This window comes from Bos taurus, chromosome 3 (assembly GCF_002263795.3).
Source record: "Bos taurus isolate L1 Dominette 01449 registration number 42190680 breed Hereford chromosome 3, ARS-UCD2.0, whole genome shotgun sequence".
NCBI lineage: Eukaryota > Metazoa > Chordata > Mammalia > Artiodactyla > Bovidae > Bos > Bos taurus.
In genome coordinates, this window is record NC_037330.1 from 38,607,829 (window position 1) to 38,679,917 (window position 72,089).

Consider the following 72,089-nt stretch of genomic DNA (forward strand, 5'->3'; position numbering starts at 1 on the left):
CAAAATTGTATCTCTGTCTCTCTGCTACTCCCCAAAGTGGTATGAAATATTGATTTTTATGTCCTATTAGCAGCATTAAGAAAAAGAGGACATCATAGCCTCAGACTCCTCAGGTTGCCTGGTCTCTGTTGTGGAGTCACTGGAGTGATAAGTTCTGTGAACTGGTAAACACTAAGTTGTGAGTGATTTCAGTAACAAGCCCTCTGCAGGGTTTACTGCTATAGTGTGAAATCTGGTTGTGTATCTCTAACCAAGTCTAATGTAATGCATGAATAATTTGGTCTCACCTTAGCTTTAATCTGTTCTATGTATTACAGTTTTCCTGGTGGCTCAGACAGTAAAGAATCTGCCTGCAATGCAGAAAGACCAAGGTTTGATCCCTGGGTCAGGAAGATCTCCTGGAGAAGTGAATGGCTACCCACTCCAGTATTCTTGCCTGGAGAATTCCATGGACAGAGAAGCCTGGCGGGCTACAGTCCATGGAGTTCTATGTACTAACCTCTTCTAACCCACATTCTAGGAAGTCACTTTTTTCAATCTAATTCAATCCTCATTTTAGCAGACGTCATGGCACTTCAGGTGGTTTTCATTTCCACTAATCTCTGTAACATTAATTGGAGTATCTAGGAAATTAACAGTCTAATTTATGCAAAGGGAGAAATTGATGGTGACTTCAGAAAATGAATAGCTGTCTTCATATACACAATTATCTACTGTCAAGTTTACTCTGACATAACTATGAAGATGCTACTATTAAGAATAAAATGCTACTTCTTTGTAGATCCAGGTTATAGGATGATGCAAAAATCTCCTGTTCTCTGTGTCCCCTTCAATTCATCTAAAACTATTCTTCAACCAAAATCAAGGGAGTGGAAAGCATACACTTTACAATGTCTTTCTTAACTTGGTCTCCGTTTCCCCCACAAGTTCTTGGACCAGAAAGGGCACAACTGCTCCCTCCCACTTCCTGTTTTTGAGAAATTTTCTTATGTAAATGTTTATATTACATCATTAAACTAAATTCTAAGATATCAATTAGTAAATTTAGTACAGTTGACCCTTGAAAAATGTGAGAGTTAATCCACATATAATTTATGGTCAGTCCTTTGTATCCATGTATCCAAACAAGACCTTGTAATAAAGCAGTATTTACTACTGAAAAATACCTACATATAAGGAATCAGTTCAAACCCATGTTGTTCATGGGTGAACTGTAAATACATCTTTATAGGTAAAAACTCTCAAAAGTATGTCTTGCATCAAAGTTCTATTTATAATGTTAGTGTCAAATCAATAACAACTTACTTCATTCCTAGCTTAACAACACTATCAACTTCTTTACATCTGTCCATTTCTTCCTTCCCAATCTAAAGTACATAGAGACCTTGAATTAATGGCAGAAATGTGTATACAAAATATAGATGATAAAAACACAATGATATATATTTAAAATAGCATTCCAATTATAAGATGTTACCATTAACTAAGGGTAACCTGGGTGGAGGATATGCAGGATCTCTGGGTATATTTCTTGCAAATGTAGGTCAATCGACAATGATCTCAAATAAAAACTTTTAAAAATTAAGAGGGATGGTATGGGGAGGGAGGTGGGAGGTGGGTTCAGGACTGGGAACACGTATACACCCATGGCAGATTCATGTTGATGTATGGCAAAACCAATACAATATTGTAAAGTAATTAGCAAAAATAAATAAATAAATAAAAATACAAAGCCTTCCTTAAAAAAAATAAAATAGAAATAGTGACACAAAAAAAAATAAGAGGAAAATGAAAAACAAATACTAAAAAAAAAAAAAAAAATGAAGAATAAGGGAAACTTTACTTCAATATTATTGGAAGTAGAATATGTATTTAGCTACTGAAGGAATTAAATTGACAGTTAAAAATCCCCCAAATATTCTTTTCTACAATGAATTTAGCAATAAGTACCACTGAACTTTTGTTGATGAAATACTACTATCTTATACAAAATTACTAAAACCACACAAAAAATAGAAAATGAGTGAAAATATACTTCTTTTAAACAGTGAAACATCATCTTGACACAAGATCCTAACACTGCACAAAAAGAAAGTAACAAACTAGGTCTAAGTGTAAAAAAACCTGCAAAAAATAAATATAAATGTATTAAAGGTATAATAAATACAAATCAAGTTAGATGTATTCAAGAAATGAAAGGCAATTTACTAAAGTAATAAAGAAACACATTCCTTAACTTTTATGCAGAATACATCATGTAAAATGCCATGCTGGCTGAAGCACAAGCTGGAATAAAGATTGCCAGGAGAAATATCAATAACCTCAGATATGCAGATGAAACATTATTATGGCAGAAAGCAAAGAAGAACTAAAGAGCATCTTAATGAAAGTAAAAGAGGAGAGTGAAAAAGTTGGTTTAAAGCTCAACATTCTGAAAACTAAGATCATGGCATCCGGTCCCATCACTTCATGGCAAACAGTTGGGGAAACAATGGAAACAGTGGCAGACTTTACTTTTTTGGGCTCCAAAACCACTGCAGATGGTGACTGCAGCCATGAAATTAAAAAGATGCTTGCTCCTTGGAAGCAAAGCTATGACAAACCTAGACAGCATTTTAAAAAGCAGAGAGATTACTTTGCCAACAAAGGTCTGTCTAGTCAAAGCTATGGTTTTTCCAGTAGTCACGTATGGATATGAGAGTTGGACTATAAAAAAAGCTGAGGGCCGAAGAATTGATGCTTTTGAGCTGTGGTGTTGGAGAAGACTCTTGAGAGTCCCTTGGACTGCAAGGAGATCCTACCAATCAATCCTAAGGGAAATCAGTCCTGAATATTCATTGGAAGACTGATATTGAAGCTGAAACTCCAATACTTTGGCCCCCTGATGAGAAGAACTGACTCATTGGAAATGACCCTGATGCTGGGAAAGATTAAAGGCAGGAGGAAAAGGGGATGACAGAGGATGAGATTGTTGGATGGCATCACTGACACAATGGGCACGAGTTTGAGTAGGCTACGGGAGTTGGTGACAGGGAGGCCTGGCATGCTGCAGTCCATGGGGTTGCAAAGAGTTGGACATGACTAACAGACTGAACTGACTGATAAAATTTAAAACCCCATGGGCTGCAGTCTGCCAGGCTACTCTGCCCAATAGGATTTTCCAGGCAAGAATACTGGAGTAGTTTGCCATTTCCTCCTCCAGGGGATCTTCCCAACCCAGGGATCATACCCGGGTCTCCTGCAGACAGATTCTTTCCCCACTGAGCTATTGGGAAGTCATATAATTAGTGTTAAATACATAAAGTCTATGGTTTCCTAGGTGGCATAGTGGTCAGGAATCTACCTTCCCATGCAAAAGATGCATATTAAATCCCTGGGTCAGAAAGTTCCCCTGGAGAAGGAAATGGCTAACAATACTAGTATTCTTACTGGGGAAATCCCATGGACACAGAAGCCCAGCAAGCTTACGGTACATGGGGTCTCGAAACAGTCAGACATAGTTTAGCACCTGATCACCAACAAAAAGCCTAGGGCAAAAGTTTTACATTTGAGATGATAAATCACTCAAGGAAGCATCATATAATTAACTCTCTTCAAAATTTTAAGTGATCACAGTCATTTATAAGGAAGAGAAAAATATCTTAATGCCTATAGATGTTATGAGTTTGCAAACAGAAACACTCTCTCAAAAATCTGTTGATAAATTTTTACAATTAAGAAGTTTAGCAAGATAATAGGAAAAAATGAAACTTTACATTTCTAAATGATAGCAACAAACAAGCTGAATCTTTTAAAATTTCCACTTAAGACAAAATCTCCAATACATAAAAACAAATGTAAAAACATATTCTCAATATGTTTAAACAAAAACATTACAAATCTCAAGATCACCAAGATGCCACTGAATAAATTTGTAGACAAAAACAGCTTTCTGAGAACTCTAGAAAATAGTTAATCAGCTGCACCAAACACGTGAATTCCCAACAAAGAAGAAGCAGAACCCAAACTGGCAGGAAATTTGCAACCCTTTCCCAACCTCCTCCATGCACCTTCTTCTGTGTGGATGGAATGAAACATCTCAAATCTCAACATATGCCTTGGAACAGAAGGAAAAGGATGTTGGAACCTCATTTTTTGTAACTTTCTGAACTGTCTAAGGGGGTGGTTAATGGATTTCTTTCTCATTTTCCTAACTAAGAACACTGATGACAGTGGTGGCATAGTTTGGATATCAGACCCAGAGGTTTCTGAAAGCAACACAAAGTATTTTTGGAGCTTCAGGGAGTCTGCAGTCCCCCTGAAACCTTGGAGTATGACATTATGGGCAGAGGCTGGTGATTAGTAAAGGTCTTTCTCTGACAAGGCCATTCCACAAAAACTGGGAGAAATGGATGCTTCTTGAAATTCCTAAATCACCAAGAATACTGTAAGGTAACATAAAAATGAAATATAGCTCAGTCAAAATAACAAAATATATCTCCAGAAAATAACCCTAAATAAATTCAGGCTTCTAACTAACAAAGACTTGAAAATATTGTCTTAAATTGTCAACGACCAAAACAAAAATGCACACAGACAAGTAAACAAAATTAAAATGATTTATAAACAAAATGAGAATATCAAAAGAGCTGAAAATAATAAATAAAAAAGAAATTTTGAAGCTGTAATGTACAAGAAATAAAAATGTCTTAGGAGGGGATTTGATTGGACAAAAGAAAAAAATTGTGGATTTGGAGCTAGACTGTTTGAAATTATCAAGTCAGAGGAGCAAATAGAAAAATAATAATCAAGAAAAGTGAAAAAGAGCCTAAGGGACTATGGGACAGTGTCAGATGGAACAATACACATAACATAGGAATCCCAAAAAAGGAAGGAGAGAGAGAAAGAAGTACAGAGTCTATTTGAAGAAATAATGGCCAAGAGTCCTGAATTTGAGGAAATCAATACATGAACACAAAAGACATTTACCTACAAGAAGGATAAATCAGAGTTCAACATCAAGAAATACTATAATCAAAACTGTCAAAGTCAAACAAAGAATATTGGAAGTAACAACAGAAAAGTGAATCATCACACAAAAGTAATTTTATATAAGATTATAAGCAATTTCTCAGCAGAAATGCAGTAGGATTATGTATAAATATATACAGGGATGTGTATATGTGTGTGTGTGTCTGTGTGTGTGTGTGTAGTGTAGGGGAAAAATTCTGTCAAATAAAAATAATGTATCCAGAAAAACAGTCATTTAAAAATGAAGGAAAACTTAAAACATTCTTTGATAAACAAAAGCTGAAGGAGTCTATTACCACTAGATTTACTCTATGAGAAACGTTAAAGTGCTTCAAGTTGAAACCAATGTTACACAGTAACTTAAATCACATGAGAATATAAAGTTCTCAGGTTAATGTAAGTATACTGAGAAAAGTAAAATCCTTTATTATTTTAGTTTGGTTTGCAACTCCATTTTCAATTATTTTATAAAACTTAAAAGTCAAAAGCATTAAAAATGGGAATAAATCAGTGTTAGGTACACAATACATGAAAATGGCATTAATAACATACAGGGAGTCAGTTGTAAAGGAGTAGTTTTGTATGAAATTAAATTATTATCAGTTTAAAATAGATTGTTATAATTTTAAGATGTTTTATGTAATTCTCATGGAAACTGTAAAGAAAATATCTATAGAATGAACATTAAAGGATGTTGAGAAAGGAATCAAAAATACAAAAAAATGACCTAGAAAAAAGAATCTGACAAGAAAGGAGGTTTAAAAAAAGCTATGACATGAAGAAAACAATGAGTAAAATTCAATAGTAAGTTCTCCCTTATTAGTAATTATTTTAAATGTAAATAAATTAAACTCTAGAAAAAAATAAAGGTTGGCCAAATGGATAAAAAGCCTGATCCAACTACATGCTGTCTACAAGCCTCATTTTAGATCTTAGAACATGCGTAGGTTAAGAGTTACAGGGCAGAAAAAGATACTTCCTGCAAATAGCAACCAGAGTAGGAATAGCTGTGCTAACGTAAGTAAAGATAAAATTTAAGTCAAAAACTGTTAAAAGAGACAAAGTAAAACAGTATATTTACCATAAAAAGGACAGTTCAACACGAATAAATCACAATTACCAATATATATGAACTAAACATCAGACTTTCTAAATAAATGAAGCAAACACTGACAGAATTGAAGGATGAAATAAATAACTTTACAATAATTATAGGAACTGTAAATACCTCACTTTCAATAACAGAAAAAAATATACCTTAGATCAACAAAGAACTAGACAATTTGAACAGAACTATAGAACACTCTATCCAAAAGCAGCATAAAACACGTATTTCTAAAGTACATATGGATTATTTTCCAGGATAGACCATTTTTAGGCCATGAAACAGGTCTTAGTTTGGAAAGACTGAAATCATACACAGTATATTTTCAAATCATAACAGAATAAAACTAGAAATGAATAACTAAAGGAAAATTAGAAAATCCAAAAATAAGTGGAAATTAAAAACTGTTCACTTAAACAACCAAAAGATCAAAGAAGAGACTGGAAGGAATACAAAATATCTTGAGACAAATGAAAATAAAAAAGATGAACTATCAATATTATAGGATGTGGCAAAAGCAGTGCTAAAAAGCAAAATTCATAGCTTTAAATGTTTATACAAAAAAGCCTCAAATCAATGACCTAACTGTATACCTCAATTAACTACAAGAATAAAAACAAACTAAACCCAAAAAGCTAGTAAAAGTAAGGAAATAATAAAAGATGAGAGCAGAGATAAATGAAATAAAGAACATAGCAGAGACAAATGAAATAGAAAACAGAAAACAATAAAGAAAAACAACAAAACCAAGGCTTTTCTCTTTGAAAAGTTCAACAAAATTGACAGTCTTTACCTAGATCAAGTAAGTAAACAGAAGACTCAACTAATAAAAAATTAAAAATTAAAGAGGTAATATTACAACTGATTTTAGAGCAATTAAGAAGGATTATAAAGAATACTGTGAACAACTCTACACCAACACATCAGAAGACCAGATGAAATGGATCAATTAACAGAATCACACAATCTAAGAGTGAATTATGGTGCTATTTTTTTTTAAATGTGAAAAAACTTAGTTACGAGTATTTAATCAGTAACCAAAAACTTCCAAAGAAAAGCCTAGGACCAAATGACTTCATAGTCAATTATTCCAAATATTTAAGTACAAACACCAATCATGCTCAAACTCTTCCAGAAAATTCAATATGAGAGAACTTTTCTAAACCCATTCTGTGAAGCCAGCACTATTGATTTCTAAGCCGGAAGAACACACTATGAGAAAACTAATGTCTAATAACTCTGGTGAATACTGATACAAAAATTATCAACACACAGCTTATTATAGCTAAAAGGTAGAGCAACTCAACAACCCACTGATGGATGAATAGATATATTTTGCAATAGAATATTATTTATCATCCACATGGAAGGAAATTCTGTGATATGCTACAACATGGGTGAATTCTGAGGTCATAATGCTAAGTGAAATAAACCAGTTACACACACACACGCACACACACACACAAACACACACACAAATCCTGTGTTATTTCACTAAATGAGACACTTAAACTAGTCAAAATCACAGCGAAAGAAGATAGAATGATAGTTGCCAGGGGATGAAAGGAAGAGAAATGAGGAATTACTGTTTAATGGTATCAAGATTCAGATTTATAAGACAAAAATATTATTGAAATGGATGGAGCTGGTAGCACAACAGTATGAACATATTTAATATGTACACTTAAAAATGGTAACAACAGTAAATCTTATGTTTTACCACAACAAAAAAATTAGAAATAAATGAACAAGTATCTGTTATACAAAGAAACATGAATGAATTCCACAAAACTATTATTTAGTAAATAAAGCAAGATATTAAGAATGTATACTTTAAGGTTCCACTTATATAATGATTATTGCTATTGTATTTAAGAACTCTTTTATCAGTGGCAAAAAAATAAAGAAATGTAAGAAAGTGACTACTATAAAATTCTTCATTGTTACATCTGAGGTGTAAAGAGAATAGTTAGGAAGCGGCATGAGAGCATCTTCATGGATGCTGGCAATGTTATTTTTATTTATTTATTTTAACCCAAGCGGAATGATGCTAAAGCTGAAACTCTAGTACTTTGGCCACCTCATGCGAAGAGTTGACTCATTGGAAAAAACTCTGATGCTGTGAGGGATTGGGGGCAGGAGGAGAAGGGGATGACAGAGGATGAGATGGCTGGATGGCATCACTGACTCGATGGACGTGAGTTTGAGTGAACTCCGGGAGTTGGTGATGGACAGGGAAGCCTGGCATGCTGCGATTATTCATGAGGTCGCAAAGAGTCTGACACGACTGAGCGACTGAACTGGACTGAACTGAAGTGGTGCTTGCATTGCTGATTGCTTTGTAATTTACTGCTCTGCAGCATGAGCATTTCAATTTGTACTATTTTTCATATGTGTAATTGTTCTCAATGATCTCTTAACAATTCACCACTTACTCTCTTCTAAATTTGTCAATAAGAAAAAATATCTCAAAATGTATATATAAGGAGAGAACAGGTGGCTATTGAGGCAGTTACAGATGTGCCGTTCACATCTGGCTACCTAGAAAACTGTTTCAGAGATCTTCTCGACCCAGGGATCAAATTTTCCTCTCCTACTTGCCAGGCAGATTCTTTATCACTGAGCCACCAGGGAAGTGTTTTCATTTAATTGCTTTAGCATTAACTGGATGAACTGCATTTGAAATTAAGGGATAATTATTGCATTTAAAGGGGTGTCCCTGGTGACTCAGTAGTAAAGAAAGCAGTTCAATCCCTGGGTTGTAAAGATCCTTGGAGAAGGAAAAAGAAGACTAGAAAGACTAGAATAACCCACTCTGCTGCTGCTCCTAAGTCACTTCAGTCGTGTCTGACTCTGTGCGACCCCATAGACGGCAGCCCACCAGGCTCCGCCATCCCAGGGATTCTCCAGGCAAGAACACTGGAGTCGGTTGCCATTTCCTTCTCCAACATATGAAAGTGAAAAGTGAAAGTGAAGTCGCTCAGTCGTGTCTGACTGTTAGTGACCCCATGGACTGCAGCCTACCAGGCTCCTCCATCCATGGGATTTTTCAGGCAAGAGTACTGGAGTGGGGTGCCATTGCCTTCTCCGAGAAACCCACTCTAGTCTTCTTAAATTCAGACTTACATTGAAGAAAGTAGGGAAAACCACTAGACAATTCAGGTATGAACTAAATCAAATACCTTACAATTATACAGTGGAAGTGAGAAATAGATTCAAGAGATTAGATCTGATAGTGTCTGAAGAACTATGGACGGATATTCATGACACTGTACAGGCAGCAGTGATCAAGACCATCCCAAGAAAAAGAAATGCAAAAAGGCAAAACGGTTGTCCAAGGAGGCCTTACAAATAGCTGAGAAAAGAAAAGATGTGAAAGGCAAAGGAAAAAAGAAAGATACACCCATTTGAATGCAGAGTTCTAAAGAATAGCAAGAAGAGATAAGAAAGCCTTCCTCAGTGATCAGTGCAAAAAAATAAACAATAGAATGGGAGAGACTAAGAGATCTCTTCAAGAAAGTAAGAGATACCAAGCGAACAGCAAAGACATTACTTTGCCAACAAAGGTCCGTCTAGTCAACGCTATGGTTTTTCCAGTAGTCATGCTATGGATGTGAGAGTTGAACTGTAAAGAAAGCTGAGCACCAAAGGATTGATGCTTCTGAACTGTGGTGTTGGAGAAGACTCTTGAGAGTCACTTGGACTGCAAAGAGATCCAACCAGTCCACCCTAAAGGAAATCAGTTCTGAACATTCATTGAAAGGACTGATGCTGAAACTGAAACTCCAATACTTTGGCCCCCTGATGTGAAGAACAGACTCTTTGGAAAAGACCCTAATGCTGATAAAAGATCGAAATGGGAGAAGGGGATGACAGCGGATGAGATGGTTGGATGGCATCACCGACTCAAAGGACATGAGTTTGAGCAAACTCCAAAAGTTGATGATGGACAGTGAGGCCTGCCGTGTTTCAGTCCATGGGGTCACAAAGAGTTGGACACAACTGAGTGACTGAACTGAACTGAACCAGTCTTCTTGCCTGGGAAATCCCATGGACAGAACCTGGTGAGCACCCATGGGGTTTCAAAGGAGTCAGACATGAACTTGGCAACTCAACAACAATTGCATTTAAAATGCCTTCTATACCTGTAAAAAACAAGGATAGCACTGCATGATTCAACAACAAAAACTACATTTTAAATGCCTTTTTATATCTATAAAAGATGAGATAAAACTGTATCAGTTTGCACATGAAAATGTTATAGCATACATTCTTGAGATGTCTCTTCCAGGGAAGATGTTTTTTTACTAGTATAACACTAGAAGCAACATTTTATTCATTTTTCTTGCATAGAAAGATCCATCTTAAAGTAAGAGATAATTCAGAAGCTACAAGATGTAAGTTGTTTCACTATCAGGGAAATTCCTGGGAAGATTGTGAGATAACCCACAGTGGCAGCTGATCAAAGCACGGTAGAGCTCCGTGACAGAGGGGGCACCACACGTGTGTTGTCTCAGTGAATAGGCACAGTGGCAGATGTTCTGACGACCACATCTGAAGCACATGGAAGCTCTCTTTGCATTGTAGAGCAAAGTTAGAGAAAATTATACACACATTAAGACTAACTATATTTTATTTTTTGATTTCAAAATAGGAGACTGTGATTGAAGTGGATCAAAAGGACCTAGCCAAAAAAAAAAAAAAAGCAACCACTTTAATTTTGAAAATTTAGAAAAACTCTGGAAAGATTTAACAGAAAGTGAAGAAGTAGAAAAATATAATAGTAAGTTTCAAAGTGTTTTAAGAATAAATTAGAAAACATAAACTCACTACCTATGATATTAATGTATCATACAGAGATATGTTTAAGATCTGGGAAAAATAAAATATAATGTTTATATATATGCAATAAATCTCAAGTCTTCCTCTGTTTTCCATACGTTGTTCAGAAAGAGAACCATTCATTAAATTGTTAAAGATAACTGAGTCTTTCATGAATGCAAGTAAGGGTCCAAAACCCAGAATATTTACCTGATAAAGGCCAGTTGTTGAACACTGACTCAACGTTTAGGATATAATTAAAAAGCCACCATGTTACATTCCAAACATCAATTATATGGCACTGGAGCAAGTCCTAAAACCCTCAGTTTACCAAGAAAAAAGTCCATTTATTTAACCATATGATATTTCTACTGCTATAATCATTCTTTATAATTAAGGCTACATATGCACAGAAGAAATATATTTTAAAAGAAACTATATTACTTTGGAAGAAAAAACTTAAGCCATTAATACTCAACACATTTTTCCAGATTAAATTTTTTTGCAGATTGATGAGCTTCACTTTAGAGACACCAGATCTGTGGAATTAGATGTCAGACAGGTATGTATTTATGGGGATCTTATAAAAAAGGCCTAATTATATGTCACCCACTGTATAAAGCAGTTCTAGAAAAGTCTTAAACAGCTATGGAGAGAAATGGCAAATGGTGTCAAGAAAAGGACAGGAAGAACAAACACTTGACTAAATTATTAATTGTTCCTGGAACTGACTCTACCTTATTTATTGTTATCAGTGCCTTTGTGTTCCTCATTACTTGACTATTAAATTTACAGAATTATGGAAATAGTTTTAAGATGATAGATACTTGGTAAATCCAAAAAAATTCAAATCATTCCAAGCATCTTTTCTGACTACAATGCAGTAAGATTACATCTCAATTATAGGAGAAAAACTATTAAAAATTCCAACATATGGAGGCTGAACAGCACATTGCTGAATAACCAACAAATCATGGAAGAAATAAAAAAAGAAATCAAAATATGCATAGAAACCAATGAAAATGAAAACACAACAACCCAAAACCTGTAGGACACTGTAAAAGCAATGCTAAGGGGAAAGTTCATAGAAATAAAGGCATACCTCAAGAAAAAAGAAAGAGTCAAATAAATAACCTAACTATACACCTAAAGCAACTAGAAAAGGAAGAAATGAAGAACCCCAGGGTTAGTAGAAGGAAAGAAATCTTAAAAATTAGGAAATTAATGCAAAAGAAACAAAAGAGACCATAGCAAAAATCAACAAAGCCAAAAGCTGTTGAAAGGATAACTAAAGGATAAATAAAGCCAGACTCATCAAGAAACAAAGGGAGAAAAATCAAATAAATAAAATTAGAAATGAAAGTGGAGAGATCACAACAGACAACACATAAATACAAAGGATCAAAAGAGACTACTATCAGCAATGATATGCCAATAAAATGGACAACTTGGAAGAAACGGACAAATTCTTAGAAAAGTACAACTTTCCAAAACTCGACCAGGAAGAAATAGAAAATCTTAACAGACCCATCACAAGCACGGAAATTGAAACTGTAATCAGAAATCTTCCAGCAAACAAGAGCCCAGGTCCAGACAGCCTCACAGCTGAATTCTACCAAAAATTTAGAGACGAGCTAACACCTATCCTGCTCAAACTATTCCAGAAAATTGCAGAGGAAGGTAAACTCCCAAACTCATTCTATGAGGCCACCATCACCCTAATACCAAAACCTGACAAAGATCCCACAAAAAAAGAAAACTACAGGCCAATATCACTGATGAACATAGATGCAAAAATCCTTAACAAAATTCCAGCAATCAGAATCCAACAACACATTAAAAAGATCATACACCATGACCAAGTGGGCTTTATCCCAGGGATGCATGGATTCTTCAATATCTGCCAATCAATCAATGTAATACACCACATTAACAAATTGAAAAATAAAAGCCATATGATTATCTTCATAGATGCAGAGAAAGCCTTTGACAAAATTCAACATCCATTTATGATAAAAAAAACTCTCCAGAAAGCAGGAATAGAAGGAACATACCTCAGCATAACAAAAGCTATATATGAAAAACGCACAGCAAACATTATCCTCAGTGGTGAAAATTGAAAGCATTTCCCCTACAGACAGGAACAAGACAAGGGTGCCCACTTTCACCATTACTATTCAACATAGTTTTGGAAGTTTTGGCCACAGCAATCAGCAGAAAAAGAAATAAAAGGAATCCAAATTGGAAAAGAAGAAGTAAAACTCTGTTTGCAGATGACATGATCCTCTACGTAGAAAACCCTAAAGACTCCACCAGAAAATTACTAGAGCTAATCAATGAATACAGTAAACTTGCAGGATATAAAATCAACACACACAAATCCCTTGCATTCCTACACACTAATAATGAGAAAATAGAGAAATTAAGGAAACAATTCCATTCACCATTGCAACGAAAAGAATAAAATACTTAGGAATATATCTACCTAAAGAAACTAAAGACCTATATACAGAAAACTATAAAAAAAACTGGTGAAAGAAATCAAAGAGGACACCTAATGGATGGAGAAATATACCATGTTCATGGATCAGAAGAATCAATATGGTGAAAATGAGTATACTACCCAAAGCATATAGTGAAAATGAGTATACTACCCAAAGCAATCTATAGATTCAATGCAATCCCTATCAAGCTACCAACAGTATTTTTCGCAGAGCTAGATCAAATAATTTCACAATTTGTATGAAAATACAAAAAACCTCGAATAGCCAAAGCGATCTTGAGAAAGAAGAATGGAACTGGAGGAATCAACCTACCTGACTTCAGGCTCTACTACAAAGCCACAGTCATCAAGACAGTATGGTACTGGCACAAAGACAGAAATATAGATCAATGGAACAAAATAGAAAGCCCAGAGATAAATCCATGCACCTATGGACACCTTTTCTTTTCACAAAGGAGGCAAGAACATACAATGGAGAAAAGACAATCTCTTTAACACGTGGTGCTGAGAAAACTGGTCAACCACTTATAAAAGAATGAAACTAGAACACTTTCTAACACCATACACAAAAATAAACTCAAAATGGATTAAAGATCTAAACATAAGACAAGAAACTATAAAACTCTTAGAGGAGAACATAGGCAAAACACTCTCAGACATAAATCACAGCAGGATCTTCTATGAGCCACCTCCCAGAATATTGGAAATAAAAGCAAAAATAAACAAATGGGATCTAATTAAAATTAAAAGCTCTGCACAACAAAGGAAACTCTAAGCAAGGGGAAAAGACAGCCTTCAGAATGGGAGAAAATAATAGCAAATGAAGCAACTGACAAACAACTAATCTCAAAAATATACAAGCAACTCCTGCAGCTCAATTCCAGAAAAATAAATGACCCAATCAAAAAATAGGCCAAAGAACTAAACAGACATTTCTCCAAAGAAGACATACAGATGGCTAACAAACACATGAAAATATGCTCAACATCACTCATTATCAGAGAAATGCAAATCAAAACCACAATGAGGTACCATTTCACGCCAGTCAGAATGGCTGCGATCCAAAAGTCTACAAGCAATAAATGCTTGAGAGGGTGTGGAGAAAAGGGAACCCTCTTACACTGTTGGTGGGAATGCAAACTAGTACAGTCACTATGGAGAACAGTGTGGAAATTCCTTAAAACACTGGAAATAGAACTGCCTTATGACCCAGCAATCCCACTGCTGGGCATACACACCAAGGAAACAAGAATTGAAGAGACACATGTACCCCAATGTTCATCGCAGCACTGTTTGTAATAGCCAGGACATGGAAGCAACCTAGATGTCCATCAGCAGATGAATGGATAAGAAAGCCGTGGTACATATACACAATGGAATATTACTCAGCCATTAAAAAGAATACACTTGAATCAATTCTAATGAGGTGGATGAAACTGGAGCCTATTATACAGAGTGACGGAGAAGGCAATGGCACCCCACTCCAGTACTCTTGCCTAGAAAATCCCATGGATGGAGGAGCCTGGTAGGCTGCAGTCCATGGGGTCGCTAGAAGTCGGACACGACTGAGCAACTTCACTTTCACTTTTCACTTTCATGCATTGGAGAAGGAAATGGCAACCCACTCCAGTGTTCTTGCCTGGAGAATCCCAGGGACGGGGGAGCCTGGTGGGCTGCTGTCTATGGGGTCGCACAAAGTCGGACACGACTGAAGCAACTTAGCAGCAGCAGCACAGAGAGTGAAGCCAGAAAGAAAAACACCAATACAGTATACTAATCCATATATATGGAATTTAGAAAGATGTTAACGATAACCCTGTATGTGAGACAGCAAAAGAGACACAGATGTACGTAGAACAGTCTTTGGACTCTGTGGGAGAGGGAGAGGGTGTGATGATTTGGGAGAATGGCATTGAAACATGCATAGTGTCATATAAGAAATGAATCGCCAGTCCAGGTTCATGCAGGATACAGGATGCTTGGGGCTGGTGCACTGGGATGACCCAGAGGGATGGTACAGGGAGGGAGGTGAGAGGGGGTTCAGGATTGGGAACACGTGTACACCTGTGGTGGATTCATGTTAATGTATGGCAAAACCAATACAATATTGTAAAGTAATTAGCCTCCAATTAAAATAAATAAATTTAAAATTTAAAAAAAGATGACAGATACTGTTACACTGATTTACTATTATTTTTCTATATTATTACTTAACATTTATTTATTTGTGATTTTTAACAGACTTTTTTTTTTACAGCAATTTTAGGCTTACAGCAAAATTGAGCCAGAAAGTAAAGTTTCCATACACTCCCCCTTGTACCCTTTACCCCACCCAGTACCCTGCCCACACACAGGGCATTTCCCACTAGCAGCATCTGGCACTGGAGCAGCACATTTGTTGCAACTGATAAACCTACACTGACACATAGTTTCCATTAGGCTCTATTCTAGTGTTTATGTTCCTTGAGCTTTTTTTTTTTTTTTTTCCATTTCAGTACATTCTGTACTCTATTAAACCATACAATCTTGACAATTTGTCTCAAAGTCTTGTTTAAAAACAGTAGTTTTTCCATCATCAAGAAAAGTCCACAAATATTAAACAATGGAGTGAGTATGGAGAAAAGATAACCCTCCCAGACTCTTGGTGGGAATATAAATTGGTGCAGCCACTAGGAGAACAGTATGGAGGTTCCTTAAAAAACTAAAAGCATATCTACCATATGATCCAGCAGTCCCATTCCTGGGCATACATCTGGGAAAAAACCATACTTCAGAAAAATATAAAACAAGCACCGCAACATTCACTGCAGCACTATTTACAATGGTCAATACATGGAAGCAACCTAAATGTCCATTAACATATGACTGGATAAAGAAGATGCGATATGCATATACACACACTGGAATATGGCTCAGCTTTAAGAAAGGATGAAAGAATGTCGTTTGCAGCAACATAAATGGACCTAGAGATAATACTAATTGAAATGTCAGAAAAACAAATATATGTTATCACTTATATATGTTGAATTTAAAACACTACAAAAATGAATTTAACTGGTTGCCAGCAAGGAAGAATGGGAGTAAGGGATAGTTGGGTGATCTGGATCAACATACACACACCTCTATACTTAAAATGGATAACCAACATGGTTCTACTGCATGGCACAGGGAACTCTGCTCAATGTTATATGGCAGCCTTGGATAGGAGGGGAGTCTGGGGGAGAACGGATACACGTATATGTATGGCTAAGTCTCTTTGCTGTCCAACTGAAATTATCACAACATTATTAATCAGCTACATACTCCACTATAAAATAAAGTTTTTTAAAATGAACTTACAAAACATACAAACTCACATAGGCAAGGAAAAACAAATGCATGGTTATCAAAGGAGAGGAGGAGTAGGAGAATACTAAATTAGGATATGGGATGGACAGATACACATTACCATATATAAAAATCATAAAATGGATAAACGAGTATTTGCTGCACAGCACAAAGAACTATGTTCAATATCTTGTAACCACCTATAATGCAAATGAACTGAAAAATAATATATATTATGTACATATATAATAATATATAACTGAATCACTATGCTATATATCTGAAACTGGCACAATATTGTAGATCAGCTAGACTTCAATACAAAATAATCAAAACAGCAGCTTTACCTGATGTATGTAATGGAGAGGTTAAGAATTGGTAATCCATGGTAGCAACTTGGCCCTCATATGATTTTGTGTTTCACACCATTTAGAAATTGTTAAAAAGTGATCCATCATTTGAGGACTTAATAATTGGTAGATCAACAAAAATTTTCACAAATTCAGTTTCTCTTGAGGGAAAAATAAAGGAAAAATCCGTCAACAGTGGGCCCACGTTACCATGAATTAAACAACTGGTTAGAGCTGAAACTACTCATAATTTATTTTGTACCTGCATTCTCCAGTTCCACATGGTTCCCATTATTTTCTATATTGCTCACTGTTGTTCAGTCACCCCATCATGTCTGATTCTTTGCAACCCCTAGACTGCAGCACACCAAGCCTCCCTGTCCCTCACCATCTCCCAGAGTTTGCCCAAGTTCATGTCCGTTGTATCAGTGATGCCATCCAGCCATCTCATTCTATGATGCATTCGTCTCCTTCTGTGCTCAACCTTTCCCAGCATCAAGGACTTTTCCAATGAGTCAGATGTTCGTATCAGGTGATCAGAATACTGGAGTCTCAGCTTCATCATCAGTCCTTCCAATGAATATTCAGGGTTTATCTCCTTTAAGATTGACTAGTTTGATCTCCTTGCTGTCCAAGGGATTCTCAGGAGTCTTCTCCAGCACCAGAGTTCAAAGGCATCAATTCTTTGGCGCCCCACACCTTCTTTACTGTCCAGTTCTCACAACCGCATGTGACCACTGGAAGACCAGAGCCTTGAATATATGGACCTCTGTCAGCAGAGTAATGTCTCTGCTTTTCAACACACTGTCTAGGTTGGTCAGAGCTTTCCTGCCCAGAAGCAATCGTCTTCTGATTACACAGCTGCAGTCAACATCCACAGTGACTTTAGAAGCCAAGAGGAGGAAATCGGTCACTACTTCCACCTTTTCCCCTTCTATTTGTCATGAAGTAATAGGGTCAGATGCCATGATTTTAGTTTTTTTAATCTTTAGTTTTAAGCTGGCTCTTTCCCTCTCCTTTCACTCTCCTCCTTCACCCTCACCAAGAGGCTCTTTAGTTCCTCTCCTGATAAAGAAAATATCGTATTTTCTATACACTTATGACATTTTATCAATATTTATTTAAATCCATCTCTTCCAAAAATGGAACTACCACATGATCCAGTAATTTCATGTCTAGATACATATATCCAAAGAAAACAAAATCCCTATTCAAAGACATATGTGCATCCCCTACATTCACAGCAGTATTATTTACAATAGGACTTAGAGGGCATTATGCTAAGTAAAACAAGTCATAGAGAGAAAGACAAATATTATATCACATTTATATGGAATCTCAAAAACTCAAGAAACAGAAACAGAGATGAGATTTGTGGTTACCAGAGATAGAAGGTGAAAGTTTTCAAAAGGTACACACTTCCAGTGATAAATTCGAGTTAACAATACTGTATTGTATATTAGAGATCTGTTAAATTAAACCTAAACGTTCTCATCACAAGAAAAAAAAATTTAACTATGTGAGGTGACGGATGTTTATCCAACTAATTGTGGTTATCATTTAGTAATACATACATATATCAAATCCTTCTGTTGTATACCTTAAAGTTGTATGATATTGTGCCAATTATATCTCAATAAAACCAGAAAAAATGAGAAGTGAAATACTATCATTTTTTACTAATGCTTTATCATCTTAATTCATTTTGATCACCTTGTTACACATGATGGGTACCTTTTATACACTGTCATTTTCCAAAATATAAAGTACTTTAAGCCTTCTTACTTAAAACACAAACGGATATAATCTGATCCTATGAAATAACCATGAGAAAGAGAATCTAACATTTTACAATTTATTTCTGTTTTCAGACTATATAATTTAAATAGATTCACTTGGAAGTCTATATATTAATAGTGGCAAGGGCTGTTATTATAGGAGGAATGAAACACAGAAATCAAATCTTTTACTCAGTGTTTGGTATGTAAGCCAAGTAGATAGGGCAAAGTTATGCTGGTGTTCTCTCTGGCTTCTGACAACTATTTCAAGGCAATTCTCTCTTGCTAGTATTTTAAAGCTTGAGAATTTGCTTTCTCAGTACTTTTGACACCAAACAAAGCCAACATTACAAGGAATGGAACTTCCATCAACAGTTAGGATTAGTTTAAATGGTAATCTACTAACCATTTTTGCTATAAATACATAAATTACAGTTGAAAATAGAATGCTTATTTCCTTGTATACTCATTTTAGACTTCCAAACTATAATTTACTAATACATACTTGTAAGATTGTAAAATGTTGATTAAAAACAAAAAGTCTGAGAGCTAAGGCTATTTAATATATTAAAATCCACAGTGGAAACTGAAATAAAAATTCAACTCAGAAAAGATAATATTTAATTTAGGTGAATATTTCAGTTTGATAAAATGAATTAATCAAGTTAATGCCCCTTTTTAAATATTGTAAGACCAAATTTTACTTCAATCCTGGGAATAAGAGTCTTGAGGCTTTCATTAACTTCTAGAAGAAAATATATTTAATCAAAGTTTAAGTATTTCTATGTGACACTTTTGATGACATTTTAAAAATTAGAAAATTATCAAATAATAAAGTTGCACATGAAATATTTATGACAAAAAACTTAAAAAGGTTTTATTTATTCCAATTTAGAAAGATGGAAAGATATAAGGGAAAAAAATCTGAGTTTGTAATGACATATGCAGTTACTAGAAATCATTTTTTAATAATTTCTATTTTAATAATATAGACATTTGCTTTAGATCCTTATAGGCTATACTTAAAATTCTAATTCCATTTAATTTTGATTATAAAATGCATGAATTATAACTAAAACTAGTAACCCATTTCAATTCAGGCTCCCTTCCTAAACTTATCACTTGGGGAAACAACAAAAATAACAACAGAACCCACTGGATTATACTTATGGGAAAACTTGAGTTTTTCTTTCTTTTGAAATGTATTTTTCACAAGTTTTACAAAGTCTTGTGAAGTAGCTGTCATTTGAACTGTTTCTTTATCCTTTGGTATTGGTGCCTGGAGAAAGAACTTTTTAAAAAAATGATAAAAAGATTCTTCCAAAGATTTGGTATTTTTAAATACTCCCAATTCTCTCAAGGCTACAAATTACAGTTCCAATATTCAATCCCTGGATCTACTGTCAAAAATACCCTTAAGTATTGAGAGACAGAATACAAAAACAGAATTTCCGGTTGTGTCTTTTAAATTTTTTTCCATAATTAGTTTTTATGGACCTTGCCATCCTTCTGCTTTATTTTGTGGTAGCTAGCAACATTTTTATAGTGGAAGTGTAAATATGTGTGTGTGTGTGTGTGTGTATTTAATGAAAAGGGGTTTGCTCCATCATCAATAATGCTTATATATGATGTTTGGCTATAGCTTCACCTACAAATGGATATATTTATCTTAGGTAATTGATCACATGGAAAAATAAATATTTTAAAATATTATAAATAATTATTTAAAGCATGTTTGACCAACTCCAATACCTTCAGATTATAGGTAGGTGAAAACTGGGTTCAAAAACTTTATAATGGAAGTAATGGTATTTTAGTGTGTTATCGTTATTGAGGGACTGGCATTAGCAGTGACAGTCCAGTGGCAAGAGTAAGTCAAAGGTCTCATAGGAGCAGCTGCAGAGGTGGCATCTGACTCTGGACACTGATACTCATTTCCTTGGGGTTGTTTGTAGTTTCTTGACTTCAAGGGACTATGTTAGTGAGATCTATTCCCTTCACAGTATAAGACCTCTGATGATGCCCAACTTCAGTGAGCACAGTTTTGTGCATGCACACAGTACTCATGGAATGATAGTGGTTTTAGCAGAGCTCTCTCTCTTCCTCATCCTTCTATTATGCTCCCTGCTTTTGTTGGTATCATATCCAGCCATTAGGCTCCAATAATTGCCACCAAGAGCTCTAATCCTTTTGACACAATTGTTGGCCATGAGTTAAATCTATGTTCTTTTGCAGGAATATTCTTGACGTAGTTTTTGTTCTGACCACAGGAAGTTTCTTCTTAGCTGACCCTTTCCCTAGTTCTATTAAGTAAATTAGCTGGCTTGTCATTTACTTTGCTCCTTTCATGGAACTACCAACTTTATCTTAACAGATTATCATCAAAATCCCCACCATGTTTTTTTTGTTTTTTAATATTGGGCTTCCCTGGAGGATCAGCAGTAAAGAATCTGCCTGCCAATGCAGGAGATGTGGGTTTGATCCCCAGGTCAGGAAGATCCCCTGAAGAAGGAAATGGAAACCCACTCCAGTATTCTTGCCTGGGAAATCCATGGACAGAGGACTCTAGCAGGCTACAATCCATGGGGTCCCAAAAGAATCAGGCACAACTAAGCAACTATACAACAACAGCAGCAGCATTAGAGCTTTCCCAAACTATGTCCCAAATAAAGACAGTTCCCCTAAGAGCTTTGGTGTTCTCTCTTCTTAGAGCTTCTCTCTCCGAGTAAAAAAAAATAAAAATTGCATTTCTGCTCTGGAGCTGGGAGTGGCTCACATTCCTTGTAATGACTACTCCATTTTAAGCAGGGTGTGCAATACAGGCAGTTAGTTACCTCTGAATTCTCCACCTTCCTCCTTCAAGAATCTCTGCAACAAAAGGGAGCTGGGAAGAGGAAAACTGGCGCTATTCTCACCCTGCCTCATCTGGGTAAGAACCTTCACCCTACAAATTGAAGCTGAAAGAAAGGACCCTCAGTTTATCAGGTGCACCTGACTGAAGTTTAACCTCTGCAAATCCACCACTCTCCAGATAGCTGTGGTGAAGTATGAAAAATGCTGGTAGCCTGATCCTCCCAGAGAGATATAACAGCCCTTTAAAGGGAGCTGCAGGAAGAACTGCACCTGAAGTGCCATGAGACCTAGATTTTTTGGGGGAAAAAATCATTCTCTCTATTCTTTTAGGAGAATTTGCAGAAACTTTAAATGGCCATGTCTTTTGTATTTTTCATCTTTTACGGCTATTCTGCTGAGATGAGGGTGACAGTGCTTCTCACACAGCTATTCTGGAAGCAGTGCCTGCTGTGGTGTGCTTGGTTGCTCTGTCATGTCTGACTCTTTGTGACCCGTGTCCATGGGGATTCTCCAGGCAGGAATACTGCAGTGGGTTGCCATGCCCTCCTCCAGGGGATCTTCCCCAAGCCAGGGATCAAACCCAGGTCTCCCATATTGCAGGCTGATTCCTTACTGTCTGAGCCACCAGGGAAGCCCCATTTTTACTTAGTGTATTGTTCATATTTTCTCTAGAACTATAGCATCTTGAAGCAGGTCAAGACTTGCCATCCCAAAATAGGCCACTTTGATATATTGATTATACTGAGCTGAAGTCATTTGAAAGGCAGTAAATGTTAGGAGAGGCTTTCTCTGATCTTTCTTGATCTGCCTAAACACAGATCCTCCAGAGGAAACTCAATTGTCATAAATCCCCTTCCCAGGAGTTTCAGCCACCTGGGAAAACTGACTCTTGCTTATTTTAGGAGAGGAGACTAGCAGTGTACACCATACCCAGACAAACCTCACATGAACTGAACTCTCAAACTTCCATCTATTCTAGAAACTCAGACCAATTGTTCCTGAGAAAGCTCTTGTGTCTGAGCAGAACAGGAAATTTTTGAGCCAGGAGTTTCACGTACATTTCAGAGGATCTTGGCATTTTGTTTACATGTCAAAGCTGTCTTTCCCGCAGGCAAGTGCTGGGAAGAGGCGTGGGGTGTGTTAAAAGCTGCTCCTCCCACTCTGCACAGCCCGGCGCTTGGAGGAAGGACCCCTTTGTCTATTTAGTGTAGCACAGTGTTGCTTTTTGTGTATTTAATACCGTGGGGGTGGGTAAGAGGTTTGCAAAATGGGTAACCTGGCCCCTGTCTCTTCTCAAAAGTGAGCCTCCACCTGGCCTGGCCTGGCCCACAGAGCAGGTCCTCTGCACCCTTCCCCCACCCCTCAGGGCTCTCCAACATCACACTCCCATCTGCTCCCCCCACTTCCAACAGGCTCCAGTCCACCCACACAGCTTAATAAAAAAATTCTTCGTTCTGTGAGGGGGAGGGGGCAGGAAAAGGAAAGGCAACATGGAGGGTCCTGCGAATTTGGGACTCCTCTTGCTTCAACTCTGCTCAGAGGGAATGGCCGCAGACACCTTTCCTTCAAGCCTCCTGCCTCCTTTCCACTCACAATCTCAAGGGCAGTCTTCTTGGCTCTTCTCTGTCGCAGGCACCACAAACACCATTTTTATGCTTAGCTCCTAGTTGCCAACCAACCATGAGTCCCCAGACTCCTCAGAATGATTCCCCGTGAAAGCAGGTGACCATCAACCCCCCCGCCCCTGAGTCTGCCCGCACGTGTGGGGCTCCTATGCTTACCTTCGCTGGGCTTCTGGTTCCACCGCCACTTGGCGAACTGGCTGAGCAGAAGCCTGAGGGTGCCAGGATTTCTTGAAAACCAGTGAAGTAGCCACGCCACCTTCCAGAAAGTACAGAAGCCGTCCCAAGATGAGTGGGGTTGTTAAAACCGCCAGGGAAGCCGCCAAGGCCCTGGATAAAAGCCGAACAGGCCCTTTTGGATCTGTGCACCTTGCGTCTTGCCCGCACTGACCTCCATCTCAGTGACTTCCGGGAGAGCGACTTTCTAGGTGAGCAAGTGAAACTCATCTAGAAGATGGGCGGCCAACTGAGTAACTTCTGTAGGCTGTTAGCCCCAGGCTGGGCAGGACGAGCACCTATTATAAAGGCTCGTCTTTAAGCGACCAGGTGCCTCTCTGGAGCCCAGCGGCCTTTGCGGGTTGTCTGTTTCTGCGTTTCCCTGGCGTCAGGGATTCTGGGCTTCTGAGCTTCTGAGCCTGCAGCCTCTCCCTGCAGCCCCGAGGTTGCCTTTTAAACACCTTGGAGCCCTCCGCCAAGCCACGGCCCAGATGGAAACAATGTAGCTTTTGCTGCAAAACAACTTGGAGAAAAACAGTCCTTAGAAAGGACCAAGTTATCTTTACAAAAAACCTTTTACTCTTCTCCTGCATCACCCTTCCCTTCCCCTATTAAGATAGTGTGTAAGCTCTCAAACCTCAGCCACTTACTGAGGTATTCGCTTATTTTATGCTTTCTTGTGAAACTCTGTACATGCAGGGTTTTTTGTTTTTTTTTTTTTTTTAATAAATATATATATATATATAAATTTGCCTATCTACTCTGTTAATTTTTGCTTATTTCATAGACTCAGCTATTGAGTTGATGGTAGCAGAAAATGCCACCAGAAGTAACGTGATTTTTAATATAAGAATTATTTTGAGCTGAAAGCAATTGAAAAGATACAAACTCCTTGCCTTCCCCTATTTGCTTAAAAGCAGGACATACATTTTCAAAGCTGTCCCTCTTCCCCCTTCTATCAGAAACTAATACAATTATGTAAAGTTTAAAAATAAAATAAAATTAAAAATAAAAAAAATTTAAAAAAAAAAAAAAAAAAGAAAGGACAAAAGTTAATCACCCTGTCAGATACTATAACCCTGGAGAAGACACCAGAGAAATCTACATAACAAACCTTAATTAGTCTTTATTTCAACCTTTGGAGATCTGAAACTGCTTTGCTCTGTCCTATCATTACTCCATAAGCTTATTCTTTACTGAAAATGCTGTATAAGCTGAAATTCTAAGCAGCTTTGGATATCTCCCATGTATACAAGAGATTTCAGTTCAGTTCAGTCGCTCAGTCATGTCCGACTCTGCGACCCCATGAACCGCAGCACACTACGTGTTAACAAACTTCTCTTTATTTTTGTCTTGTTAACCTGTATATATTACAGGGATTTCAGGCAAAAAACTCAGAAAGATAGGAGGAAAATTATTTTTCTTCCCCTACAGAATGGAGGAGGACAGCAGAGAAGTCTTTCCTCTGTTATACTCTTTATGTATAAACAGACAAAAGTTATGTTTAAGGCACAACTGTTCTTTTAAGATGCACAAATCACCCAACTCTGCCTAATTTAGTCAATTTGTAATTTAAAAAATAATGCTAACTAATGAAGATCTGAATTGTAGGCTCTGCAAGGGAAACCAAAACCAAAGCAAACCGAAACAAAAGGGTACAGTAGAAGGAAACCTAAAAATCACCACCTTCATCCCCACCTACCTCAACGCAGAAACACACACAGACACACATACTCACACTGTGCATACACAGAGACACATTAAAATACATAGAACTGTTACAGTATGTAGCATAAGGCATTAATGGAAACTTTCATTATGATAGACTTCCCTGGTGGCTCAGATGGTAAAGATAAATAGTAGTCAATTTAAAGAAACATGATTTTAAATTTTCACTTTTTATTATTAGTATTAATTTATCAGATCTTTTATTCATAACTTTTTAGATGCATAATCATACTGCAAGAGGAGAGTAGCAGTCAATAGCAAGCAATGCATAAAAATGCTGGAGATGCTGGGATTCTGAATAAGTTACTTGCCTAACTGGAGTAATAAAACAATTTGTAATTGTTATCTTTCTAGCACTAGCACTAAAATGATATTTTGCTAAAGTACTTCTAAATTTTCTTCGTCTGTTCATTTTTGGGGAAGCCATAACAAAATACCAAAAACTGGGTGGCTAAACAATTTATTGTCTAATAGTTCTGAAGGACAGAAGTCCGAAATCAAAGTGTCAGCTGTGTTGGTTATTTCTGAGAGGTGTACGAGAGAATTTATTTCACAGAGTCACATAAAAATGGCCATAAATAATGGCCATGTCTTTGCATTTTATATAGCTTTCATAGTGCACATCATTCAAATGATGAGTACAATGCCTAACAATAAGCAATCCACAAAATTTTTAAGGAAAATTTTGCATAAAGAACTTGGTTATGGTACGGTTTGCTAACAATTTACTAAGGGGCTGAATATTGTGATAGCCTGTCAGTATCATGTTAACCAAGAGTTGACCATCTGCCATCTTTCAATTTCAGATCAGATTGGTGAATAATTATTTCCACAAGTACAATTCCTTTGAGAGGAAAGCTTAGGCAAAGCACATGGAATTACAGTTTTCACTATATTCATTATATTCATTAGCATTAATATTCATTTGCAAACACATACATGTATTTATTTTGTCTTGTTCTGGTAGATTAACACTCTAAGAGGATTGAGTTATGAAAAGGTTGGGGCATGTTTAGTCAATACATTTCTCTCAGGGATAATTTGTTCTTTGTTAAATGAAGAACAGTGAAGGCAAGGGTACTCTATTTTCTTGTCTATTTCTATGTTTGTTTGTGGAGGGTCTTGCTATGGTTGACTAATGTTCTGCTGTGGTGCCATTTTTATTTGAGACTGAAATTTTAATTAGTCCTCTGAGTTTTAAACAGTTGTCTTTTGGCAACTCAATGCACATGTCTCCAGTCACTGTCTATGACAACAACTTATGTCCTGAAACTCTTTCCTAATTAATCCACTTGCATAGCTTTAAATAATTAACTTATAACTAATGTGAGGCTCTATTTATAAAACATTTTGGTATTGTTATTGTGACTATTTGCTTTTAATCACTGTTGAATACAGCTCAAATGTATCACACTTCATCAGCATTATTCTATTAAATATTATTTTGTATAATACTATTGTTATACTTCTTCATGTAAGTTTATTTTATGATAGTAACTAATATAGATTACTCCATAATGTCTCACATAAGGAATGGACTTTTAAAGCACTTTACAAACAATATTACTACTATTAGTAGCAACTGATTTGAAACATATTATTACAACCTTTAAGAGACTAAAACTGATAATTATAGTTTATAATTGACAATTTTTGGCTAACTTGAAGGTGCGACTTACCATTCTATTGTTTGCTGAGTACTTGTTAAAAGAAAGATGTGATTCTTCTAAGAGACGTAATTAGTTGTGTTCATCTCCAACCTGGGAGTAATTGAGTCACGGAAGCAGAGCCAGGAGGGAATATACATATACTTACATGATTGTAGGGGTTGAGGGTTGGGGACTGGCACGTCCAAAACCATGGAGCAGCTGGAAACTCTTGGCCAAAAGCTGATATTCTGTCCTGAGGACAAAGAAATTCTTTACTAAAAATTAAGGTTTATTTAAAAATCTGAGTTTAATCCAAATGTATGCCATTGCCTTCCAAAGGTATACTAAAACAACCCAGGGCTCATTAGGTATGTTCCTAAATTATGAACAGGGTAGAATAGGCTTACAGATTCCTCATTGTGGTTTCTATTCACACTCCTTTCCATTTCCCCTCAAGTATTTATTTTCCTGTGGATCCAAATGATGAGGAATAGGCCACGGAACTAATCAAGATATCAGCAATTTTAATAGCTGAGGATACTCTTATCTTGTAATTTTCTGAATAGGGAAAATCGGTTATACTTTATCCTAAGGGAAATCTCAGTTTTTCTATGAGTATTTTAATCTGAGTGGATGAGGTCCACCATTATTGAAGATAATTACTTAAAGTCAGTTGTCTATAGATGGTATCCACATCCACAAAATACTTTCACAACAATACCTAGATTAATGTCTAAAAGAATAACTGAATACTATATGATAGTCACGTTACTTAATGAGTTTGAGCAAATTTCGGGAGATGGTGAAAGACAAGGAAGCCTGGCGTGTTGCAGTCCATGGGGTTTCAAAGAGTTAGACATAACCGAGCAACTAAACAACAGCAACAACAAATATGTTGGTTAAGAAGACACATTAAAGTAACCATCATCATTCCCTCCTTGTCAACTTGGCATTCATACACATATCCTTAAATGCACTACTCCTCAAAAGAAGACAATGACAAAGTCATAAGTCCACTTAACATGATGTACCTATCATCAGTTCAGTTCAATCACTCAGTGGTGTCCGACTCTTCGCAAACCAAGAACAGCAGGAAGCCAGTCCTCCCTGTCCATCACCAATGCCCAGAGTTCGCCCAAACTCATGTCCACTGAATCAATAATGCCATCCTACCATCTCATCCTCTGTTGTCCCCTTCTCCTTCTGCCCTCAATCTTTCCCAGCATCAGGTCCTTTCAAATGAGTCAGCTCTTCACATCAGATGGCCAAATTATTGGAGTTTCAGGTTCAACATCAGTCCTTATGCTGAACAACCAGGACTGATCTCCTTTAGGATGGACTGGTTGGATCTCCTTGTAGTCCAAGAGACTCTCAAGAGTCTTCTCCAACACCTCAGTTCCAAAGTATCAATTCTTCGGCTCTCGGCTTTCTTTATAGTCCAACTCACACATCCATACATGACTAAGGAAAAACCATAGCCTTGACTAGACAGAACTTTGTTGGCAAAGTAATATCTCTGCTTTTTAATATGCTGCCTAGGTTGGTCATAACTTTCCTTCCAAGGAGTAAGTGTCTTTTAATTTCATGGCTGCAATCACTATCTACAGTGATTTTGGAAGGCAAAAAAATAAAGTCAGCCACAGTTTTCAGTGTTTCCCCATCTATTTGTCATGAAGTGATGGTACCGGATGCCATGATCTTAGTTTTCTGAATGTTGAGCTTTAAGCCAACTTTCTCACTTTCACTTTCATCAAGAGGCTCTTAATTCTTCTTCACTTTCTGCCATAATGATGGTGCCATCTGCATATCTGACGTTACTGATATTTCTCCCTGCAATCTTGACTCCAGCTTGTGCTTCTTCCAGCCCAGAATTTCTCATAATGTGCTCTGCATGCAAGTTAAATAATCAGGGTGACAATATACAGCCTTGGTGTACTCCTTTTCCTATTTGGAACCAGTGTGTTCTTCCATGTCCAGTTCTAACTGTTGCTTCCTGCCTACATAAAGGTTTCTCAAGAGGCAGGTCAGGTGGTCTGGTACTCCCATTTCTTTCAGAATTTTCCACAGTATGTTGTGACCCACACAGTCAAAGGCTTTGGCATAGTCAATAAAGCAGAAATAGATGTTTTTCTGGAACTCTCTTGCTTTTTTGATGATCCAGTGGATGTTGGCAATTAGATCTCTGGTTCCCCTGCTTTTTCTAAAACCAGCTTGAACATCAGGAAGTTCACGATTCACATATTGCTGAAGCCTGGCTTGGAGAATTTTGAGCATTACTTTACTAGCATGTGAGATGAGTGCAATTGTGTGGTAGTTTGAGCATTCTTTGGCATTGCCTTTCTTTGGGATTGGAATGAACACACCTTTTCCAATCCTGTGGCCACTGCTGAGCTTATTTAGTGCAGCACTTTCACAGCATCATCTTTCAGGATTTGAAATAGCTCAACTGGAATTCCATCACCTCCAATAGCTTTGTTCGTAGTGCTGCTTCCTAAGGCCCACTTGACTTCACGTTCCAGGATGCCTGGCTCTAGGTGAGGGGTCACACCATCATGATTATCTGGGTTGTGAAGATCTTTTTAGTACAGTTCTACTGTGTTCTTTCCACTTCTTCTTAATATCTTCTGTTTCTGTTAGTTCCATATGATTTCTGTCCTTTATTGTGCCCATCTTTGCATGAAAAGTTCACTTGGTATCTCTGATTTTCTTGAAGAGATCTCTAGTCTTTCCCATTCAATTGTTTTCCTCTATTTCTTTGCATTGATTGCTGAGGAAGGCTTCTTTCCTTGTTATTCTTTGGAACTCTGCATCCAGATGCTTATATCTTTCCTTTTCTCCTTTGCTTTTCACTTCTCTTCTCTTCACAGCTATTTTAAGGCCTCCTCAGACAGCGATTTTGCCTTTTTGCATTTCTTTTTCATAGGGATGATCTTTTTTTTTTTTTTACTTTTTTCAAAATTAATTAATTTATTTTTTTACTATACAATATTGTATTGGTTCTGCCACACATGAACATGAATCCACCACAGGCATTCACATGTTCCCCATCCTGAACCCCCCACCCAGCTCCCTCCCCATACCATCCCTCTGGGTCATCCCAGTGAACCAGCCCCAAGCATCCCGTATTGAACCTGGACTGGCAATTCGTTTCTGATGTGATATTATTAGGGATGATCTTGATCACTGCCTCCTGTACAAATTCACAAACCTCTGTCCATAGTTCATCAGGCCCTCCGTCCATCATATCTAGTCCCTTAAATCTATTTCTCACTTCCACTGTATAATCGTAAGGGATTTGATTTAGGTCATACCTGAATGGCCTTGAAGAGATCTCTAGTCTTTCCCATTCTGTTGTTTTCCTCTATTTCTTTGCATTGATCGCTGAGGAAGGCTTTCTTATCTCTTCTTGCTATTCTTTGGAACTCTGCATTCAGATATTTATATCTTTCCTTTTCTCCTTTGCTTTTCGCTTCTCTTCTTTTCACAGCTATTTGTAAGGCCTCCCCAGACAGCCATTTTGCTTTTTGCATTTCTTTTCCATCTGATGGTCTTGATCCCTGTCTCCTGTACAATGTCAGGAACCTCCGTCCACAGTTCATCAGGCACTCTATCAGCCCTAGGCCCTTAAATCTATTTCTCACTTCCACTGTATAAATCAAATCATAAGGGATTTGATTTAGGTCATACCTGAATGGTCTAGTGGTTTTCCCCACTTTCTTCAATTTAAGTCTGAATTTGGTAATAAGGAGTTCATGATCTGAGCCACAGTCAGCTCCTGGTCTTGTTTTTGTTGACTGTATAGAGCTTCTCCATCTTTGGCTGCAAAGAATATAATCAATCTGATTTCAGTGTTGACCATCTGGTGATGTCCATGTATAGAGTCTTCTCTTGTGTTGTTGGAAGAGTGTGTTTGCTATGACCAGTGCATTTTCTTGGCAAAACTCTGTTAGTCTTTGCCCTGCTTCATTCCGTATTCCAAGGCCAAATTTGCCTGTTACTCCAGGTGTTTCTTGACTTCCTACTTTTGCATTCCAGTCACCTATAATGAAAAGGACATCTTTTTTGGGTGTTAGTTCTAAAAGGTCTTGTAGGTCTTCATAGAACCATTTAACTTCAGCTTCTTCAGCGTTACTGGTTGGGGCATAGACTTGGATTACTGTGATATTAAATGGTTTGCCTTGGAAAAGAACAGAGAGATCTCTTCAAGAAAATTAGAGATACCAAGGGAACATTTCATGCAAAGATGGGCTCGATAAAGGACAGAAATGGTATGGACCTAACAGAAGCAGAAGATATTAAGAAGAGGTGGCAAGAATACACAGAAGAACTGTACAAAAAAGATCTTCACGACCCAGATAATGACAATGGTGTGATCACTTACCTAGAGCCAGACATCCTGGAATGTGAAGTCAAGTGGGCCTTAGAAAGCATCACTATGAACAAAGCTAGTGGAGGTGATGGAATTCCGGTGAGCTATTTCAAATCCTGAAAGATGATGCTGTGAAAGTGCTGCACTCAATATGCCAGCAAATTTGAAAAACTTAGCAGTGGTCACAGGACTGGAAAAGGTCAGTTTTCATTCCAATCCCAAAGAAAGGCAATGCCAAAGAATGCTCAAACTACTGCACAATTGCACTCATCTCACACACTAATAAAGTAATGCTCAAAATTCTCCAAGCCCGACTTCAGCAATACATCAACAGTGAACTTCCTGATGTTCAAGCTGGTTTTAGAAAAGGCAGAGGAACCAGAGATCAAACTGCCAACATCCACTGGATCATGGAAAAAGCAAGAGAGTTCCAGAAAAACATCTATGTCTGCCTTATTGACTATGCCAAAGCCTTTGACTGTGTGGATCACTATTGTGGATCACAATAAACTGTGGAAAATTCTGAAAGAGATGGGAATACCACACCACCTGACCTGCCTCTTGAGAAACCTGTATGCAGGCAGGAAGCAACAGTTAGAACTGGACGTGAAACAACACACTGGTTCCAAATAGGAAAAGGAGTACGTCAAGGGTGTATATTATCACCCTGCTTATATAACATATGCAGAGTACCTCTTGATTACTTGCCCACAAAACCCTGACTATGGGGGAAAGGTTACTGTATATAGGATACATATTTAGAGCATATACAGATGGAGGGCATTGCCAAAGCCTTGCAATTGACACCTAGCTGACACATTTACCATTTTCAGTTTTTCAATTTTGACAGATCTTTTAGGTCAATGTTATACCACTTCATGGCAAATAGATAGGGAAACAATGGAAACAGTGACATACTATTTTGGGGAGCTCCAAAATCACTACAGATGGTGACTGCAGCCATGAAATTAAAAGACGCTTGCTCCTTGGATGAAAAGCTATGACCAACCTAGACAGCATATTAAAAAGCAGAAACTGTATTTCGCTGACAAAAATCCATCTAGTCAAAGCTATGATTTTTCCAGTAGTCATGTGTTGATATCATAGTTGGACCATAAATAAGGCTAAGCATCAAAGCATTCATTGATGCTTTTGAACTGTGGTGTTGGAGAAGACTCTTGAGAGTCCCTTGGACTGCAACGAGATCACACCAGTCAGTCTTAAAGGAAATTAATCCTGAATATTCATTGGAAGGACTGATACTGTAGCTAAAGCTCCAATACTTTGGCCACCTGATGCAAAGAGCTGACTCATTGGAAAAGACCCTGATTATGGGCAAGACTGAAGGCGGGAGAAGGGGATGAAGAGGATGAGATGGTTGGATGGCAACAGCAACTCAATGGACATGAGTTTGAGCAAGCTCCAGGAGATGGTGAAGGACAGGGAAGCCTGGCATGCTGCAGTCCATGGGTTCGCAAAGAGTCAGACATGGCTGAGTGACCGTACATCAACAATATGTTAACAATGGGAGAAACTGGGTAAGGGACATAGGATGACTGTTCTATCTTAGCAACCCAAGTTTAAACAAAATTTCACAAAGTGTAAATTCTCTCAAACTTGGTAGTACGATGCAGGTTCAAAAGGGGATCTGATGTCCTTACACCACTCTAGATCACTCTGAAGCAGAGTTGTGATATTATCTAGTATAGGATGCAAGGGAAAATCCTCATTCTGTTGATTAAGTGTTGTGAGAACTTTGGCAGTTTACTCAGGTTAGTTCTTCTAGCCATCAGTTTCCTCATCCATCAATTGAAAGTAATAGTAGTTTCTACACCATAGTGTTGTTACTGACATTATATCAGCAAATACATGTAAGAAAATTTAGAACAGTGTCTGATACAGAATGATATCACTTATTAATATTATATCATGTTGTAAACACTCTACATTCCACAGATGAAAAATATGAAAAAGTACACAATGAGGTAGAACCTGTATACACTTAGGAATGAAGCACACTCACATTTTTTTTTAAATCAAAGTACAGTTATACCTCATATTTTGCTTCCTTGCACTAACAAAACTTTTATGACCTTGGACAACTTACTTATGATTTTTAGAAATTAGTTTCACTGCTTCTGTAAAGCAATGTTAGCAATACTTATCTTGATGGATTGTTACATAAATGAGAACAAATATATGTCTATCAATAGGTACATCAGATCAGATCAGTCCCTCATTCGTGTCCGACTCTTTGCGACCCCATGAATCGCAGCACGCCAGGCCTCCCTGTCCATCACCAACTCCCAGAGTTCACTGAGACTCACATCCATCAAGTCAGTGATGCCATCCCGCCGTCTCATCCTCTGTCGTCCCCTTCTCCTCCTGCCCCCAATCCCTCCCAGCATCAGTCTTTTCCAATGAGTCAACTCTTCGCGTGAGGTGGCCAAAGTACTGGAGTTTCAGCTTTAGCATCATTCCTTCCAAAGAAATCCCAGGGCTGATCTCCTTTGGAAAATCTATAGTCTTAAATAATACTACAATGCATTGCTTATAGAATGAATTTTATTTGCTTAATTTACTGCAAGATGATTCTATAGCCCATTGCATCCTTACTTGAAAAAACTTTTATTTAAAATAAGTAGTGAAATCATAATTAACAGTATAATTTTATTGTTTTATGTTAGTATTGTTTTAAAATTTATTTTATTCATGGATGAGATATTTCAGTGCAATGACATATAAACACATCTGTATAAATATGACACTGTGAATTTTAGAATTGCAGTCACATCATAATCAGTTAACCCTGTTAAGGAGATCCATTTTTTCTCATGAATAAAGATTTAGACATTTTTACTTAGACACATGGAAACACATTTAACTAGACAAATTAATTTGAGAATATTTCTGCACAATACGTATAAAGAGCTTCTTATTGAAAAAATACATTAACATGGTATAAATTATTTTATTCTCAAGTGTGTTATGGTATTAAAGGACCAATTTACATTAATTTTTGGAGACAGATAAAAGGCATGTATCATTTATTTCTACATAGTTCATTATATAAAAATACAAATATTAATATAAGCAAGTAATACCTGGCTTACTGCATACTATCCAAATGTTCCCAAAATAGCAATGAGATATTTTAACCTTTTCTTTTTCTAAAAATGTAAGACATATTGTTACCAGGTATCCAGAAGCACCATCAAGCTAGGCTCAAACACCCAACAAATATTCAACTTTGCATTGTTTAACTTATTACTGAAAATATGATAAACTGAGATACTTATATTCTGATCATTTATTAGGCTTTTTTCTTTCTTTTTTCAATATCATTATATTTAAGAATCTAGAGAGTAATGGATAACTGACCATATAAGATGATGAATTTCTTTTCTTTTTTTTTTTTTTAATGTAGGAAGACAATAGAGCCATTTGACTCCCACCATCAAAATCAATTACTTCTTGCTTATGGCCTACTCCCATAACTGCAATACATTATATGTGTATTTTCCTCATTTCATTGTATATGCATATATAATGAATGCATATGAATATTATGTGTAACATTGTATATAATATAAATACATGTGGATAATGAATACAATAAATTATCCATATTTTCACAAATAAGATTATGAAAGGTGTTAATCTGCATATCTGTATTTCAAGCAGGCATTTTCCAAAATGAAATACATAACTGAATGATCAACAAAGAAGAAAATGTCCCCTAAGAGCATTAAATACCAGGAGAAAGATCTTATTAATCCAATCCAATTCCCTCATTGAAAAAAAGATGATTCAAAATACTGCTTCTAACCATAGAAGCATTTTTTGGAATACTAATATGTATTTAGCATTTAGTTAGATGTTGAGGTAGAGTGTTAATAATAGAGAAACAAATAATAATGCAATGAGTAATTGTTACCAATGGTAATGCTCTTGAAAGTATTTTTAATTATATAGAAAAGTTATATACAACACAGATATCCAGAAGAGCATATAGAATTATTGACCATGCTAAACTAAAACAACAAATTGTTTCTGTGTCTTGGTACAGAGGAAACAAAGAGACAACCATGCATATAGAAAAATGAGGATCATTAGGTCTATTGCTTGCTCCTTTCAAAAGGCTGAAGTCACTTATAGGGAAATTTTATTGTTGTATATAACATTTACTTATATATTTATGTATATATAATTTTGTTATATATATTTTGTTATATGTATATAAAATATATATAAAGTCACTTATAGGGAAATTTTATTGTTATATATAGCATTTTTAATATATATATATAATTTTGTTAGATATATTTTGTTATATATATAATATATATTATATATATTTGTTATATATAACATTATTGTTATATATAACAATTACTTTTTTGAAAATAGCTAGCTGAGGTGGGTCTTTGCATTCAAGCTAGTTTAACTTATATAAGCTATCATTTATAAAACCATAGTGGGTGCACTCTAAGATTGGTAAACCACTTACTACATTCTGTTCTCTTTACCAAAGATTGTGTTGTAAAGTGGGAGTGGAATGGCCATTGGGGAATTTCACTGCATTCCTCTTCAATAATGAAAAATACAAAGAAACTATGTATGAAATACATGGAAACTATATGGCTATGCTTTGGGTAAATAAAAATATTCATATCAGTTTTTCCCAAAACTTATTTCACAAAACAGAAAGCCAAAGAAATATTATACAAAAAGCTTTTTTGTTTTCAAAGATGATAAACATTACATAGGATGTTTTCCTTTTAATAAATAATGAAATACATAAGTATATTAAAGGCTAGAAATTCTACAGTAGAGAATTCTACTGTAAATAATTGAAATAATTATTTTCTAAACTTACACATGGCAGTGGAATACATCATCCTTATGTTTGGCTTTCTAAGTCAGCAAAAACAATTCTTTGTGTCACCATCATTGTATCTGATTATCTAAAAAAAGAACATATTTTGAAAAAAAAAGAATATTAGAACAATGGAATTTCATTAACTACATTGACGGCAATTCCTGGAAACTAGAGGGGAGGTTAATTAACAATTTATTGTTGTTTAGTCACTAAGTCATGTTCCAACTCTTGCAACTCAATGGACTGTAGCACACCAGGCTCCTCTGTCCATGGGATTTCCCAGGCAAGAATACTAGAGTGGGTTGTCATTTCCTTCACCAGGGGATCTTCCTGACCTAGGATTCAAACCTGCATTTCTTGAATTAGCAGGATATTTTATAACCGAGCCACCAGGGAAGCCCTAATTTACAACAAACATATACAAAAGAAGATGTGGTACATACATACAATGGAATACTACTCAGCCATAAAAAAGAATGAATAATACCATTTGCAGCAACATAGATGAACCTACAGATTATCATATTAAGTGATGTAAGTGAGAGAGAGAAATAAAAATACCATATGATATCCCTCATTTGTTTAATCTAAAAAATTATGCAAATGCTATAAAGCTACAGTCATCAAGACTGTATGGTACTTGGCACAAAAACAGAAATATAGATCAATGGAACAAGACAGAAAGTCCAGAGATAAACTCAAGCACTCCTTGGTAACTTATCTTTGACAAAGGAGGCAAGAATATAGAATGGAGAGAACCTAGTCTTTCAATAAGTGGTACTGGGAAAAATGGACAACCACATGTAAAATAATTAAATTAGAACATTTCCTAACACCATACACAAAAATAAACTCAAAATGTGTTAAAGACCTAAGTGTAATACCAGAAACTATAAAACTCTTACAAGGAAACATAGGCAGAACACTTTTGACATAAACCACGATAAGATCCTGTATGACTCACCTCCTAGAGTAATGGAAATAAAAATAAATGGGATCAAATTAAACTTAAAAGCTTCCACACACCAAAAGAAATCATAAACAAGATGAGAAGACAACCATCAGAATGGGAGAAAGTTATTTCAAATGAAGCAACTGACAATGGATTAATCTCCCTCATGCCTCAGCTGGTAAAGAATCTGCCTCCAGTGCAGGAGACCCAGGTTCTATCTCTGGGTTGGGAAGATTCCCTGGAAAAGGGAATGGCTACCGACTCCAGTATTCTTGCCTGGAGAATTCCATGGACAGAAGAACCTGGTGGGCTACAGTTCATGGGTCGCAGAGTCAGTCATGACTGAGCAACTAACACACACTCAGGCAGTTCAATAGCTTAAAAACAGATGGCTAATAAACCCATGAAAAATGCTCAACATCACTTACTGTAATAGTAGAGATATGCACATCACGACTACAGTAAGGTATCACCTCACACCAGTCACAATGTTCATCATCAAAAATATCTACAAACAATAAATCCTGGAGGGGGTGTGGAGAAAAGGAAACCCTCTTGCACTGTTGGTGGGAATATAAATTGATGCAGCCACTATGGAGAACAGTATGGAGATTTCTTTAAAAAACTAGAAATAAAACTACCATATGACCATGCAATCCCACTACAGGGTGTATACCCTGATAAAACCACAATTCTAAAAGATACATGTACCCCAGTGTTCTTTGCAACAATATTTACAGTAACCAGGATATTAAAATAACTTAGAGATCCATTAATAAATGAATGGCTAAAGAAGTTATGGTACATATACACAATGGAATATTACTCAGCCACATAAAGGAATAAATTTGAGTCATTTCTAATGAGGTGGATGAACCTAGCTCTAGCCTGTTATACAGAGTGAAATAAGTCAGAAAGAGGAAAACAATTATCATATAAATGCATACAAATGGAATCTAGAAAAATGGTTATGATGAACCTATTTGAAGGACAGCAATAGAGATGCAGACATGGAGACCAGACTTGTGAACACAGTGGGGGAAGGAGAAGGTACACGAACTGAGAGGGTAGCAATGAAACACTTACATAACCATATATAAAATATAGTCAGTGGGTATTTGCTATATGATGCTGGGAGCTCAACCTGGTGCTCTGTGACTACCTAGAGAGGTGAAATGGGGTGGCATGTGGGAGGGAGGTTCAAGAGATGGAGAACATATATATACTTATGGCTGATTCCCACTGATGTATGGAAGAAACCAACATGACACTGTAAAGCAATTATCCCCCAGTTAAAAATAAATAAATTAAAAATTATCCTTGCAGTCCCAGGGACTCTCAAGAGTCTTCTCCATCACCACAGTTTCATCTATGAAACAGAAATGGATTCACAGATTTTTGGTTGCTAAGAGGGAGGGGAGTGAAGGAAGGATAGATTGGGAGTTGGGATAAACGGATGCAAACTGTTAAGTGTAGAATGGATAAACAAGATCTTACTGTAGAGCACAGGGAAGTGATGTTCAATATCTTTTGATCTTAAAAACCAAAGATTAATAGATATAAGGAAAATAGATGAATGATGATCCCATATATCATAAGCTTTAGCCTCTTTTTAAATTATACTTCAACTCACAGTTAAGACAGTCATTTTAAAGAATTTCAGCAGCACCTGTATAAGCAAGAATATTGTTTTATCAATTATATGGCATATAACTAAGAGGTCATCGCTTATCAAGATAATAAGCAATGATAATTAGCAAATAAGGATAATTATTACTTTATGGCATGACTGTACTATTTTTGTAATTTTTAAAATTAACTTTATTGATGAAAATTTACATATAAAAATGCACTGATTAGTTCTGACAGATGTATGCCTTGGTTATCCATTACCATAATCAAGATAGAGAACATGTTAACATCCAAAAAAGCCCCCTAAGAGCCTAGTAAAATAAATTCTACTTTCAACACCAGATCAGATCAGATCAGTCGCTCGGTCATGTCCGACTCTTTGCGACCCCATGAATCGCAGCACGCCAGGCCTCCCTATCCATCACCAACTCTCAGAGTTCACTCAGACTCATGTCCATCCAGTCAGTGATGCCATCCAGCCATCTCATCCTCTGTCGTCCCCTTCTCCTCCTGCCCCCAATCCCTCCCAGCATCAGAGTCTTTTCCAATGAGTCAACTCTTTGCATGAGGTGGCCAAAGTATTGGAGTTTCAGCTTTAGCATCATTCCTTCCAAAGAAATCCCAGGGCTGATCTCCTTCAGAATGGACTGGTTGGATCTCCTTGCAGTCCAAGGGACTCTCAAGAGTTCTCCAACACCACAGTTCAAAAGCATCAATTCTTTGGCGCTCAGCCTTCTTCACAGTCCAACTCACATCCATACATGACCACAGGAAAAACCATAGCCTTGACTAGCCAGACCTTTGTTGGCAAAGTGATATCTCTGCTTTTGAATATGCTATCTAGGTTGGTCATAACTTTCCTTCCAAGGAGTAAGCGTATTTTAATTTCATTGCTGCAGTCACCATCTGTAGTGATTTTGGAGCCCAGAAAAATAAAGTCTGACACGGTTTCCACTGTTTCCCCATCTATTTCCCATGAAGTGGTGGGACCGGATGCCATGACCTTAGTTTTCTGAATGTTGAGCTTTAAGCCAACTTTTTCACTCTCCACTTTCACTTTCATCAAGAGGCTTTTGAGTTCCTCTTCACTTTCTGCCATAAGGGTGGTGTCATCTGCATATCTGAGGTTATTGATATTTCTCCCGGCAATCTTGATTCCAGCTTGTGTTTCTTCCAGTCCAGCGTTTCTCATGATGTACTCTGCATATAAATTAAATAAACAGGGTGACAATATACAGCCTTGATGAACTCCTTTTCCTATTTGGAACCAGTCTGTTGTTCCATCCACTTCTAACTGTTGCTTCCTGACCCTGTATACAGATTTCTCAAGAGGCAGATCAGGTAGTCTGGTATTCCCATCTCTTTCAGAATTTTCCACAGTTTATTGTGATCCACACAATCAAAGGCTTTGGCATAGTCAATAAAGCAGAAATAGATGTTTTTCTGGAACTCTCTTGCTTTTTCCATGATCCAGCGGGATGTTGGCAATTTGATCTCTGGTTCCTCTGCCTTTTCAACAACCATCTTGAACATCAGGAAGTTCACGGTTCACATATTGCTAAAGGCTGGCTTGGAGAATTTTGAGCATTACTTTACTAGCGGTGAGATGAGTGCAATTGTGCGGTAGTTTGAGCATTCTTTGGCATTGCCTTTCTTTGGGATTGGTATGAAAACTGACGTTTTCCAGTCCTGTGGCCACTGCTGAGTTTTCCAAATTTGCTGTCATATTGAGGGCAGCACTTTCACAGAGTCGTCTTTCAGAATTTGGAATAGCTCAGCTGGAATTCCATCACCTCCACTAGCTTTGCTCGTAGTGATGCTTTCTAAGCCCCACTTGACTTCACATTCCAGGATGTCTGGCTCTAGGTCAGTGATCACACCATCGTGGTTATCTGGGTCGTGAAGATCTTTTTTGTACAGTTCTTCTGTGTATTCTTGCCATCTCTTCTTAATATCTTCTGCTTCTGTTTGGTCCATACCATTTCTGTCCTTTATCAAGCTCATCTTTGTATGAAATATTCCTTTGGTATCTCTGATTTTCTTGAAGAGATCCCTAGTCTTTCCCATTCTGTTGTTTTCCTCTATTTCTTTGCATTGATTGCTGAAGAAGGCTTTCTTATCTCTTCTTGCTATTCTTTGGAACTCGGCATTCAGATGTTTGTATGTTTCCTTTTCTCCTTTGCTTTTCACTTCTCTTCTTTTCGCAGCTATCTGTAAGGCCTCCCCAGACAGCCATTTTGCTTTTTTGCATTTCCTTTCTATGGGAATGGTCTTGATCCCTGTCTCCTGTACAATGTCACGAACCTCATTCCATAGTTCATCAGGCACTCTATCTATCAGATCTAGGCCCTTAAATCTATTTCTCACTTCCACTGTATAATCATAAGGGATTTGATTTAGGTCATACCTGAATGGTCTAGTGGTTTTCCCTACTTTCTTCAATTTCAGTCTGAATTTGGCAATAAGGAGTTCATGATCTGAGCCACAGTCAGCTCCTGGTCTTGTTTTTGTTGACTGTATAGAGCTTCTCCATCTTTGGCTGCAAAGAACATAATCAATCTGATTTCGGTGTTGACCATCTGGTGATGTCCATGTATAGAGTTTCTCTTGTGTTGTTGGAAGAGGGTGTTTGCTATGACCAGTGCATTTTCTTGGCAAAACTCTGTTAGTCTTTGCCCTGCTTCATTCTGTATTCCAAGGCCAAATTTGCCTGTTATTCCAGGCGTTTATTGACTTCCTACTTTTGCATTCCAGTCCCCTATAAGGAAAAGGACATCTCTTTTGGGTGTTAGTTCTAAAAGGTCTTGTAGGTCTTCATAGAAGTGTTCAACTTCAGCTTCTTCAGCATTACTGGTTGGGGCATAGACTTGGATTACTGTAATATTGAATGGTTTGCCTTGGAAACGAACAGAGATCATTCTGTCGTTTTTGAGATTGCATCCAAGTACTGCATTTCGGACTCTTTTGTTGATCATGATGGCCACTCCATTTCTTCTGAGGGATTCCTGAGGTCATCTGAGTTAAATTCACCCATTCCAGTCCATTTCAGTTTGCTGATTCCTACAATGTCGACATTCACTCTTGCCATCTCCTGTTTGACCACTTCCAATTTGCCTTGATTCATGGACCTGACATTCCAGGTTCCTATGCAATATTGCTCTTTACAGTATCGGTCCTTGTTTCTATCACCAGTCACATCCACAGCTGGGTATTGTTTTTGCTTTGGCTCCATCCCTTCATTCTTTCTGGAGTTATTTCTCCACTGATCTCCAGTAGCATACTGGGCACCTACTGTCCTGGGGAGTTTCTCTTTCAGTATCCTATCATTTTGCCTTTTCATACTGTTTATGGGGTTCTCAAGGCAAGAATACTGAAGTGGTTTGCCATTCCCTTCTCCAGTGGACCACATTCTGTCAAATCTCTCCACCGTGACCCGCCCGTCTTGGGTTGCCCCACGGGCATGGCTTAGTTTCATTGAGTTAGACAAGGCTGTGGTCCTAGTGTGAGTAGATTGACTAGTTTTCTGTGAGTATGGTTTCAGTGTGTTTGCCCTCTGATGCCCTCTTACAACACCTACCGTCTTACTTGGGTTTCTCTTACCTTGGGCTTGGGGTATCTCTTCACGGCTGCTCCAGCAAAGCATAGCCATTGCTCCTTACCTTGGATGAGGGGTATCTCCTCACCGCCGCCCTTCCTGACCTTCAATGTGGGATAGCTCCTCTAGGCCCTCCTGCGCCCACGCAGCCACGGTTCCTTGGACGTGGGGTTGGTCCTCCCGGCCACCGCCCCTGGCCTCGGGTGTGGGGTTGCTCCTCCTGGTCGCCGCCCTAAATTTTTTCTATCATTCATGAAATGGATGTGGTAGTCATTCAGCTTGGATTCAAGATATTTACTTGCTTTCCATCCCTTTTGCTTTTTCAGTGTTTGTGTGTTCAAACATAAGGTAGGCAAGCTCTGGTGACTAGCATACAAAGGGATCAAGAACACTGGATAAATTATCAGACTATAAATCTGTAGTACCAGACAGTCCCAGTTAATCACTGACTAGAGAAAAAAAAAAAAAAAAAACCTAGGAAATTTGGTCTATAAATCATATGTATTCAGGGTCTGTGTCTATTGCAATGGCAAAAATAAATAAAATGAAGTCAATTCTGGCAAAATGTCAAATGTTGTGTCTTTTGGATCTTTTGTGTCCACGGGGATGATTTGTTCATTTTCATAGACTGAAAATTCACTTAAAAGTGACATCTGTAATTCTGTACAATTTTCTATTTGTGAGTATATTTTTCTCTCTTCATATCTGGAAGGTCAGGATCCAGGCAGATAAAGATTTTCAGAAAAAAATGCTAATGAAGTTAAAAAAAAATAGCTAAGAAATCTAGTGGTGTTGGAGAAGACTCTTGAGAGTCCCTTGGACTGCAAAGAGATCCAACCAGTCCATTCTGAAGGAGATCAGCCCTGGGATTTCTTTGGATGCTAAAGCTGAAACTCCAGTACTTTGGCCACCTCATGTGAAGAGTTGACTCATTGGAAAAGCCTCTGATGCTGGGAGGGATTGGGGGCAGGAGGAAAAGGGGACGACAGAGGATGAGATGGCTGGATGGCACCACTGACTGGATGGACATGAGTCTGAGTGAACTCTGAGAGTTGGTGATGGATAGGGAGGCCTGGCGTACTGCCATTCATGGGGTCGCAAAGAGTCGGACACGACTGAGTGACTGAACAGAACTGAAGAAATTTAGATTTTGTTCAATGAGAAAGCATGCATATGGTAAAAATTCTTTAATGGGTAATAAGTAGATGAAGAATTTATACAAGTCACAGTTAATTGATAATTAAATAATCTCAAAATTTCCTTCTCTTTTTTCTTGAAATATTTACATTCTACTTTTTACCTATCAAAGGAAAAATTAAGTACAATTTGCTATACCATTATATATTATAATTTCACAATTCCATTTTGTTGTTGTTCAGTCGCTAAGTCATGTCTTACTCTTTGTGACCCCATGGACTGCACCACTCCAGGCTTCCCTGTTCTTCATGATCTCCCAGAGCTTGCCCAAACTCATGTCCGTTAAATCAGTGATGCTATCCAACCATCTCACCCTTTGCTGCCCCCTTCTCCATCTGCCCTCAATCTTTCCCAGCATCAGGGTTTTTTCCCAATGAGTCGACTCTTCACATCAGGTGGCCAAAATTTAGATACATTTAGATAATCCAAACTGTACACATGTTTATAAATTTCATTGTCCCTTACCACTCATGAGTCAGGTGCAGCCACGCCTTTGACTATGATCCTCTTTCATTCCTCATAACAAATTTATGTAATTTCATTGATACTTGTTTTTCCTATATGTTATCACATAAATAATTAAATTTAATTGAGTGAAATAGTTCACCTTGATTTTCCCTTCAGCTGATGATGTTATAATATACCACCACATATTTTGACCACCAAATAAAAACTCATTTCAAGATAACGATGGTATCAACTGTCTCAGGGAGGTGATGATCCCTCAGTCAAATGTCTCTCAAGTAAAGAATCCACTGTTATAGGAGAATTATACTTTCTTGAGCATAAAGCAGTTGTTGTTTCAGTTGCTAAGTCCTGTCCGACTCCAGGGTATGTTCCCTATCCAGGGATAGAACCCACATCTCTTGCATCTCCTGTATTGACAGGTGGGTTCTTTGCCACTGTGCCACCTGGGAAGCCCTCAACAATTTTACATCTGTTTAATAGCTAAGCATACAATTTAAAGTCAAGAAAATATTTTCCATTAAGTTAAAACATTTAGAATGATTACTTTCTTTTATATGTTATTTGATTTCTTTCAAGTTTTAAAAATTTCTTACTAGATTATAAATTTAAATATTCTGTACAACACTATTCAGTAATACAAAATTTACTTGTGCTCCTGTATGAATATTTATAATTTGGGAATTGCTAAATTTGTCCAAATTTATTCTGACTTTTGCAGTAAACACAAAAATGTATCAAGTAGTTTGTTTTGTTATTAATATCATTGTTCGTTCTTATTTAATATTGAAAGAAAATTGCATGTTTTTCAAAGATAGTATCATAACAGTAGAATTGGACAATCTTGGTTTTATCAAAAACAGCATATTTATTAAAAATGAAAATCAGAAGGAAATTTAATTGAGCTTAAGTGAAGTAACTCAGTTGTGTCCGACTCTTTGCAACCCTGTGGACTGTAGCCTACCAGGCTCCTTCCTCCATGGGATTCTCCAGGCAAGAATACTGGAGTGGGTTGCCATTTCCTTCTCCAGGGGATCTTCCCGACCCAGGGATCAAAGCGGGGTCTCCTGCATTGGCGGCAGATGCTTTAACCTCTGAGCCACCAGTTCAGTCATTTCTAAAAATTACACAACTGCTTCAAGATGCTCTCTTTGTTTGCTTATTGCCTCTGCTTATGAATTAAGGATAGTATGGAGAAAGTCATATAAGAGTTATCCAGGTTTTATATTCAGCAGATGCAGAGAATTTCATATAATAAAAGGTAACTGAAAGAACCATTTTACTTTTTAATTTATGGCCTACTTCAGTTACCTTTAAAATATAATAAAATGAACTAGGTGAAGTAACATTTGTATTTCTTTACTAATTAAGGTTGGAAGCAATATGCTCTCAGTGCAAAGTTGTTTAGGAGAATGGTTCTCAAATGCTATTTTATTCAAACACACATTGCAAACAGTGGTAAAAATACAAACTCCAAAAATTTCATTACCTGCTTCTGATACAGTGGAGATAAGATACAGGTATCTTTATGTTAAAACTTCCCCAGATATTGCAGATGCAAGTTGCTCCAAGACTGTTCTTGGGAAAAAATGGGTAGAGAATGTTTGTCTAAAGATATGATACATACAGTCACATTTCCCAAGTAGGCAAATTAGGTACAACCTTGTAATTGGAATAATAAAAACAATAAAATTTTATATACTAAAAAACTTGAAGTAAGTTGTCATTTAACCAAGTGAGCTTGGTTTGTTTGTGTCTTCAGACCATCTTCTCTAGGTTTATTTTAACTTGCTTTGCAGGGCAATGAACTTTGGATAAACATTGTTTATTCTTAACTGATTCAACTACTTGAGAAATTTTTCAAAGTTATTTTCACATAAACAATAACAGCTAGCCATTATTTGTATGATTCTGTGGGTGATTTGCAATGCTCTGATGAAGGTAAGTATCACTTCAGTCCACCCATCAGTCTTCTTAGCTATACCAGCCCTTGAGAAAATATTTTACTTTTTCCAATGCATGGTTAATAAGAAAAGGACAGCTATTGAATGTGAGTTTAACAGGATTAAGAGGAGAGCTGGTATTAGAGGGTAATTGAAATGTAAGTAATTTCAGGATAACAAAAATCACTGGTAAAGCCTTTTTATCACTTCAGTGAAGAGTTCAGTCTAGCTTTCAATTGCTTCCTATAATTTCTGTTTACCAGCCTTCATTCACTTTCACTCTCTCATAGGAAACATTTGTGATGTCAGAAATACAACCCGAGGTTACCACACTGTGACATTTTCAAACTCTTCAAGGTTTGTCAAGCACAGCAATTATGTTTAGTAGAAGTCTCTAACCTCTCATACTCATGCTCCTTAATCATGTATGATTATACACACACTGGAAATCTGTAAAGTGTTCAGGCTTGGAAAAAATGACTGTGTTTAAATGCTGCTTTTAGGGCACAAAGAGATACCTGAGATTTTAAAAATAAGATAGTCATAATTTTGTACGTTTTAGTTTTGTAAAACTATCATGGAACCTAATAAAGGGATTTTCTTCATAGATTGCTATAGCTCAAAAAAATCTGTTTGAAGGCTCTAGTCAGTTAAGCATATTTTAACTGAGTTCAGAAAACTTTCTATAAATAATTTAGAAATATTGTACATTGTCTGTAACTGAATTCATCAGATTATTTTTACATTGTGAAGTTAGCAATAAAATATCATAAGTACTTCTAGCAGAAATTTGTGATGCTTTTAATACAAAATATGCTGTTCAGAAATATTTCAGTATTTCTAAAATTTTGTTACAAATTAGAAAATTAATTAGAAAAATAATTGGTAGATTTTTATTCCTTTTAAAATTAACAACTATAATCTCTGTTTTGAATGGTGTGTATGTACATTGAAAATATAAAAATTTGAAGGCAGTTGAGTATGGAGCTTGCATTTGTGACAAGAACATGAACATGAAGTCACTCAGTCATGTCCAACTCTTCGTGACCCCGTGGACTGTAGCCTGCCAGGCTCCTCTATCCATGGGGAATCTCCAGGCAAGAATACTGGAGTGGGTTGCCATTTCCTCCTCCAGTGACAAGAAACATAAGAGAATTTATAAAGCAAACAGCATCTGAGTGAACATTTGGTCACTTTGTAAGCATTAGTTTCTAAAATATAATGTAAACATATACAAAGTTATGTACAGATATAATTTAGTATTAAAGTATTTGGGAAACTACTTCTAAATATTTATTTTACTGTTTTATTTTTAGTAATAAAAATAACCTATATAATGAAAATTATATAATGTATACGAAGAATGCTTAAAACTCAACAATGAAAAAAATCCAATTAAATAATGGACAAAACATCTGAACAGACAATTTATCAAAGAAGATACACAGATTGAAAATAGGCACACAAAATGTACTCAATATCACTTATCACTAAAGAAATGCACCCTAAAACAACGAAGAAGTACTACCATACACCTAAAAAATGGTCGGGAAAAAAAAAAAAAAACACTTGACAGTTTCAACTCCTGGTGAGGATGATGAGCAGCCAGAATTCTCACACACTGATAGTTGGAATGCAAAATTGTACAACTGCTTTGGAAGACAGACGGGAAGTTTCTTACAAATCTTAAACATAATCTTAACATGCAGTCCAGCAATCTTGTTCCTGTGTTTACCCAACAGATTTGAAAACATATGTTCACTCAAAAACCTGCCTGTGAATGTCTGTATCAGCTTTATTCATTACTGGACCCGACTGGAAGCAAACAAGATGTGCTTCAAAGAGGATGGATATACAAATTGAAAACTGTTGTGCATCCATAGAATGGAATATTATTAAGCAATAAAAAGAAATGAGCTTTCAAGGCACAAATAATGTATATTGCTAAGTGGAAAGAAGCTGGTATGAAAAAGCTACACACTATATGATTTGATTTATATGACATTCTAGAAAACACAAAATTATCCAGGCAATAAAGATCATTGTTGCCCAGATTTGCAGGTGTAGTTTAAATAGATGAAGCACAGAGGATTTTTTAGGGCAGGAAAATTATTCTGTATAATACTATAATGATAAATTAATGATACTATGCATGTCAAATGCATTGTTTTTATAGTACAAGAGTGAAACTTAATGTAAGCAAATAAAAAAATGAAGGGGTCAGGAATTTCCAAGATGAAATGCAGACTACCACAAAATGATCTAAATGGATTATAAATGTGTGAAATAACCAAACTTTAATGGCTAATAATTCTGTAAATGAGTAAAGTTGGTTAAGACTGAAAATGAATGAAACTGTACATAAGCATTTTATTGTATTTGGTAAAATTGTTTTACTATAGGGATATGACTTACATCTGAGATCATTGTACATGAATATGTTCTAAAATTCAATAATTAAATAAACAGTGGGAGGTATTAGGAGTTAGAGTTCTCACTGTTGGAGTGGGTAGTTTCAGACAAGTAGGGTGAGAGAACTAGAATGATCAACATGTTAATGGACTAGAGTTGGAGATATATGAACTCATGCTTAGCTTAATACATACACAAATGGATACATAAAGAAGTATTTATTTCTATTTTGGATGGAATCCTGGCATAGAAAAAAAAAAACATTAGGTAAAAACTAAGGATATCTGAGTAATGTATGAAATTTAGTTAATACTAACGTATAAATATTAATTGCTGTTGTTGTTTAGTCACTAAGTCATGTCTGACTCTTTCCAACCCCGTGGACTGTGGCCCGCCAAGCTTCTCTAAGAGATTCTCCAGGCAAGAATACTGGAGTTCGTTCCCTTTTTCCTTCTCCAGGGGATATTCCCAACCCAGGGATCAAATCCAGGTCTCTTGCATTGGCATAAGATATTTTTTTACTGCTGAGTCACCAGGGAAGCCATATTAATAATTCACTAGTTGTGATTAATTACCATACTAATGTAATATATTAATATAGGGAAAACTAAATATGGATTTTACAAGAAATATTTGTATTATCATCACAACTTTTCTGTAAAAATAAATCTACTCTAAAATAAAAGTTTATTCTTAAAAACTAATCTCTACTTCAACCCACATGTTGTTACTCCCTGTTAATAACAGATCTTCAAATTTTGATGTATTCTTCCACTCACTTTTTTTCATTTCATATAGATTTAAGAAAACATCAATGCTTAATTCTTTTGTGAGAAAAATGTGTTTTTTAACTACAAATATATCAATTGTGACATCTGTATTTTTATACACTAAGCAATCTCATATTGTTTTCTTATAAATGTTTAGGCATAGAGTTTTAGTAGATGCATTTCCAGCAATCAAAACTTCTTTAATTTTGATTCAAAAGTCAGAAATTTTAGTAACTTGCCCCAAAAGTTACCTTGCTTCTGCATGATTTTCACCGATGCATAGCTTATATTGGCAGTTGTACACTTACTTTTTTCAAGATATGAAATAGAGATAATTCCCTCACTATTGCTTTATGGGCTTCCCTGGTGGCTCATGTATGGATGTGAGAATTGAACTATAAAGAAAGCTAAGTGCCAAAGAATTGATGCTTTTGAACTGTGGTGTTGGACAAGACTCTTGAGAGTCCCTTGGACTGCAAGGAGATCCAACCAGTCCATCCTAAAGGAGATCAGTCCTGGGTGTTCATTGGAAAGACTGATGTTGAAGCTGAAACTCCAATACTTGGCCACCTGATGTGAAGAGCTGCCTTGTTTGAAAAGCCCCTGATGCTGGGAAAGACTGAGGGCAGGAGAAGGGGATGACACAGGATGAGATGGTGGGATGGCATCACCGACTAAATAGACATGGGTTTGGGTGGACTCGGGGAGCTGGTGATGGACAGGGAGGCCTGGCGTGCTGCGGTTTATGGGGTCGCAAAGAGTCGGACACGACTGAGTGATTGAACTCAACTGATGGCTCAGAGGTCAAGAATTTGCCTGCCAGTGCAGGAGATGAACTATTTCATCTTTTTTCATGATTGGAAGTCTTGATTTTGAGTAGAGATGAACCAGCGATGTGGTTAAAGCCTAAAATGAGATCAGCCATTGTATTTGGGTGTTTGTTTTTTCCCAGCCATATTGACCTGCTTGCTCTTCATGTGTAGACATGAAGTTAGCATAGAGTTCAAATTAACCAGCATGAGATACTTGCCTTGTATTTAATGGAAGAATAAAGAGGCCAGAGAAATGAAAGTATGCATGAAAGTGATAACTGAAAGATTTCAAGGAACATGAGGTATAATTATATGAGAAAGAATACAATGAAGGTATGAGAGGAAAAAAGAAAATGTGACTAAAGTCAATGGACTGAAGGTCCTAAGAAGGTCAAAGCATTGTTATTAGTCACTAACAAAAGGAACAAAAGGGAACTGGAAAAAATAAGTAGTTGTATACAAACAGGGATAGCAAAAATCACCAATTTGCACATAGCATTATTATAAATAATAGTAAGTATTAAGGTGATGCAAAAATCTTAAAATGCCCCATATATCAGGATAGGAAGATGTTTACATTTTCTCTTAATTGTAAAATTATTTAATTTAGAATTTTGGACATGAATCAAATTGTGTAGGTAAAAATAATGACTAATCACAAAACTGTCACTAGCAAAAAGTACGTAATTTCTAGCATTAAATCCAAAACATTAGTGAAATTTTGCTATAAAGACATTATTCAAATAAAGTAGAAAATTATATAGATCCATCATCAGTTGCTTTAAGAATGACAGTTTTTAAAAACTTAAATTACAGTGTGTTTATGAATTATGGATAGACAATGTCCTACTTTTTGAAAGCAAAACTAATTTTCTTGTCAACGCCAATAATAAATATATCAAATGTCATGAATCTCACAGGGAAGGATGCTTACATCTTTTCATTTTTTTAAGATTCACATCAATCAGATAACAATCAAAAATGCCAGTGTTTCAAGAAAAATAAATTTTATGTAGAACCCTACTATCAACCCTTTTAAACATTATTATGCTTTTTTTGAATTTTTAATTTATATTGTATGCTTAATTCATCCTGATTATGAGAAAGTTAATATAAATTTTTAATACAGAAAATACCAAGAATTAAATTACCATTAACATATTTTCTAATTATGTAGGTTAGATAATTTGGCAAATAATAATGGAGTAAGCTGTACATCTCAAATAAAATTAAGAGTCTTGCTTCACCTTTAGGGGAGACTTTCTTTCTTTATTTCTTCATTGCTTCTTTCATAATCTTTTCCTAGAAATTCTATTAAATGGATTTCAGAAACTCTGGATGATTTCTTCATTCAATACTGTCCATATCTCCAATAGTTCGGCGTTTCTTAATGAAAATTGTTGTGCCCTGAATGTATAGTCACTCTAATTATTATAAACAAATGCTCCAGTTATTATGGCTGCATAACAAATTACCTCGTAATTCAGTGACATAAAATGATGATTTATTATACTCATGAATTTTGTAGGTCAGGAATTTGAACAAATCACAACAGGGATAGTTTGTCTTTGCTTCATAATATATGAGACCTCAAACTATATGACTCAAAGACTTCTGGTTAGGATTATTTGAAGCTTTGCGTGCTCATAACACGCTTGAAGGATGACGCTTACTGGTGCCTTACATTAGTTGGGTCTGTTGAACCGAGTCCCTAAACTTTGCATCTCCATTTGGCCTGCCTTCTACACTGCAGGATGGCTGGGCAACAGGCAAATATCCCGAGAGAGAGAGATTCAGGTGAAACCACATCATCTTTTATTACCTAATTTCAGAAGTTATACAATATCACTTCCAATATTCTATTTACAGAGGCAATAACAAAATTCCACTGAGTTCAAGGAGGGAGAAAATAAATTCATCTCTTGATGAGACCAGTAACGTTCCGGAGTGGAACAAGAAATATAGTTAGGGATAATTTTGTAAAATACAATCTGCCACAACTAAACTCTTTTTATGAATTTATTGTCAAGGAGAGAAAATAATGAGTTGGTGGAGTGTAAGGGGTAAGAAAACATTTTTATTAATTTGAAAGACAATAAGAGTTTTTATGCTAATCAGAATGATTCAGTTAGAAAAACCAATGATAGCAGAAAGAGGGTCTGCATGCAAGAATGAAGGTCTTACAAACTAAACAGGATCTGATTTAGAACCAACAGATGGAGTTGGCCTTTGAGAGGGCCACTTCTTCCATCTTTCATTATAATGATAGAAAATACAGAGACTCTAGTTATAGTTATAGATGGGCATTACTCATTTAATAAACACTAATATTGGTTTATTATATGTAAGACTTTAAGTAGCCTACGTATGTTAACTGAATCCTCACTAAAGTGAAGTCGCTCAGTCGTGTCTGACTCTTTGCAACCCCATGGACTGTAGCCTATCAGGCTCCTCTGTCCATGGGCTTCTCCAGGCAAGAGTATTGGAGTGGATCGCCATTCCCTTCTCCAGGGGATCTTCCCGACCCAGGAATCTAACCTGGGTCTCCCCTATTGCTGGCAGAGGCTTTACCATCTGAGCCACTATAGCCCTGCTGCTGCTGCTGCTGCTAAGTCGCTTCAGTCGTGTCCATTTCTGTGCGACCCCACAAATGGCAGCCCACCAGGCTCCCCCATCCCTTGGATTCTCCAGGCAAGAAAACTGGAGTGGGTTGCCATTTCCTTCTCCAACTGCAAAGTTTTATTTTTCTTGTACTATTTACAGATAAGGAAACGAAGGCACAGAAAAAAAAAGTGATTTTTCAAGGTCACACAGTTGATGACTGGGAGTTGGGATTCAAAGCCTACCATTTGGATTCCAGAAAACATGCTGTCAAAGAGGCACTAGGCTAAACAGCGTCTTTTGGCAGACTTAGTTGAAAAATAGTAAGTGAATTTCCAAAAGATTGTTTGTACTTTTATCAATAAAAAAATGGTTGTCACAAAAGACCATCATGAACACACAGATGTAAAGAACAGATACCACCCAAGGTTTATTGGGGGAAATCTTTTAAGCAGAAGAATTTTAGAATTGACTCAACCCTCAGAACTCTCGTTATTCTACAGCACGGGGTGGACAAGGGAGTTCCATACCCAGAGAGACCACGGTTTACAGCAGAGAGGATCCTGGGGAGCTGCAGAAAGAGCTTTACCAGAGAGAACTCCGGGGCGATGAACAAACCTGTTCTAAACTGAGTTATATACTTACAGGTTAGCCTAAGCTGGGCTATAGAACTTGTATTTTCTCTAAGTAACAAGAATATTTCAAGGGAACCTAAAGAATATTGGAGTTCATAGAACTCATATCTGAGTTCTACATACTGAGGGCTCTGGTAAAAGCCAGGAATGCTTCCACCAGCCTAATACATTCTTTGCTACCCAGAAAAGAAAGCTCTCCACTGAAGTGCCAAAAGACTAAGGGAATAATCCTCCATTGCGTCTAGATTCATGTCATCAAAGATGATATTATCATTAGAAGACAGAAGTGAGACTGTATTGAAAAGTGGTTTGGGTATAGAAAATGTGAGACCAAGTTTATTCAGGAAATTTAGTGGTATAATTTATTAGTGCTGAATGAATACCAGTATGAGGCTGATTTTCACTAGTTTAAAGAGAGCAATTAACTTTGAGAGGTTTTCAGGTAATTACAGCTTTTTGAAAACAGTTTACTGAGTTTAAAGTTAAGGCTTTGTCAACTTGATATAATGAATGAGCAAGTGTCAAAGGTATGTAAGGGAGTATTGCAACATAGGATCTAATATTTGTAGACAAAGAAGAGAAAATATGAAGGGAGTGATAAACAGTGAAAGAGAGAAACAGACTCACAGACTTGGAGAATAAACATATGGTTACCAGAAGGGAATGGATAATTAGGGAATTTCAAATTGACATATACACACTGCTATATTTAAAATCAATAACCAACAAGGACCTACTGCATAGCACAGGGAACTCTGCTCAACATTTTGTAAAAACCTAAATGGGAAGGGAATTTGAAAATAATAAATACATGTATATGTATAACTGAATCACTTTGCTGTACATCTAAAACAAATACAATATTGTTAATCCACTACAGTCCAATATAAAACTAAAGTTTTAAATAAAATAAACAGAAAAAAAGAAGCCTAGTGCCATTTAATCTTAAATTTCTGGCCAGTGAGTTTTAATGAACAAAATTCCAAAGCTTTGACTTGTATTCATTGAATCAAAAACCCTTTATCAATGTTTCAAAGAAAATTTTAAGATATGCTCTTGGATAGCTTTTGATAAAGAGCTATTGCTATTTGATTATATTTTAAAAATAAATAGTTTGAGGTATAAATTTTTTCTTAATGGGGGGAATGGTAGTGATCAGAAAAAAAAAAAAAATTGCATGACAGGGGCTGGAATCATCTCAAAAAGGTTTGCATTCCACTTTTGGATACTTTAACTTATTTCATATTCAAATAATTCTATTATATAAGTTGTATTAATATCCTTATCTTACTCAGACAATTGAAGTTGAACTTAAGTACCTACTGAAGAACGTCAAACTAATTATTGACCATGCCGATATCCAAAGCAGGAAGTCTAGATCTAGAAGTTATGTTCTTAGTCTCTATCCCAGCTGCTCCCCAAGATAGATTATTAAAGTAAATGAGGAATATTTTAATGATTTTTTTACTTAGAGCCTATCATATAATCATATATGATTTAAAAACCTCTGTTGGTTTCTTTGGATGATGCTCTGTTCAAATTGTGAGCTTAGAATTATACTGTAAATTAATTTTAAGAAGTCATTTAGAGACTTGCCTAGTGGTCCAGTGGTTAAGAATCTGCCTTGCAATACAGGGGACCTGGGTTCATTGGTTTGGGAACTAAGATCCTACATGTTGCAGGGCTACTGAGTCTGTTTACACAACTACTGAGCCCACATGCCACAGCAAAGACCTAATGAAACCAAATTAACTAATAAAAAGTAATTAAACACTGTATTTTTGGTTATAGAAACTTTTTTTCTCTTTTATTAACAGTATATTGAGGAAGTGAAAGTCGCTCAGTCATGTCTGACCCTTTGTGACCCCATGGACTATACAGTCCATAGAATTTCAGGCCAGAATACTGGAGTAGGTAGCCTTTTCCTTCTCCAGGAGATTTTTCCCAACCCAGGGACTGAACCTAGATGTCCCTAATTTCAGGTCGGTTCTTTACCAGTTGAGCCACCAGGGAAGCCTATATTGAGTAACATGAATTTATATTTCTTATGTAAGTGTAATTTGCTTTTACACAAGCCTCTAGAGATAGAATGTTTTAAAAAAGATAACAAAAAATAAACCTTGATCTATGGGTATTTTGATAGACATAGTCTCCTAGGAATAGACGTCTTCGAAATGCACTACTGATAAAGGAAGTTGGTAATTTTAATCCCTATAATGATATAGAGAACACAAAAATGTATTTCCTGAACATATATTTGTTAGGCAATAATATTTAGTGGAAAATATGATGGCTCTTTTGATACTTTTTAGCTGATTCACATACCCACGTATTCCCTAAGAGATCAGAATCAACTTCTCTGTCTTATAGATGAGGAAACTGATTTTCTAGCAGGTTAAAAATCATTTTATAGACATCACACTGAAGTTATCCATCTAAATCTAGTTGCTTAACTCATTAATAAAGAGACCTCAGACTTGAGAAGAACACATGTTTAGATGAGTCAGCAAACATTCTGAATGTTAACAGACACTGCTTGTAGGCTAAAATAAATAATTATGGGCTTAAAGGCTAGCAGGAAATGGGTCTGAAAACGAATTAAGCTCCTTTTTACTTCTATTGGCAATGTCTTGCAGGAAATTCTGGGATTACATACTTTTATTTTAAAGACAGAGTAACTAGGAAGAGGATTGTAATAAATACATGATGGAAAAATGCTACATTATTTACTACATATTTGGTGGCTCAGTGATAAAGAATCCACCTGCCAATGCGGGAGACACAGATTCAATCCCTGATCTGGGAAATTTCCCTGGAGAAGGAAATGGCAACCCATTCCAGTATTCTTGCCTGGGAAATCCATGTACAGAGGAGCCTGGCAGACTATAGTCCATAGGGTTGCAAAGTCAGACACAATTTAAAGCCTCAACAACAACAACATTTCATGTTAGTAATGTTCAGTGATAACTGAGTTGGTATTGCTTAGTGATAATAAAGTAAACAAGTAGAACTGAATATAAAAGAACTGCAAATGTACATAGCATTCTTGGGATCAAAATTCAAAGTTCTCAATTAAAAATCTCAATCAGCTGTATACACCCACTTTAGGGAAGCTTATGGTATTGACTTAGGCTAGTAATTAAATACAAAAGTAGGACTACAGTATAATTGTTCATTGCAGAGCAAACTGGGAAAGATCTTATTTTTCAGGAGACTATGTATCTAACAATTGCTTTATTATGGGCTTGAGTGTGATGTACTTTACACATTCAAACATTTAAAGTCAGAATTAGTAAAACTGCACATTTACTTGGAGTTATTAATTTAGTGTGGCTGACTTTGGCAGAATTTAAGAAGATTTATTTTCCTTGCTGTTTTTGCTTTTATGTCCTCAGGTCATTCACAGCCCGCCCTGGAATAGTGTTCTAATCTTACTAGTAAAATTTAGTCTCTCCTGATTAATTTTGTCTGGTATTCTTTTTCTCCCAGTATGCCCATATTTCTTTTTTATCTTTTATTACTAAGGGAACACTCCTTCTATTTAACTGAGTTGGATGATGAGTTAAACACATTATTATCAGAAAAATTTAAAAATAAACCACAGGACAACTAATTGCTTCGTAGGAAAATGAGGAGAAAGAATAAAATTATAGGACTCTAATAGCTACATCTTCAGTGGCGCTCAGAAAAGCACATTTTGTTTATGACACTGGAAGTAATCCCAGGCCTCTAAGCAGTTAGTGTACTTCTTTTGCACTTACTCTGGAGAGGAAGGACGTGACTTATTGAAGTTAGAGGATTCAACTTTGCAAATTAGTTGCTAGGCTGAAATTAGAAATCTAGTTTTTGGCTCACCACAGCAACCTTGATATCTTTCCCCTAGGAAGCAGAGGCTGTTCAAACTTCCCTCTTTTTGATGTTTGCAACAGTCCTGAATTCAGAATAAGAGGAGCAATGTTTGCCTGACAAGGAAACAAGACTAAGGATCCAATTCACCTCTGGAAGCAACCTATTGAAGAGCTTACTCTGAGTTGTGAGCGAGCTGTGTGCCTCTGCTTCTTGTAACTCCTTGTAGAATGACCTTCATTCCAGAATTTCAGGGGTGTTGAGAGCATCAGTCTGTTACTATAATCATTAAATTCTTCCTCTGGAGTGCACTTCATATGAAGGATATTCAAGTGTAGGACAGACTCTCTATTCCTAATGACTTTGAAGTTGCAGCCATGTATTTTCAGACAAGATAAAATAGAGACAAGGAGAAGTAAACAGCAGTTTACTATGCAGAAAGGGTCTAACTTTGCTCAAGGCTATTTTCCTCTTAGAGGGAAATAGCAGACCACAGATCTATAATATATAACATGGCACAGTACTAATTCAGTATGTTTTAACATACGTATACCCTAAAATCATTTGACCTTGATGAGATCTACAGAATTCTACATCCTAAAAAGAGAGGGAAATGAAATCTAATTGGCCACTCACTCTATAATGTGTGTGTGTGTGTGTGTGTGTGTGCTTAGTCACTCTAATTGGCCACTCACTTTATAATGTGTGTGTGTGTATGCTTAGTCACTCAGTGATGTACGACTCCTTGAGATCCCATGGACTATAGCCGCCAGGTTCCTCTGTTCATGTTATTCTCCAGGCAAGAATACTGCAGTGGGTTGCCATTCCCTTTTTAGGGGATCTTCCTGACCCAGGGATCAAACCTGGGTCTCCTGCATTGCAGGTGGATTCTTTACTGTCTGAGCCACCAGGAAAGCCAACTAACCCTATTACTCACATAATAATAGTATCACTTCAAAGGCACTATGAATCCCTCTTGCCCACAGTATAAAACATAAATTCCTCAATGTCTTGCATAAAATGCAATAAAAAATGTATATGCTTTTTCTTCCTCTACCACTTTTTACACAGACCCTCTGCTCTAGGTAAACAGGTTAGAGATGTAACCCATTACATTTCCCACCACCTACCCACTCCTGTCTCCTTTGTCAATTACCCTCTCTCTCTAAGGCAACTTCATTCCCTAAGTCCCACTCCACTACTTTTCTCTTTAGATTCTGATACTTTTAAGGTTTCTCTCATGCAATAATGACAACAATAGCCAACAATTGTACAAAATAATTACTTGTGGCTATTAAGTGTTGTGGACTTCCCCGGTAGCTCAGTTGGTAAAGAATCTGCATGCAATGCAGGAGACCTCAGTTCAATTCCTGGGTTAGAAGGATTCACCTAGAGAGGGGATAGACTACCCAATCCATTATTCTTAGGCTTCCCTGGTGACTCACACAATAAAGATTCCACCTACAATGCGGGAGATCTAAGTTTGATCCCTGGTTGAGAAAATCCTCTGAAGAAGGCATAGACTACCCACTCCCGTATTCTTGGGCTACCCTGGTGCCTCAGACCATAAAGAATCCACCTGCAATGTAGGAGACCTGAGTTAAATCCCTGGGTTGGGAAGATACACTGGAGTGTAAGGCAACTCACTCCAGTATTCCTGCCTGGAAAATTCCCGTGGATAGAGGAGCTTGGTAGGCTACTGTCCATGGGGTCGTAAAGAGTGGGACACGACTGGGCGACTAAGCACAACACAGCACAATAAGTGTTGTATATGCGTTGCTTCTTATAATACTCAAAACAACCCTAAATGTTATTCTGAACTAGATTGTAAACTCCCTGAGAGCCCTATATGCAGAGTACATCATGAGAAACGCTGGGCTGGAAGAAGCACAAGCTAGAATCAAGAAATTGATTCAGGGAGAAAAATCAATAACCTCAGATATGCAGATGACACCACTCTTATGGCAGAAAGTGAAGAGGAACTAAAAAGCCTCTTGATGAAAGTGAAAGTGGAGAGTGAAAAAGTTGGCTTAAAGCTCAACATTCAGAAAATGAAGATCATGGCATCTGGTCCCATCACTTCATGGGAAATAGATGGGGAAACAGTGGAAACAGTGTCAGACTTTATTTTTGGGGGCTCCAAAATCACTGCAGATGGTGACTACAGCCACGAAATTAAAAGATGCTTACTCCTTGGAAGGAAAGTTATGACCAACCTAGATAGCATATTCAAAAGCAGAGACATTACTTTGCCTACAAAGGTCCGTCTAGTCAAGGCTATGGTTTTTCCAGTGGTCATGTATGGATGTGAGAGTTGGACTGTGAAGAAAGCTGAGTGCTGAAGAATTGATGCTTTTGAATTGTGGTGTTGGAGAACACTTTAGAGTCCCTTGGACTGCAAGGAGATCCAGCCAGTCCATTCTGAAGGAGATCAGACCTGGGGTTTCTTTGGAGGGAATGATGCTGAAGCTGAAACTCCAGTACTTTGGCCGCCTCATGCGAACAGTTGACTCATTGGAAAAGACTCTGATGCTGGGAGGGATTGGGGGCAGGAGGAGAAGGGCACCACAGAGGATGAGATGGCTGGATGGCATCACTGACTTGATGGACGTGAGTCTGAGTGAACTCCGGGAGTTGGTGATGGATAGGGAGGCCTGGCGTGCTGCGATTCATGGGGTCGCAAAGAGTCAGACATGACTGAGCCACTGAACTGAACTGAACTGAGAGCCCTATGCGTGCTCAGTAGATATTGAAGGAATAATTTCCATTTTATATATAAGAAACATAGGTTTAATAGGATCAGTTAATTTTGGAAAGCATACAATCAACTTGAGTGGAGTTTGTGTGATTATAGGGAATGTGATGCTGGGGAAATTCTTTTAGTAAAAACATTCTTCACAAATAATCTCACTTTATCCTAAAATATTTCTGAAAATGGGAATTATTATCTTCATTTTATAGGTGAAGACACCAGCTCAAAAAGGCTTCTAACTATATAGAATCAAGATTTGTATGCAGAACAACCTTAACCCCAAATCCAAGTTATATTGACACTGATGTTTTACATCTCACAATACAAATAGGTAAAATATCCAATGATTCTTAAACCAATCACTAAAAATCTACCATCTTATCTCTAGGTATTAATTCTGCCTCAGCATCCTAAGCAGAAGTTTGAAAAATCAGAGCACTTTGAGATAATATAATACACTGACTGCAAAATAAACCATCAATCTGTTGCTTTGTGTGGCTTAGTGATTGAATCAAATCAACTGAAGAGCTGATCACATTGATAATGATAAAAGGAGTTACTATGCAGAAGAATATATTAAATAGCAAAAATCAACTTGGCAGCAACTCAGAGATATAATCTGGATCTTTTCCAATAATATTTTGAGTACATTTTCCTTGCATTATGTATGTTTTATGACAATTATCTTTCTTATTGTATCATTGGAATGAAAGACATTTCTTTCTGTTGCCATGATGCAAATTTCCTTAGTGAGAGATTAGTTTGATTTGCTGGTTATATCCTTTTGCTAAGTGATGGCAAATGGTAAATTAGGCTCAGTAAGGAAACGGCAGTAAAATGCATTGCATCTTATTCTATAGCTGAGATAATCAAGAACATATTGTTGAGAAAACAACTAAATCATAATGTTTAGAGGAGAAATATCTATCAGTAGTCATATGCTTTTTCAACTAGTTTTTCATTTGTAAAATTAAAGTCTCTGAATAATAACAGATGGAATCAACAAAATATGTTCCATCCTCAATGATATAATTTCTGAAAACTGCCGATGGAAAAGTTCATAGACCTAAATAACTCCATTTTTTAGAAACCACTTCTCCCATGTTATCAGATACATATTCAAAAACTGTGTATCAGCCAACATTCTGTCAGCTAGAAATCTCAGTTAATTGGCAAGAACATATTGCTGTGATGCATCATAAAATAGTCTAAAATGAAGAACTCATTGCACTCGAAGAAGTTGTAATGCATTCTGTTAAAATTGATATTAAAAATCAAATTTTTGTTTTGTAAAGTTGAACAGTTAAATATTTTCCCTGTGCTCATATTCTCTGAAATTGGAATCTTATTTTCTCCATAATATAGAAATCCATCCTCAAATGGCACAGCCCACCACAAATATTAGCAATGGCTTGAATATCTATCCTCTTAAATCTTCAGTATATCCACTGCAAATTCAAGAATCCCATATATGTATATTTATCTATAACCTCTCTTTTTCCTACTTATTGAAGCTATAAATTTAGTTAAACTAATACTATTAAAATTTGGGGGCTTAAGTCATCACTAGTAACCATTCTTATCCTTTTTTTTTTTCTTTTTGGTATGTCACCTTCTACAAGCGTCTTTAAGTGCTTAGACATGGAGAGCTGAGAATTCAGTGGTGATTCTTAGGTTCCCGCAAAAGACTTAGACTCACAGCATTCAGTTTATTCTAGTTTGCTCTAGTTATCAGAATACTTGAGTTGCCAAGTTTCATATTTCATCTTCCTGACCCATACCTTCAAGGACACAGATATTCTGTTTCATTATTATGTGTCTTCTTAGCATTGACAAACGTCTCAGTTTGACTCAAGTCAACCTATGACTCAAGTCAAGAGAGGAAAAGGACCTCCGTTCTTAGTTTGATTATTTTACTCTCATGCTTAGACAATTATGATTAGTTCCTCACTAATTTTACATTCTGTAGCTTGTATTCCTTCTAAAACAATTTACATATGTATATAATCATGTCAATTCTTTGATTTCCTTTACACTTCAGAAGCAATTGGCACCTTTCTCTGGTTTAGTCCTTATTATACTACCTACAGGTCCCATTGGTGGCTCAGACAGTAAAGCATCTGTCTACAATGTGGGAGACCTGGGTTCTATCCATGGGTCAGGAAGATTCACTGGAGAAGGAAATTGCAACCCACTCTAGAACTGTTGCCTAGTAAATCTCATGGACAGAGGGGCATGGTGTCCGTGGGGTCACAAAGAGTCAGACAATTTCAATAAAGCATCTATTTCTGCTTTATTGACTATGCCAAAACCTTTGACTGTGTGTATCACAATAAACTGTGGAAAATTCTGAAAGAAATGGGAATACCAGACCACCTAACCTGCCTCCTGAGAAACCTATATGCAGGTCAGGAAGCAACAATTAGAACTGGACATGGAACAACAGACTGGTTCCAAATAGGAAAAGGAGTACATCAAGGCTGTATATTGTCACCCTGCTTATTTAACTTACATGCAGAGTACATCAGGAGAAACGCTGGGCTGGAAGAAGCACAAGCTGGAATCAAGATTGCCAGGAGAAATATCAATAACCTCAGATATGCAGATGACACCACCCTTATGGCAGAAAGTGAAGAAGAACTAAAAGGCCTCTTGATGAAAGTGAATGAGGAGAGTGAAAAAGTTGGCTTAAAGCTCAACATTCAGAAAACAAAGATCAGGGCATCTGGTCCCATCACTTCATGGGAAATAGATGGGGAAACAGTGGAAACTGTGTCAGACTTTATTTTTGGGGGCTCCAAAATCACTGCAGATGGTGATTGAAGCCATGAAATTAAAAGACGCTTACTCCTTAGAAGGAAAGTTATGACCAACCTAGATAGCATATTCAAAAGCAGAGACATTACTTTGCCTACAAAGTTCCATCTAGTCAAGGCTATGGTTTTCCAGTGATCATGTATGGATGTGAGAGTTGCTGAGTGCCAAAGAATTGATGCTTTTGAACTGTGGTGTTGGAGAAGACTCTTGAGAGTCCCTTGGACTGCAAGGAGATCCAACCAGTCCATTCTAAAGGAGATCAGTCCTGGGTGTTCATTGGAAGGATTGATGCTGAGGCTGAAACTCCAAAACTTTGGCCACCCCATGCAAAGAATTGACTCATTGGAAAAGACCTTGATGCTGGGAGGGATTGGGGGCAGGAGGAGAAGGGTACAACAGAGGATGAGATTGCTGATGGCATCACCAACTTGATGGACATGAGTTTGGGTAAACTCTGGGAGTTCGTGATGGGCAGGGAGGCCTGGCGTGCTGTGATTCATGGGGTCACAAAGAGTCGGACACGACTGAACGACTGAGCGACTGAACTGAACTGATACTACCTACACCCAGAAACTTGAAGTTTGTATTGTTATTTTATGGTTGTGTCTGTCTCCTGCCACAGCATGATAAATCATATCTTTTATGATTCATAATTGTTTATTGGTATTGCATACGGGGATTGAAGGGCTTCTCTGGTGGCTCAGATCATAAAGAATCTGCCTGTGACACAGGAGCCCCAAATTCAGTATCTGGTTTGGGAAGGTCCTCTGGAGAAGTGAATGGCAACCTACTCCTGTATTCTTACCTAGGGAATCCCCTGGACAGAGGAGCCTGAGAGCTACAGTCCATGGGGTCGCAAAGAGTGAGACACAACTAAGTGACCAAGCACACACGTGGCTATGAAACAGTACCCATAAAACTACCAGTCTTTTTACTTGAGCAATGAAATGAATCATGGTGCCATTTTCTAAGTTGAGCGAGATTACAATGTGGGCATATTTATTTTGGGAGGAGGTCTAGAATTTTGGTGTTCATGCTAAATTTATGCTGCCTACTAACACACAAGTGGAATGTGTTCAAAGTCAGATCAGGGTTGGATTATTTGTGGGATTGATTCCTCCATTTATGTACATTTTTCTTAATTGTCTGCAAATAGTCAAAAACTTCTGTTTCCATGTAAAAATACAAATCAATTGACTCAAAAAATGTGATTATAACATATTTTTGTGTTGAAATTAGCAATGTACTCTGATTGTTCACCCTTTGAGTTAGTTTATAGATCTAACAGAAATTTGGATTTTTATGGCATTGCCCTTTCGTACATTTATTCATGTATTTATTTATTCAACAATACATGCAAATATAAATAAGATATGGCTCTATGCAAAGACCTCATAGATTAATGCTAGAGATCAACAATTGCAATACAGAGGCTTATGAGTTAAGATAAATAACAGAAGTGCTTTGGGAACATATAGAAACGATACTAATCAAGAGTTAGTAAAGGAAAAGGGGAAGTGGAGAGATTAATCAATCATAGGTTTTCCAAAGAGGATACCTGAGCTAAGTATTAATAAAGATGGGAAAAATAAAGACTTACATTTAGAGCAAAACATGTACAACAGACTTAGAGAGTTAAAATAATTCTAGGCACTTACAATATTTGTGTGACTAGAATATAATAAAGCTGTGATGATGGGAAAGTCTCAATATCATTAATGATTCTTTTATATTGTGCCTAGCTTTTTATATGGAGAAGGCAATGGCACCCCACTCCAGTACTCTTGCCTGGAAAATCCCATGGATGGAGGAGCCTGGAAGGCTTAAGTCCATGGGGTCGCTGAGGGTCGGATACAACCGAGTGACTTCACTTTCACTTTTCACTTTCATGCATTGGAGAAGGAAATGGCAACCCACTCCAGTATTCTTGCCTGGAGAATCCCAGGGACAGGGGAGCTTGGTGGGCTTCTGTCTATGGGGTTGCACAGAGTCGGACATGACTGAAGCAACTTAGTAGCCTTTTATATTCTATTCTGAAGACAATGAGGAATCATAAAGATGCTGATCAGGGAGATATATGATCATATGTAATGTTAAGAAAGGTTTCTCTGACTGCAGCTTCCTTGATAGCTCAATTGGTAAAGAATGTGCCTGCAATGCAGGAGACCCTGGTTCCATTCCTCGGCAGGGAAGATCCGCTGGAGAAGGGAAAGGTTACCCACTCCAGTATTCTTGGACTTCTCTTGTGGCTCATCTGGTAAAGGATCCGCCTGCAATGCGAAAGACCTGGGTTCCATCCGTGGGTTGGGAAGGTCGCCTGGAGAAAGGAAAGGCTATCCACTCCAATATTCTGGCCTGGAGAAGTCCAAGGACTACAGTCCATGGGGTTGCAAAGAGTGGGACGAGACTAATCGACTTTCACTTTCACTCTGGCCGCAATGTTTAGAAAATGTAAAGTGTATATATTAGAGGCAAGATAGTTAATATAAAAAGCATTGAAATTATTAAGGTAAATTTAAAAATTAGAAATAAAATACAGATGTAGGAGGTAATTAAAAGGGATGAATCAGGAATGGTTATTTGGGTCAAGTAAATGAATAGAATAGACGGTACCATTTATAAAGGGACAGATTGCAAATGGAGGATCAGATTTGGGGATGTCATTAAGGGCCAGCAGAAGTAGAATAATACAAGATAATTCAGTTCAGATATATTAAGTTTGAAATGCCTAGAAGGCAGTGAGGTAAAGATGTATGTAGTTGAATATATAGGTCTAGAACTCAGAAATATAAATGAGGGTTTTGGCAATGATCAGTCTTCAGTTGTGGCATAACAAGAATACACACTTCTACTGTTTAATATATGCTAAAATAAAGAGGAATATTCATGATTCAAAATTAATTTTTGTTATCTATTATGTATTATTCTGACTTCCTTGATAGCTCAGTTGAAAAAGAATCTGACTGCAATTCAGGAGACCCCAGTTCGATTTCTGGGTGAGGAAGATCTGCTGGAGAAGGGATAGGCTACCCACTCTAGTATTCTTGGGCTTCCCAAGAATGTATTATTCTAAATGATTTCATGCATTTTCTAATTTTAAATTCACAGGTATTCTGTAAGGGTAGGGAGAGAGGTTGATTACAATCCCATTCTAAGGATGAATAAACGGAGACCCAAAGTTATATTAAATATATATATTAATTTCAAAGTTATATTAAACTTGTGCCAACAGAATTAGAAAGTGGAACTAGATTAGCCGACTTTAAGCCCAGTCTTCTTTCAGGGTCATTAATTGCCTGTCATAGCCATTGTCCATATTTTGGTGTTGTGATAGAAATTCAGCAGTGAATTTCATAATAATCTACTAACTAGAGTTTATAAACAAATTAATATTTGATGTTAATTCTGAGATCAGAATCTATCAGATCAGATCAGATCAGTCGCTCAGTCACGTCCGACTCTTTGCGACACCATGAATCGCAGCACGCCAGGCCTCCCTGTCCATCACCAACTCCCAGAGTTCACTTGATGCCATCCAGCCATCTCATCCTCTGTCGTCCCCTTCTCCTCCTGCTCCCAATCCCTCCCAGCATCAGAGTCTTTTCCAATGAGTCAACTCTTTGCATGAGGTGGCTAAAGTACTGGAGTTTCAGCTTCAGCATCATATCTTCCAAAGAAATCCCAGGGCTGATCTCCTTCAGAATGGACTGGTTGGATCTCCTTGCAGTCCAAGGGACTCTCAAGCGTCTTCTCCAACACCACAGTTCAAAAGCATCAATTCTTCGGCGCTCAGCCTTCTTCAGAGTCCAACTCTCACATCCATACATGACCACAGGAAAAACCATAGCCTTGACTAGATGAACCTTTGTTGGCAAAGTAATGTCTCTGCTTTTGAATATGCAATCTAGGTTTGTCATAACTTTCCTTCCAAGGAGTAAGCATCTTTTAATGTCATGGCTGCAGTCACCATCTGCAGTGATTTTGGAGCCCCCCAAAATAAAGTCTGACACTGTTTCCACTGTTTCCCCATCTATTTCCCATAAAGTGATGGGACTGGATGCCATGATCTTCATTTTCTGAATGTTGAGCTTTAAGCCAACTTTTTCACTCTCCACTTTCACTTTCATCAAGAGGCTTTTGAGTTCCTCTTCACTTTCTGCCATAAGGGTGGTGTCATCTGCATATCTGAGGTTATTGATATTTCTCCTGGCAATCTATACAATTTACTAAATCCAGAATACAGCAATATCAACTGAAACACCCAGTTGTCTTTATGGATTTAATAAAGGCTATTTTACTTGGTCGGCTTCCCTGATAAGTCAGTTGTAAAGAATCCGGCTGCAATGCAGGAGACCTGGATTTGATTCCTGGGTCAGGAAGATTCGCTGGGAAGGGGATAGGCTACCCACTCCAGTATTCTTGGGCTTCCCAAGAATGTATTATTCTAAATGATTTCATGCATTTTCTAATTTTAAATTCACAGGTATTCTGTAAGGGTAGGGAGAGAGGTTGATTACAATCACCATTCTAAGGATGAATAAACGGAGACCCAAAGAAGTTAATTTCAAAGTTATATTAAACTAGTGCCAACAGAATTAGAAAGTGGAACTAGATTAGCCGACTTTAAGCCCAGTCTTCTTTCAGGGTCATTAATTGCCTGTCATAGCCTTTGTCCATATTTTGGTGTTGTGATAGAAATTCAGCAGTGAATTTCATAATAATCTACTAACTATAGAGTTTATAAACAAATTAATATTCTGATGTTAATTCTGAGATCAGAATCTATACAATTTACTAAATCCAGAATACAGCAATATCAACTGAAAAACCCAGTTGTCTTTATGGACTAAAAAAAGCTATTTTGCTTGGTAGGCTTCCCTGATAACTCAGTTGGTAAAGAATCCGGCTGCAATGCAGGAGACCCGGATTTGATTCCTGGATCAGGAAGATCCTGCTGGAAAGGGGATAGGCTACCCACTCCAGTATTCTTAGGCTTCACTTGTGGCTCAGCTGGTAAAGAACTGCCTGCAATGAGGGAGACCTGGGTTTGATCCTTGGGTTGGGAAGCTCCCTTGGAGAGGGGAAAGGCCACCTGCTCCAGTATTCTGGCCTGGAGAATTCCTTAACTGAGCGACTTACACTTTCAGTTTCATTTTGCTTGGTATTTTGATGCACTCACATATTATATAACTATTCTGCATATATTGCAACTTTTTTCAATAAGCTATCTAATGCATAACATTTGCAAATGTTTATAATTTCCACTAATACAGCCCTTGGAATGGTGATTATTTAACATGTAAATGGTCTACTTGTACTTGTTTGGAGAATGAATGTGGAAAAGATATTCAAATTTGTTCTTAGTTGGCAATTATAAACATTGAAGAAAGTAAAAATTATTTCTAGACCACACTAGATGGTGTTCTTAATGGCGGCCAATCATTAGGAACCTTGATTAATTTATTTTACTCTAATTATGAAAGTCCATGGGGTTGCAAAGAGTCGGACATGACTGAGCAACTGAAGTGAACTAAATCATGAAAGGCTTTTTGATAGGCACTGTGGGGTAACAATGACGAAGAAGTTTCCGCCATTTGAAAGAAGTGCACAGATTAACTGTAGAGATGGGAAAGGAAACAGTGGGACAAAATATTGTGCAAAATATGAAAAGTCGCAGTTGTAGTTTATATCAACATTTGGTTTAAAATTTAAAAAGATGAATGGGGTACTGGTGGAAACTTCATGAAATCATCACCAGTAAGACTGTGAAAGACAGTCTTCAGATATAGCAGATATGAGAAGAATACTGTGATGACTAAAGAAATCAGTTAAGCTATCAGTCAAAATAGTTTATGGATAGGCATTGAAAATATGAAATTAACCAGGATCAGAGCCATATATTTGACAATATATCCCAATTTACTCATGAATGCCTGTGTGTAGTTCCTTTTCTGTCAATGCTTTCACAGCAGTAATATCTTCAAAAGAGTTATAGCTTACTGTACTCCATGTATTAAGTTTCTATCCTTTTGTGACAAAGACAAATGTTAACTTTAGTGAATCTATATTACTTAATGGCAGACAACTATAAGTTCATTTCATAGTACGTAATTGATACAACACGCTCTCTGAGCCTTCAGTTCAGTTCAGTTCGATCTCTCAGTCTTGTCATACTCTTTGCGACCCCATGGATTGCAGAAAGCCAGGCTTCCCTGTCCATCACCAACTCCTGGAGCTTGCTCAGACTCATGCCCATTGAGTTGGTGATATCATCCAATCATCTCATCCTCTGTTATCCCCTTCTCCTCCTGCCTTCAATCTTTCCCAGCATCAGGGTCTTTTCTAGTGAGTCAGTTCTTCACATCAGGTGGCCGAAGTATTGGAGTTTCAGCTTCAGTATCAGTACTTCCAATGAATAGTCAGGACTGATTTCCTTTAGGATGGACTGGTTGGATTTCCTTGCAGTCCAAGGGACTCTCAAGGTTCTTCTCCAACACCACAGTTCAAAAGCATCAATTCTTTGGCACTCAGCGTTCTTTCTAGTCCAACTCTCACATCCATACATGAGCACTGGAAAAACCAAAGCTTTGACTAGATGGAACTTTGTTGGCAAAGTAATGTCTCTGTTTTTTAATATGCTGTCTAGGTTGATCATAGCTTTTCATCCAAGGAGTAAGCATCTTTTAATTTCATGGCTGCAGTCACCATCTGCAGTGATTTTAGAGCCCCCCACTAAAATAAAGTCTCTCATTTTTTCTATTGCTTCTCCATCTATTTGCCTTGAAGTGATGGGACCAGATGCCATGATCTTAGTGTTCTGAATGTTGAGCTTTAAGCCAACTTTTTCACTCTCCACTTTCACTTTCATCAAGAGACTTTTTAGTTCTTCTTCGCTTTCTGCCATAAGGGTAGTGTCATCTGCATATCTGAGGTTATTGATATTTCTCCCGGCAATCTTGATTCCAGCTTGCGCTTTACTCAGTCCAGCATTTTGTATGATGTACTCTGCATATAGGTTAAATAAGCAGGGTGACAACTCTGAGCCTTAAGTTTCACTTTTCTTGGTCATACTGCTTCCATAACAGGCATTCAAAAATATCCACAACATATTTTTTACTAGGTAAATTACATAGTTGTAAATCATTTTCCAAGGCTGTGTTCAAAAGAACTAGCATTAGCATGCATAATAATTATACTTTTCACCTGTTGAGAAAATAAACCAGATTGCCTTTCTTTCATTGCAATGTATCATAATAAAGGAGCAGATTAGTTGCAAGATTTGAGAGCTTTAATACATTTTACACATCCTTCACTCTGTTATACTAAGTCATTAAAATCATGTTTCTAATAATGGATTAAGATCAATAAATTTATTCAGAGAAGACCTCTGATTTTAGAACAATATAGTCAGTTCTTGGACTATAACTATTAAATAAGTATATTTATTATTTTGACCATACATGGAATTTCTTCACATTTATTGAGATAATAAATTGCAATAGGAATATTTAATTGTAAGAATTCTATCATAACTCTGAATAATTGGGGGAGATAAAAATATTAAGTAATGTGATTAAATTAAATATTATAAATATTAAAACCATATGTATCTACATTAAGAAGTATTTTTCCAATAAAGCTTACTGTCACATTCTCAAATGAATAACTGATTGTTGTTGTTTTTTCCCATATTTCAATTGGACTGGCAAACTCTTTCACACCTGTATCTATCACAAAGTACTTCCTTGAAAATTTATATAACTTAGCCTGAATGTGGTGTCTGAGTTTTAATATGGGTTTTAATATGGGTTCCAAACCTTAAAAAATTTTCTTTCAAAATTAACAAATCCAAAATTGTGGAAAATTTTTTGATGGCATTTACCATAATCAGTTTTCATGTTGAAAATAGAACAGAGAAATCAGATTACTGAGAAAAATGTCAGAATTTAAGATTAGATTTCATGGTATAATAATTGAAATCATGACAGTAAATTAATTATTTTGTGTAAAAAGCATAGACTGTGTAAAAGAGAGAAAAAGAAAACGAAAGAAAGGAAATAAAAGGAAGAAGGGAAGGAAGGAAGGAAGAAAAATAGATGAAGGGTAGGAGGAAAATCTATGATGGACTGCTTTTCACTCGTGTTCTCAAGGGAATGAAAATCACAATGGTTCTCTTGTCTCCTACCTCAGGATTATCCATTCACTTTCTGAATTTAGTAAGCCTATTCCCTCTCTCTGTTAGAGTAGAGGGATGGTATGGGGAGGGAGGTGGGAGGGTGGTTCAGGATGGGGAACACGTGTACACCCGTGGCGGATGCATGTTGATATATGGCAAAACCAATACAATATTGTAAAGTAAAAAAAATAATAATAATAATAATAAAGAGTATGAGTGATGGAGTATTGCTGCAAAACAATAATGCCACACATCTAGCACCTTAAAATAACATATATTTATCACCACACAATTTTGTGGAGCAAGAGTCTAGGCACAGTTTAACTTGGCCCACTGCAACCTGAAATTCAGGTGTCATCCAAGGATGCAGTCTCTTTTGCAATTTTATTTGTGAAGAAGGATGTACTTTCACACTCCCAGAGTGCTAGCAGCATTCAGTTTCTTCTGGACTGTCAGACTGAGAGCCCCCATTTTTTCCTGTCTGTAAGTCTGAGGCCACCTACAGTGCTTTTCCCATATGGGCTTTCCCAAAAGAATTGCTGAAGGATGATTGAGATTATGATATATATGAACGTATATGAGTGTATATAAATACAAAATTATTTTATTTGTAAAATGATATGTTTACTTTTAAATAAAAAACATTGACATAGCCAAATAAATAATTCAAATTTTTCTGTTTTATATTTCTGTGTGTGGGCTCAGTTGCTCGGTCATATCTGATTCTTTGCAGCCCCATGGACTGCAACCTGCCAGGCTCCTCTGTCTATGGGGTTCTCCAGGCAAGAATACTAGAGTGGGTTGCCATTTCCTTCTGTAAGGGATCTTCCTGACCCAGAGACTGAATCTGAATCTCCTGCATTGGCAGGCAGGTTCTTTACCACTAGCCCCACCTGGGAAACCCTCTATGTTTCTAGTAGAAAATAAAAAGTAAAATTTTGCTAACCCAATTTATCTGAAGTCGTTTTATCAGTTCAAAATGACACATTAAAATTGTTTTACTCATGGTGGAAAAGGCTGAAAAAAAAGTAAACTCTGAACTAAAGCTCCTCTGTCTAGATTGGTTATTTTTGAAGTTCATGTTGAGATAAGCAAGTGCTAAATCTTAATGAATTCATTTTCAGATAGGCATCAATTTATAAAGAAATAAACCATAAAATCCAACATAATTGTAAATTTTATTTCCAAAGCAAATTTCTACTTTGTCATTTCAAATGTCATTAGTTTATTATAAATAACTTTAGTAGTATAAGAATACCATTTAATAATTT